This window comes from Carassius gibelio, chromosome B24 (genome assembly GCF_023724105.1).
Source record: "Carassius gibelio isolate Cgi1373 ecotype wild population from Czech Republic chromosome B24, carGib1.2-hapl.c, whole genome shotgun sequence".
Lineage (NCBI taxonomy): Eukaryota > Metazoa > Chordata > Actinopteri > Cypriniformes > Cyprinidae > Carassius > Carassius gibelio.
The window spans coordinates 23,380,492-23,452,580 of record NC_068419.1 but is presented as its reverse complement, the minus strand read 5'-3'; the positions used below and the strand labels follow the sequence as shown (position 1 = coordinate 23,452,580).

The following is a 72,089-nucleotide window of genomic DNA, read 5'->3' as shown; positions in this document are numbered from 1 at the left end:
AAATAGGATGTTGTTGTAACTCAGGCATAAAATGTCCAATCCTCCCCAAACCTCACATGTTCGACAAAAGTCCTGCCCTGAACACATCTGAAGGCCAATATTCCACTATAATGATAGTGCCACCTGCTGGCAACAGGAAGATTGGCACATATATGGAATAAACATTGATATATTCTACTTATATTTATGAGTTTAAACGCATATTTCTCACCGTTCACCTATTAACTAAAGCCACTCGCTGCCGGTGAGTGCGGGTGCGAGGGCCCGTTCATCGCTGCTTGCAGCTTTAATTCTTCTTCTTCTTCTTCTTCTTCTTCTCCCGAATGAATCGCATTTTTGAGGGCTTTAACATGCTCAAAAAGTCATGAAACTTTGCACACTCGTCAAACCTGGTGAAAATTTTCGTCTGATATAGGATTCAGAAGAGGGTGTGGCAAAATTGCTCGACAGCGCCACCTATACCAAGAAAATCAACAGCCTTCCAGCTATGTTTCACGTACATGCACGAAAATTGGCACACATATGTAACACACCAATACCTACAAAAAAGACTCTTGGAGCGAAATTCTAAACCCAACAGGAAGTCGGTTATTTTTAATATTATGAGCATATTTTGTGTAATTTTGGTCATTTCCATGTGTTGTATTTTAACAAACTCCTCCTAGAGAGTTCTTCAAATCAACACCAAATTTGGTATGCCTAATCTAAAGGCCTTTGCGATGTTAAATTGCGAAGATCTTGAGTTTTTGTTGAAGGGCGTGTCCGCGGCCGCCTGGCGAATTTCGATGATTCGCCACGAAAAATGAAGTTGCTATAACTCAGACATACAATGTCCAATCTGCCCCAAACTTCACATGTTTGATGAGATTCCGAACGTGAAAAGATTGACATGCCCATATTCAGTTACAGTCATAGCGCCACCTATTGGCAACAGGAAGTGACATATTTTACGCTGTGACAAACTACTCCTAGAAATTTTTTGACATCAATGTCTTTCTTGTGGTCAGTCTAATCTAAAGGCCTGTGGGATGTTCAGTTGTGAAAATCTTGAGTTTTCGTTAAAAGGCGTGTCCACGGCACCATGGCGAATTTCGATGTCTCGCCATGTGAATAAAAGATGTTATAACTCAGGCATAAAATGTCCGATCTTCCCCAAACTTCACATGTGTGATAAGAGTCCTGACCTGAACAGATCTGCAGGCCAATATTCCACCGGGTGTGGCAGAATGGCTCGATAGCGCCACCTATACACTTTCAACGGAGTGTGCCACGAGCTTTGTTTCACGTACATGTACAAAAATTGGTACACACATGTAACTCACCAATATCTACAAAAAAGTCTCTTGGTACGAAATCCGAATCCCAACAGGAAGTCGGTTATTTTGAATTTTCCCTGCAAAATTGGTGTTGTTTTTGCCATTTTCAGGGGTTGTACTTTAACGAACTCCTCCTAGAGATTTATTCAGATCAACACCAAACTTGGTCAGTGTAATCTAAAGCCATTTGCGATGTTAAATTGCGAAGGACTTGAGGTTTCGTTAAAGGGCGTGTCCATGGCGGCCTGACAAATTTCGATGTTTCGCCATGAAAAAGGAAGTTGCTGTAACTCAGACATACAATGTCCAATCTGCCCCAAACTTCACATGTTGGATGAGACTTTTACACTGTGACAGACTATTTCTAGAAATTTTATGACATCAATGTCTTTTTTGTAGTCAGTCTAATCTAAAGACCTGTGTGATCTTTAGTTGTGAAGATCTTGAGTTTTTGTTAAAAGGCATGTCCATGGCGTCATGACGAAGTTCGATGTCACGTCATGGGAATAAAAGATGTTATAACTCAGGCATAAAATGTCCGATCTTGCCCAAACTTCACATGTGTGATAAGGGTCCTGGCCTGAACAGATCTGAAGGCCAATATTCCATTGGGTGTGGCAAAATGGCTCGATAGCGCCACCTATAAACTTTCAACGGAGTGCATATGCACATTCAATGGAGTGCGCCTCGAGCTATTTTTCATGTACATGTACAAAAATCGGTACACACATGTAACACACCAATACCTACAAAAAAGTCTCTTTGTACGAAATCCGAAACCCATCAGGAAGTCGGTTATTTAGAATTTTCTCTGCAAAATTGGCGTTGTTTTTGCCATTTTCAGGGTGTTGTACTTTAACAAACTACTCCTAGAGATATATTCAGATCAACACCAAACTTGGTCAGTTAAATCTAAAGGTGTTTGCGATGTTAAATTGCGAAGATTTTGAGGTTTCGTTAAAGGACGTGTCCATGGCGGCCTGACAAAATTCGATGTTTCGCCATGAAAAAGGAAGTTGCTGTTACTCAGACTTACAATGTCCAATCTGCCCCAAACTTCACCTGTTAGATAAGACTTCTGCCCTTAACAGATCTACATGCCCATATTCAGTTATAGTCATAGCGCCACCTTCTGGCAACAGGAAGTGACATGTTGTATGCTGTGACAAACTACTCCTAGAATTTTTTTGAGATTAATGTATTTTTTGTAGTCAGTCTAATCTAAAGGCCTGTGCAATGTTAACTTGTGGAGATCTTGAGTTTTTGTTAAAGGGCATGTCCATGGCGTCATGACAAATTTTGATGTCTCGCCACAGCAAGAGAAGTTGTTGTAACTCAGGCATAATTTGTTCGATCTTCCCCAAACTTCACATGTTCGATAAGAGTCCTGCCCTGAACACATCTGAAGGCCAATAGTCCATTATAATGAGAGCACCACCTGCTGGCAACACAAATATTGGCACAAATATGGAGTAAACTTTGATATATTCCACTTATATTTATGAGTTTAAATGCATGTTTCTCACCGTTCACCTATTTACTAAAGCCACTCGCTGCCGGTGAGCCCGTGTGCGAGGGCCCGTTCATCGCTGCTTGCAGCATTAATTTTATTATGGATTTTGTATTGACATGGACACTGACAATTCATTGTAATGTTAAAAAAAGACACTGAATATGTAATATGTGAAACATAAAATGACTCTTATAGAGATGTGTTTGCTGAAGATAATTCTTAAAATAAATAACTGCAGAGAGCTCGAACTGATACACTGTCTCCTCGTTTCTCTCCTGTTTTACAGGAGTTAATCTGTTCACCACAGTGCCGTTGCCACGGTACCAGTTACAAATATATGAAAAGTTTAGTATTGAATGAAAGCTCAAGTTATTTACCTAAACTTGGAGCAAATGAAATTTCCAGATTCTATATTGTGCGCATATTATGACACTTTATAAGGTATTAACCCAAAGATCCATCCCAGATGCCACATGATGTTTAATCGAGAAACAGTACGGTGCTTGTCTAAGCTCTGCAACAGCATCCCATTGGGAGATCGCATCGTGGGATGGACCAAATCTGCTTTGATAAAACCCCAATGCTTGAACTAGTCTCTAGTCTAGTCTCCAAGCGTGTCGTCTCTTGTCAAGGGTTGTGTCGTGTATCGTGTCGCTTAAATGCACTGCGCTACGCTGCTCTTCCATCTTGGCCATGGCTTGAACTACCTACACGCTGCTGCATTCTTGCCATCCAGAACTCAAAACCACTCCGTTGAAAATTTGTGACAGCGAAAACCATGCTTGCTCGCTTGCCGTCCCTATGTCAACCCCGGCTTCTAGCCATCAGCGTGCTTGCATGTCATAAAGAACTTCAACTTTCCGTGACAGAATCTCCAAAGCTCATGCCGCACAAACTCAGAAGGACTCAGAACTTCAGAGGACTCAGAGGACTTCAGAAGAAACTTAGTCTAATGTCAAGGCAAGAGCTGTTGAATCTCTCAAAATCGCCGGGCATTTAACCAACCAACCAATCAAGGCAAAGGGCATCCCCAGACGTCATCAACACAACCGCGAATCCCAGCCGGGATTCCCCTTTTAGCTCAACATGAGCCAAGGAGAAGAAATGACATTGCGGCCAGCAGCACAACCACAAGTAAAAGCAAACAAGCCTCTATCTATTGCTGAAATGGTGCAAGGTCGTTATTAAGTTGTAAAGATAAACTAGGGCTCTTCTTTTATTGATTCTTGATATACCTGTGAATTTGGTAGAGATTTTCTCATTAACTCACCTCATAAATCCGTTGCAACTGTGTGTGTATGTGTATGTATGTTTGTGTGTGTATGTTCATTAGTTTAAGATCAAGATAATCTATAGAATAGCTCAATAAATTCTTGTTTCATTTATAAAGAAGTATTGTCTTGTGTGGTGTATTTTAAGATTAAACTTTTCCCAGATCCTGTGCTACCTAGCCTGTAGCGTATAAATTATCTTTCTGTTTGTATTATCTTGTTCATGAAGTAAACTTAAAGAGCCAGTAAGATGAAAATTCTAAGCTTCCTATCACTGTTTATAAGTCCTGCACAATAGGTTTAAATCCATCCAAGGTTAAAAAACATTGTCATTTTGTCAAAATATCATTTTAAAATTACCTCAATTCTCAGAGATCCCCAAACGGTTTGCGCGAAGCTGTCAAAAGATTCAGTTTCCTCAAAGGGGGGGTGAAATGCTCGTTTTCACTCAATATCCTGTTAATCTTGAGTACCTATAGAGTAGTACTGCATCCTTCATAACTCCAAAAAGTCTTTATTTTTATTATATTTATAAGAGAAAGATAGTCTGTACCGATTTTTCCCGGAAAAACATGAGCGCCTAGAGGCGTGACGTGTGGGCGGAGCTAAAGAATCACGAGCACCAGTAGGCTTTTGAGTTGAGAGCATGTGGAAGCTGTGACACAGATCCAGAGGCTGAAATTTAACAAGAGCAGCATCAGCAAAGGCGGTATGCTATGTGGTATGTACTGAAACTGTATATATTTGCTTAGCGGTTTTGGAAAGTTCCACTTTGTCGTCTTTTTTTTTTTTTTTTTTTTTTTTTAAGCTGTACATGTGAAAAGTGCAGTTTGATGACAACATCGCATGTTGTTTACTTGATGTGCTTACGCGCTGATAGCTAAGTTAACAACACAGAGATATTAGAAGCAGTTTTACTCACCGCATGTGGTTCCAACACACAATCGTGACCCTTTTCCGTTGGGACTGCATTATCCTTAAGAAATAAACGATGTGCAATCCGAAATGCAGGGAACAAACAAAAACACTTGCACAACTCCATTGATGCTCGATAAAAATAAACTCCATCCACTGGTCCCTTAATGCTGTTTCTCTTTTGGTAATTTGTGCAGGGTTGTCTTGCCCTGGCAACCAAAAACACACTTCTTTTGTGACTTTTCGCGACGCTCTCGCTCTGATCAGGCTGTGCTCAGCCTCTCAGTGTTCTGCTATACGGGAGCGCGCGCTCTTCCGGCAGAAGAGCGCGCACTTAGGACCCATATAAGGAAATTCCGCTCCATCTAACGTCACACAGAGCCATACTCGAAAAAAACTTTCCGAAACTTGTGACAAACCGGAAGAGGTTTTTTTGGAACAAAAATACTCCTTCAAACGTACAACTTAATTTTTTAAACTTTGTCCATGTTTAGCATGGGAATCCAACTCTTTAACAGTGTAAAAAACTCAGTATGCATGAAATAGCATTTCACCCCCCTTTAAACCCCACCTTTCGGTAGCATACTGTGTTATGATTGGCCAACTGAGATAGTTTTGATTGGTTGTTCCACACACAACTTCATTGTAAACAATGTGTCAGCATCTTTTTGGGGTGAATTATATCTTATACCTCTCATCGCGAAGCACATTCAGCGCGGGGACGTGGTCACATTAGATATAATAAAGGGAGACGTGAAAAACGGACATCGCGTTGTTTTCATATGGATTACTTTATCACAGAATATCTGTTAACAGCACTTGTTACACTTCGTTTTAATGACGTGTTTGTAAATGAAAATCAGCACAGACAAAGGCTGCAGACAACACACATACTGATAAGACGCTCGGGAGAAAACAAACACATAACTTCATAATCATACTTCGCGTTGTGATTCGGAGATGCTTGTTGGTCTAAATAAAGTTGGTAATGAACCCTCTTTTATGGCCAAACGCTTTGAAAATCCCATCTTGTACTCACTGAGATTAGAAAAGCAGTCATCAGTGAAATGTTGTGAACACAACAAAAGTGATTTGTTGTACTGCTCTGGTATTGTGGTAAAAATGAATTTTAGCCATTGGTTCTTCTGATCTTCATTCTTTGGCAGTGAAAATAAAACAAACTTGCCTTTACAATTAAAAACACACTGTCACCAGGACATGATGCTATCACACCAACCAGAGCATCTGTGTGGGGGGGTGGGGCAGGTCATAGTTCCGTTTCTCCCAAGACGGTAGGCGGAGATTATTATGCAAAGTGTTCCTAGTGACGTACATAGAGATGGGCAAAAGATTCGAAATCTATAACGACTCGTTTCTGCGATTCAGAGTCGACTCCTTACTTTAGAAGCCAATAACTTTATAAATCGTGTACTTTTTGGTTTAATTACTTTGCACATTGTTTACACTGATGGATGTGGAAGATTTTCATTAGTAAATTTTCAATTAATCAAGTATATAATCAATGTGAATCTAGCCATTTTTGTTTTAAAGTTATTATTCTATTAAACTCTTACAGGCCTAAAATCTAATAGACAAGTTGCCTATGCCCTGGAATGCACAGAGATAAGCATATGGTCAGACATACCTTAAAGGCCTCCCCTCCCCTTGTGATTTATGATGGTCTAAAAGGAGACATGTCTATGTGGGACCGCCCCATGTATGATGTATATAAGGAAAAACCAAATAACGCACGGGAGAGTTCCTTGCAACGTCCTCTCGACTTGGTTTTGTTTAAAATAAAGTCTTTTCTTCGGTGAGAAACCCCTGACTGAGTGTGATTCTTCTGAGAACCGGCGAAATACACCACAGATTTGGCACCCCAGATGGGACTGGACAAGAGTGGCAGAGTGGACAGCCGCTTTTGAGCTGACCGATGATCAACACAACCGGGTGGCCACCATAAAACAAGGTAAGCATTTTTGCTTATAAAATTCGTTTGTGTTGGTTGAGGTCAGTTCTGAGTGGTAAGGACACTTAAAATCTACTCTTCCAAATTTAGAAAAAATAGGATATCCAAATTGAAAAAGGGGTTTCACTCCAGAAGAAATAACCGCATGCACATATTTGGTTTATTGAAAGGAAAGCCTTGTAAGGTAACCTAGATTTAAAACAAAAAGGGTGTAGGCAAAAAGACATTGTATGCAATGGTCTGTGTTTATTGGATAGCTGTGACCTAGGAAAGGGCAGTGATAAACGGATAAGCAGACAGAATAAGTGGGCCCTTAAGGACGCTCTAGGTAGAGCGAGCTCTAGAAAGAGCTGTGTTTTGTTGTGTGGATGAAACTGTGTCCGGACGAATGACCGTATGAACGATGATGAATGTATGAACAAATAAATTCCGTATTGGGTGGGTAAGGGTCGAGCACCGTTCCTGGACCTTCACTTAGGTGTGAACCGGCAGAATTGGACTCGTCCCAGATCCACTTGAGAGGGATGAATGTATGATGAACCTTGACAATAAAAGGACAATTAATGATTATCCCTTAGATAAAGGGAAAAAGTATGCAAGCATAAGCACTCTGGCTCAATAAAGAGTGTAGCAAGTGTGAATGGGCTTAGGGAAATAGTATCAATAAAGTTTGAACCGAGATATATAATAGAGTTTTGAAATTTGGATGTCTGTGTGAAAGGGGAGAACATTTTCTGAGCCCAGTACAGTGGGAGTGAGAGCAAGGGAGGAAGTTCCCACATTAAAGATTTAATAAATGGGTGGACAAAAAAGGAAAGAGAAGTAAAAATAAAAATAAAGAATTATTGTTAGAAATAGTTATCTAAAAAGTGATAATAAAATAGGATAAATAAAATAGACAGTTAAATAATAATATAAATTTAAAAAAGTGTAAACGCATGAGACAATAAAAAACTAAATTCAAAAGGGTATGACACATAATAAAGAATAGAAAGTAGGGTGAAAGGGGTAAAAAATAGTTAAATTCAGTGAAAGGAAAGGAAGAGATTGTAACCAAGTTACTATATAAAACTAACAAGTTGATTGTTGGTGGTAATAATATAAATAAAGATATGGCAGCCACACCAGTGGAAATCCTTGGATTAAAAAATCCACTGTGTAAAGAGCAAATAGACAAAATCTCGAAGAAATGGCAGAAGAGAACAAAAAATATGATGACAAAATGGCCAAAGGAAGGGACATTTGATGTGGCATTGTGTGAGGAAATGGAAACTCTGATAAAAAACTATAAAACTAAAAGCATCAATATGAAAAAAGAAAAAAGAGAAACAAAAAGGGAAAAAGAGAAAGAAGTACTTGCGCTGTTTAAAAAAGAAGGTGAAGATATGTTGAAGAGTATAAAACAGGCTAGGAAAGTCCTAAAGGAGGCAGAGAAAGATAACATGAGAAAAGAAAAGATATATGCAGACCCCCCTCCCTATCTGCCTTTAGGAAAAGAATTCCCATTACTCAAGGGAACCATGGAGGTAACAGGAGAACTAGAGTTAGAAGGGCAGTTAGAGACGGAAGATAGAGAGGAACCAGCTGTAAAAACACAGAAGCAAATTAGACAGGAGAATGCAGAAGGTCTGCAACTCGACTGTTATAGACAAGCACGTACAGCGTTAGAAAAAATGAAAGCAAGTCAGGAAGATAAAACCTGGTTTGAGGAAGGATTAGAAAGAAAATGGAGGAAAGATAGAGATATTGTAGCACAAGCACAAGCTTTGGAAGAAGAAATGGAAGAGAAAATTAGAGAATCAGGACAAAAGATCAGAGAGGTAAATAAATTGGAAAGAGGAAACAGTAAGTTGTTCTATGGTAGTGAGGATGAGAATCAGGCAGAGGAGTTATTTGAGAACGGTAAATGGGAACAGGGCAGAGATAAAGGGACACTTAGACCACTGGCCGCACAGCTCCCAATTTTAATCAAGGGTGAGCAGGGACAGTATGTCCCCTGGGCTTCACAGGACCTCGAGGGGCTTGTCACTCGCCTTCCTGATATTCATGAGGGTGCAGGGAAATTCATTAAAGTGTTTGAAGAGGAAACAATGGGAAAGCTATTGGCAGTGGGAGATGTTAAAGCTCTGCTTGCTAAAATTCTTGGAGGGACAAAGATGGATGAAATTCTTCTTACCACGACTCTAAACAGAGCAGTGAACTCTCACAATATGGATGGGATTGTTTTTGATGCATTCCGCCCAGCAGTATGGCAGGCATTGCGTGCGGAGTATCCGATCAGACTGAATCCTAAATCACTGAAGGGAGAAGGAATTGGAGATTTAGAAAATCCAACCACTTATGTCCAAAAAGAGCTGAAAAGGTGGAAACAAGAAACTGAGGGGGATCCCGAAAGAGACCCATTAATGTCAACATTGTTTAGACAAGCTGTGATTGATGCTATGCCGCCAGCGGTAAAAAGCAAGCTGGAGGATGTGGTCGGTTTAACGTCTAAAACACACAAAGAGTTTTGTGACCATGTGTCTCATGCAGTGGAACAGCAAAGAAAAAATGAACTAAAACTTAAAAGTCAAGAGAAAGAGTTACAACGTAAACTAACTCAATTACAGCTTGAAGAACTCACAAAGAAAAATAAGAAAAATATTCAAGCTTCAGTGACAAATGCAACAGCAGAACAAATGACTCTAATGCCTCCAGTAATCGCTCCACAACCTACTATTCAGTCAAGCCCACTTACAGCAGTCCCTCCAAATGAACACTTGAACTCTGTGCCCATAATAAATGTTTATACTCAACAGCCAGGACAAATGGGATGGAGAAAAAACCCCATACAGCAAAGAGGCAGAGGCAGAGGCAGAGGCAGAGACAGGCCTCCACCATTGTGCTGGGGCTGTGGACAGCCCGGACACATCAAAGCTGACTGTCCAACTCAACAATGGCCACAGCAACCTCAGGGTAGAAGGGAGATGAGCTGGCAACAGCCTACTCAGGGCCCAGTGCAGGGCCCAGTAAACCCTTGGGGAGGTCCCAATCCAGGCTATTAGGGGTGCCCAGAGAATCCTAAAGGGGAGAGTCAGCTTCCAATTTTATCAACAAAAGCTGATCAAGAGCCTATTATGCAGATTAAAATAGAGGGAGAACCATTTCCATTTATGGTAGATACGGGGGCAAATTTAACATGCATTAATTTGAAATATGCTTCACATCTCCCCTTGTCTGGAAAATTTGCAAAGACAATAGGATTCTCGGGAAAAATGCAATTGATTCCCATAACAGCTCCAGTGTGTCTACAAACAAAAGATCAAAGTATAACAATGCCCATTCTGGTATCAAATCAAACTCCTATTAATTTGTTAGGAAGAGATGCATTGTGTAAATTAGGACTACAAATTTGGTGTTCTCCAGAAGGTATATATATTGATTCAATAGGAACAGAAAAACAAATGATGGTTGCAGAGCCAAAAGCAAATGTTTTTTGGATAGGACAGATAGAACAAGATGTGAGACAGACTGTCAATAAATGGGGAAAGTTTATTGAAGCACAGATACCTGAAGCACAGCTATCAAAGTCTGAATTTCATTGCACAATGATGTATGATCAAGAAAGGGATGAAGATATAGAACAGAAATGGCAAAAAGAAACAAAAGGACAGCAGATTGAAATAGTCTCCCAGTACATCATCATAGGTAAGGAGGGAGCAGCTTTAAACATACCAGAAAGTGAGTTTGTCAAAAAATGGTTCAATGTAAATAACTCTGTCCCGCATATTGCAGTATATGTAGGAAGAAATTGGAAAGCAAAAGATTTAGGACCAATGATGAAAAGGGCAGAACAAAGCAAATGGGAATCAACAGAAAACCCATTGATTTTTCATTCAGCTGACAAAAATTACATCAAAATTCTGTGTGCAACCAGTTTGCTGGGAATTCCACAGGAAGTAGTTATCAGCCAAAATAAAATGACACAGATGACTACAGCATCTGATTTAATAAACACAAATGAGACTGAATTATTTAAGGAAATGGAGTGTCAGGTACCAACTGAGCTATGGTCTCAACATGACACAGATATTGGATTAATAAAATCAGCAAATCCAGTAAGAGTTCAACTAAAGCCAAATGCACGTCTGCCTAGAAAAGCACAATATCCCTTACGGGCAGATGCGGAAGCAGGAATAAAGGAGACAATTGAAGGCTTAGTGAAGGCAGGGGTATTGATAGAAACTACTAGTTACTGTAACACTCCAATTATGCCTGTAATCAAATCAGACAAAAATAGATGGCGACTTGTTCATGATTTACGAACAATAAATGAAATAACGGAAGATATGCCAGCTGAGGTACCAAACCCGCACACTTTACTGACAAATGTCCCTCCTGATGCCAAATACTTTACTGTAATTGATCTTTGCTCTGCCTACTTTAGTGTACCGCTTGCAGAAGAGAGTAAATATTTATTTGCATTTACACTTGCAAATAAGCAATATACATACACCAGGCTTCCTCAGGGATATAAACATTCACCACATATATTCAACAAGATTTTGAAGGATGATTTAGAAGACCTTGTAATAGACGGTACACTATTACAATACATGGATGATTTGATTATCTGTTCTACCTCACTAGAACAATGTCACAAAGACTCAATTAAGGTGTTGACAAAATTAGCAGAAAGAGGACACAAGGTGTCTAAAAACAAATTGCAGTATTGCCAGCCTCAAGTGGAATACTTGGGAAGATTAATTGCATTTGGTACCCGAGCTATAGCACCAGCTCAGTTAGAAGGTATAAGTAAAACACCGTTACCTCAGACAGTAGGACAAATGATGACGTTTCTAGGAATGACGGGCTTTAGTGCCGATTGGATAGAAGACTATGCAGTAAAGACAGGGCCTTTGAGAGAAATTATGAAACAAGCAGGATTACAACATTTAAGAAATCCATTAAAATGGAACACAGATGCCTTACTAGCATTTGAAGCAATAAAAAAAGAATTACAACAGGCCCCTGCCCTGGGAATGGCAGAATATGATAAAATGTTTCATCTATACGTGGCAAATAGAGTTGATGGTTATGCATCAGCTATATTAATGCAAGAGACCTGTAGTGGGAGGAAAAAACAGCCTATAGCATACTATAGCACAAAATTAGACAATGTAGCCCAGGGATACCCACCATGTTACCAACAGGGTTTAGCTGCAGTGTATTATGCTTATGAAAAAGCATCCACAATAACTATGGGGTATCCAGTAACAATATATACCCATCACAAAGTTGTGGAATTAATAGAACAAGGGAAATTTGTTCTGACACAAGCTCGAATTCTAGCCTATTCCTCATTACTCACATATCCAGATGTTACTATTAAAAGATGCCATACAGTTAATCCAGCTGAATTAATTCCTTTGGCTTTTGAAGGAGAACCTCATGAGTGTGTGAATGAGTCCTTGGCATTTACTAGATTACGACCAGATCTAGAATCAACACCTATTACTGAAGCAGAAGTAACTTACTTTGTAGATGGTTCTAGCTTTAGGGATCACGAAGGAAATCATACAGGATATTCAGTAGTTAAGAAAAACAAAAAAGAATTTGAATCTGTGATATCACAACATTGTGTACAGCCCTGCTCTGCTCAATTAGCAGAATTAAAAGCTCTCACAACTGCATGTCAGTTAGCAAAAGGACAAACTGCTAACATTTTTACAGATTCAGCGTATGCTCATGGTGTATGTCATCTATTCGGAGCAGTGTGGAAACAAAGAGGTTTCAAAAAGAGTGATGGGACTCCCATCCAACATAGTGAACAAATAGGGCAATTGATTTCTGCTATGATGCTACCAAAACGACTAGCAATAATCAAATGTCAAGCACACAAGAAGGGAAATGACTATGTCATCAAAGGAAATAATGCAGCAGATTTAGAAGCTAAAAAAGCTTCAGGGTGTCAAGTAGCAGTATTAGCACCTGTTGTACTTATCGAACCTCATCCTCAATGGGATGACATTATTCGAATACAACAACAAGCAGGCCCTTATGAACAATCAATGTGGCAACAAAGGGGAGCTAAAAAAGACTCACAGGAGATTTGGCGTACACATGAAGGACACATTGTTGCACCTACTTCACTGTTGAATATTCTTATTACAGATGCACATGGTTTTGACCATTGTGCAAGGGGAGAAGTAGTAAGAAAAATTAAACAGCAAGGATATTGGTCTCCTTATTTATATGCAATGGTGGATGAATTTTTGTCCACATGTGAAGTATGTGCTAAATACAATGTAAGAAAAGGCATGGTGACACCAATAGGCCATATTCCAACACCTGAAGGCCCCTTTAAACATCTTGTATGTGATTATGTGGATATGATAAAGCGTGTACAAGGCAAAAGATACATGCTTGTTATCATAGACAGGTTTAGCAGATGGGTGGAAGCAGTACCATCCGCGGATCTAGGAGCAGGAACTGTAATTAAATTCCTAACAAGAGAGGTAATTCCTAGATTTGGAATTCCATCAGAAATAAGTTCAGATAATGGGTCGGCATTCATACAAAAAACTGTGAAACAAGTGTTGCAACAATTAAGAATAAAACAGAGACTAGGATGCGTCTATAGACCTCAGTCACAAGGGATAGTGGAGAGGGTTAATGGAGTTATCAAGGCTAAAATAAACAAAATATGTGAAAGTACTAAACTTAATTGGATTGATGCATTACCGCTCGCACTAATGAGCTATCGCATGCAAACTAACAGGAGCACGCACTTAACACCGCATGAAATGCTTACGGGTCGACCCATGCCTGTGCCATATTGTAGAGGTCCCTATAAAGGACCTCCTCTAGAACAATTACAAATGGAACTTCGCTCTTATATGAAGAAACTAACTGCCATACATAAAGCTATCTATTAACAGGAAAAAAGAAAAGAGCCCAGTGAGGAATCGGAGACGGTCTGTCCAGTTGTTCCAGGGGACCAAGTTTATCTGAGGGTATTCCGGAGAAAATGGAATGAGCCCAGGAGAGAAGGACCCTACACAGTGGTGAGAGCTACTCCAACAGCAGTCCAAGTGGAGGGAAGCACAACCTGGTATCATCTAAACCACTGTACTAGAGTTCCCACAGGAAAGACAGAAAGAAAGGAAAGCAGACAACCAGACAATACAGGAGAGAGCAATGAGGAAGAATCAGAGACACATGATGAAGTGCAAACTGACGAGAGCTCTTTCCTCCTGTCAGACAAACTGGAGAGGACAGAGAATAAGTCTGACAACATGTCTGAAGACCATTCTATGCCTAATGAATCTCATAATGCAGACTCAAACTCAACCAATAGAAAGCAACCTGACTTCCCTTCAATTGACTTTACAACCTTTGAACAAAAGTGATAATGTGATCAACCCAACAGAACCAACGATAATCAAAATTCGTAGAGACATTGATTATGATGTTCAAGGTGATGAAGACGTTAGTCAAATTGATGCATTATGGGATACAGCCCAAAATAATGAATGGTATAAATGGGCAGCCTTTACAGCTAAAGAAACAGGAAAAGAAAATTGCTTGCTGTGCTCCAAATCTCCGTTAAACAAAGTAATAGCCATACCAAATCCATATGACTACCGAAAATGTGCCCAATTTGGAAGAAACTTTTGTCATTTAACAGATTTTACCAGGCCATATTGTATTGCTGAATGCCTTGGATTTTTAGGAAATCCTAAATTAACAGATTATTTCTTTAGACCACTCTGGGGATCCTGGTGTCAGTATTCAGATATCGGTCAAAATATAAAAATTAAAAAACAAAAAGTAGAGATTCCAAAATGGTATAGCATAGATTATAAACAAGAATATGAGTGTTTCCATAAACCAAAAGGAACCCAAGATGTGGGTAAATTTAAAGGAAGATGTGCTATTATTTGGTATATAGATAAGAAAAATTCTTGGAAATCAGGAGTTCCTTCTAGAGCTCCAGATCTTTTAGCATTCGGAACAACTAAAGGAAGTAAGATAGCACCTGAAAAATGTGAAAATCAAACTATAGCCTTACCTCCAATAGAAATTTATGAAGATCAATCATTAATAATAGCAGATTTCTTTTGGATCTGTGGAGGTGAAATATTATTGCCGTCTTTACCAGTTGGATGGAAAGGTATATGTGTAAGAGTAAGGTTACTTCAAGAAGTTAGCATGGCATAATGGGGAACAGAACAGAGCACGAAAAAGGAAGACAATAGAACTAAAAGAGGATACGAGCCAGACCCTGACGTATATTTAGACTCAATTGGACAGCCAAGAGGAATTCCTAATAAATTCAAGGCAAGAAGTGAAATAAAAGGAGGTTTTGAGTCAATCCTGGTTTGGATCACACCAAACAAAAATACAGAGTGGATTAATTATATCTATTATAATCAACAAAGATTCATTAATTTTACTGATGAGGCTTTAACTTTACTAGGCGACCAAGTGCATGCAACAAGCAGAATGGCATGGCAAAATAGACAGGCTCTTAATTGGCTCTTGGCAGACAAGGGAGGAGTTTGTGTTATGTTTGGAGATCAATGTTATACATTTATCCCAAATAACACCGCCCCTGGAGGAGCTTTCAGTGAAGTTATGACAAAAATTAAAAAATTAAGAAATGAAATTACAACAAATGCCGGAAGAGACCAACACATTTGGGATTGGATTGATGTGAAATTTGGAGCATGGGGAGCATGGTTTGTTAAACTAGGAATGTTTTTAGGAGTTGCCATATTAATAGGAGGATTATTATTTTGCTGTGTATTACCTTTATTAAGATCATTAATCATCAATGCTACTGTTAAGCAAATGGGAGTGATAAAAGTCCCAATTAATCAACAAAGGATCATTGAAAAGAGTCTGGAGGAATATTATGAAGGATGGCTAAACAAACTGAACTTGAATGAGCAAACTTTGGACGATAGTTCTATCAACTCTGAGGATGATGAAGATGTCTAAGGGTTAACCATACCCTGGATATAAGTGCCAGTTGAACTTTGGCCCAGGGAGGCTCTCTACGATACATAAAGTATCTGAGCCGAAGATCAACTTTTATAATCTTGTGATATTCAATTATTGATGTAATGTATGTATTTTAAGTCTTTTATACATAACTGTGATACCCACAGGCAAGTGCTGAACCAATTACACGCTCACGCTTTTAACATTGTGTACTATTAAAGAAGGAATTTGGGAGACTGGATCTTTTACTCCCTCCTCGTCAAATAAGGAGAGAGATGTTTGGTCCAGTAATCCCTCAGAGTGGAATTCCATAATCTAGTCACTGGTGATAATACAATGTGACTTATTTAGTCACTAGGTAGTGTAACTAATATGACTGGATTATGGAGTAGCACTCTGGATAAGAATAATCAAATGTGAGACTTATTAAGTCTCAAAGGGGAGAATATGTGGAAGATTTTTATTAGTAAATTTTCAATTAATCAAGTATATAATCAATGTGAATCTAGCCATTTTTGTTTTAAAGTTATTATTCTATTAAACTCTTACAGGCCTAAAATCTAATAGACAAGTTGCCTATGCCCTGGAATGCACAGAGATAAGCATATGGTCAGACATACCTTAAAGGCCTCCCCTCCCCTTGTGATTTATGATGGTCTAAAAGGAGACATGTCTATGTGGGACCGCCCCATGTATGATGTATATAAGGAAAAACCAAATAACGCACGGGAGAGTTCCTTGCAACGTCCTCTCGACTTTGTTTTGTTTAAAATAAAGTCTTTTCTTCGGTGAGAAACCCCTGACTGAGTGTGATTCTTCTGAGAACCGGCGAAATACACCACATGGACAGCTTCATCATACACTGTAATACAGGTAATTTTTGATTTCCCATCTGTGTGGCTCTTTAAACAGAATTTTAAGGATATACTGTATTTTAAGTTTGGTGGACGAACCGTTAATGAAGTATAAACTAAATCAATTTGGACTTGTGGTGTATTTTGGCTCAGACTCAGTTCAATTAAAGCAATTTGAATCTTTAGATTTGATTCTTCTCAAAATAAATGAGCTAATATTTCCTTACACCAGAAAAAAAAAAAGATTGAAAGATTGCCCTGCTCTACCTCTGATTGGCTAGTTCCCGTTGCCATCTGGGTCAGAGCCAATAAAAAGCAGGATGTGGGTGGTAAAAAACTCTGCTGTCGAAGTCTATTAAATAAGCCAAATGTCCACTAAGCCACTTCTCCCTTTCTTGACAAAATTAAATTGTGACAAATAAAAAATGAAACTTAAAGATTACCTGTAAAGGCCGGGACACACCAAGCGGGTCGATGACGAGCGACGATGGGGTTAGTTTGTTTGGTTTGTTCCACTCGTCGGGCTCACGTCAGCGGCAGTTTGCATCAGGAGTGAGTGAGAGCCCTGATTTGATGTTACACTTACCGAATGAGTAGGTACCCGAGAATTAAAGCAAAAGTGATTGAAAACAAGAAACTAAGGTAACTGAAGGTGGTAAAGACAGAAGGCTGTTTAAATGTTAGGTGATCTTTCCAAATCATTCTAATACGTGAATATTTTCATGAGCCGCTTAAAATTATTAAAGTTTTCAACGTTACTGATATTCAAAATAAATCTACTATAGTGAACAGTGTGGTGCCAGACATTTTTGTTTTACTTGTGGCCAAGAGACATATACCTTGTAAACTAGACATTATATACTCAAACTCAAACTTAAATGAAACCCTAGGATTATTAAAATATTTACATTTTATTTTGAATGAATAATAACACAAAGACGTGCAGTGTCAAGATTGAACTAGTATTGCATGAACTACTATTGCACTTGTCTCCATGACAGCATAAAAAACACAGTATTTTTCACACAATTCACCTATCTGTAGACCGCTGTTTTCACTGTCCCAAAAACGGGCTGATGACTTCCTTGTTCTATAAAGTCCCTCCTTCAGAAATACGTAACGAGTTCTGATTGGGCCAGCGGTTCCTGTGTTGTGATTCGACAGCAGCTTAGCGCACACGGCCCTCCTGGTAACGCGATTGGACTCGTTTTGAGAAGCAAGTGGGCAGGAGCATGTGCCGGAGATGTACTTATGGTGCGTTCAAGTCCTCCTGGGAAGTTTGTACGCACGAGGAGGGAAGTCGTGCTTATGACGGCATGTGCGTTCAAGTCACTTTTGTCGGAGCAAGATGGCGGAGTACTTTCTCTTAATTAATAACACAAAAAACAGCAATGTTGTTAAACTCTTGTTCTAGAAAATGAAGAACAAAGAAATGTGCATTAGGTATACTTTGTCTTTAAATGTTTTAAATTAATTTATGAAGCCACTGCCAACTTTTATTGTTACAAGTTGCATTGTTATATTATAATGCCATCCTATTATGCGTCGTAGATTAACTTACTGTGCTGTAAATAGAAAAGCCTGACAAATTCACAGCTAAATACCTTTAAGGCCGGGCATACACTGTGCGATTTTCATCCGATTTTGAGCCGAATTCTGACTCGTGCGACTCTTTTCCGATTTTCGGCATTTTCGTGTGTCGTTTGTCGTGCAGTGTTCGTGCAGTGTATAAGGGGAAACGAGAGGCGATTAAACTCTCCCGACAGAGAGGGAAAACTTGTGGAGTTATGGCAAAGAAAAATCCTCACGTATAGTGTGAGCAGTCAAATCGCAACTCGATGATTGGACCGTACAGATAGCGCATTAAAATCGTTAGCTTTGGCTTTACATCGCATGCGATCTACTCGTACAGTGTGAGTTGGTACCTTGCCGAAATCGCACAGAAATATCACAGTGTATGCCCGCCTTAAGTATTGTATATTCCGCCATGTTAATCACTGACACGCCCCCAACTCGTACAGATCGGGGCTTAAAGAAAATCCCGAGCTCCCCACTGGTATTTACGATATTGTGGTGGCATTCATGTGCATTCAACTCGTAAATACAATCTATACGAGGTGACTTGAACGCACCATTATGAACACAGGAGCGTTTTTACTAACGAGATGCGCATGAAAATCTAATTCGTTTTTTTGCACAGCCCTAACATCTAGTTAACAAAGCTAAACAGCGTTGCCCTTTGTGTAGTAAGTTACAGAAACTGTTAAATGCACCAACTTAAATAATAAAATACACTTACCGGTTGTGGTCCATAAACAACGCCTTCTCCAGACAAAGATGGAACTGCTCCATCTTTCAAGAATAATCTTTTTGCGAATCCGGCATTAAACTGATTGAGATTGAGAACGTTGCCCTCAGCAAGCTGTCTTCACCAAAATGCGCTGCCATCTCAGTTAGGTATGTAACCATGGTTCCCTGAATAGGGAACGAGATGCTGCGGTGACATCACCTGCTATGGGAACACTCCTCGGTGTGACGAATGTCTGAAGCCCTATACCATCCCGCCAATCCTATTGGCCAAATAGCGCAAATAGGAGCCATCCTCACATCCAGACTGTAAGACTTGATAAAAGACCAACCCGCCGCAGCACAGATATCATCCATAGAAGATCTACTGAGAAAAGCTTGAGAAGAAGCCACTGCTCTCGTGGAATGAGCTTTAACTCCTAAGGGCGAAGCGAGTCCGCGCGCCTAATAGGCTAAAGATATTGCCTTCACCAGCCAATGGGACATGCACTGTTTTGTAACCGCATGGCCTTTATTCTTATGTCCAAAACAGACAAACAGCTGGTCAGACTCACGCCATGGGGCTGTACGATCCACATAAGTCTTTAAAGCTCTCACAGGGCAAAGACTTAGATCTCCTGACCCCGCCTCAGCAGGGGATAAAGCCTCCAGGACCACTTGCTGAAAGCGAAAGGGATTAGATGCGACTTTAGGATCATAATTACACCTCGGTCGCAACAACACCTTCACAGAGCCCGGTGCAAATTCCATGCACGAGGGTGAGACAGAGAGAGCCTGTAAATCCCCAACTCTCTTGAGGGAGGATAAAGCCATAAGAAGAAGTGTCTTCAGAGTCAGGATTTTATCCGGTACAGTTTCCAAGGGCTCAAACGGATGCCCTGATAAACCCTGCAACACATTGGATAAATCACATGAAGAAACTCGCACGGGGCGGAAAGGCCTCAGCCGTCGCGCACCATGTATGAAACAAGAAACCAGTGGATGACGGCCCACTGAGGCACCGTCTATATATTCGTGGTAAGCTGAAATGGCTGCCACGTAAACCTTTAGAGTGGCTGGTGTCCCTCCATCCGAAAAACGGTCCTGAAGGAACTCCAGCACTGAAGCCACTGGGCAGTAAACTGGATCAACATTACGAATTCAACACCAGGTCGTAAACAGTCTCCACTTGAAAGCATATAAGCGTCTCATAGAAGCTGCTCTAGAATTCAGTATAGTCTCAGTAGTTTCAACAGAAAGACCGGGACATACTAACTCACTCCGCTCAGAGGCCACGCCCACAGTTTCCATAGATCTGGCATTGGGTGCCAAATCAGTCCCTGTGCTTGTGATAATAAATCCTGTCTGAGGGGAATCTCCATGGAGAGCCCGCTAACAGACTGATCAGGTCCGCAAACCACGGCTGTGTGTGCCACCGCGGAGCCACCAGCAGCAGCTGTTCCACTCTGTCCAGCCGTATTCTGGATAATACCACTGGGATCAAACGAATTAGGGGAAAGCATACAAACTGGTCCTGGGCCAACTGTGAGCTAACGCATCCAAGCCCAGGGGCGATGGGCGGCATTGGGGGAACCATAGCGGGCAATGCGTAGTCATGTTAGACATGAATAAATCCACTCTCGCTTCTCCGAAAATCTGCCATAAGAGATTCACTGTTTGGGGGTGTAATCTCCATTCCACTTGCTCTAGAGTATGTCTGGACAGCTCGGATCGACAGAAATATGTTCTGAGACCAAAGAAGGACATGTCTCGCCAGCCTGCACAGGGGGCGAGAGCGTAATCCTCCCTGATGATTCAGGTATGACACAACCGCTGTGTTGTCTGATCTGAGTAGCACATGACGGCCGATCAGCAGATTCAAGAAATACTGGAGGCCAGAGCTGCGTCCATGAATTTTGAGAAAGTACGGGGAGCCAGAGCTAAGCCAAAGGCAAGAACGCGGTACTGATACGCTTTCCCCTTTAAAGCTAATCTGAGGAACTTTCTGTGTCTCTTGATGATCTGAATATGAAAGTATGCATCCTTCAGATCGATCGTTACAAACCAGTTGTCTGGTTGAATCTGAGACAAAATAGACTTTACCGTCAACATCTTGAATTTGCTCGGTCTGAGTGCAAGATTCAGACGGCGTAAATCCAGAATGGGTCGCAATCCGCCGTCTTTTTTGTCTCCTGTCGCAGCACCGCTATTTCCATCGTTTTCACCACCGTGGAAAAAATTCTGCGGAAAGGAGGCGAGCCTCTTTGAAACTGAATGGTGTATCCGTGACAAATTGTGCGTAACACCCATTGAGAAATGTCGGGCAAGCGTTCCCACGCGGTCCGAAACAATACTAGCGGTCTCAAAATTTCCGCTTCCTGCAATGCTGTCATACACGTTAAAATGTCCGGGCACGAAAAGCTCATGGCGTTCGTGCACAGGGGAAGGGTATGCATAAGAGCCGTTGCGTCTCGTTGTGTATAATCCTGAAACGTGTCCACGGCAGGAATTAGGCCAACAGATTGAACATCGGGCTCTGCCGCTAGCGGAAAAGCGACGGCTGTGCGAGCCGTCATAAAGGGGTCATCTGTGCAGGACCCTTGAATCGCCCCTCAAATTCTGAAAGCTGGATTGCGCAGAGTGTCTGATGGAACGTTTGGCGTTACAGCTCGATCCAATGTTGCTCGAAGCGCTGTTTGCTGCGAGTGTTCCCATAGCAGGTGACGTCACCGCAGCATCGAAGTGACCTATGAAAGGGAAACATAGTTTTATATGTGGATTATAATTTTCGGGAACCGAGTTAAACATAATTTGTAACCGTTAATCTCCAAGTACAGTGTCCCTGGGAAGCCCAAACAAAGATGATTGGACTCTGAGATAACAGCGTTTCAACGACATGGCAAACAAACGCAAACGAAGCAGGCTGGTTTGCCCTCCTCTCTGGCTTTTTTAATCACTGGCCAAAGTTTGCTTCTTCGTTCTCGGTCTTCTTTAGAGAGATCCTCCGCAAATCTTAATCCGTTGTCGCGCAGGTGCGGTGATGTCTTCGCAGCTTTCCATACGCCGTCTCTATAGACACGTGCAATGAATTGGATGATGATGCCTCTGGGTTTGTAGTCATTCTGCCGCTTAGTGCCGAGCCGATGTACGGTGTCGATAGCGTCAGCCAGCCTATTCTTTTCCTCCGGCAGAACAGCCTGACAGACCTCGATGGCCTTCTTTCGTACTTTTTCTTTTTCTGATTCTTCAACTCCGTAAAGTCTAAGGTTCCATCTCCTGGAGTATCTCTCTAACTCCGAGACCCTTTGCTGACATGTGTCTATTCGTTTTTCTTCTTTTGCCATTTTCACCTCGAGTGTACACACTTTGCTTTTTACATCCTTGATCTCTGCACACACAAAGTCAATTGTCTTTTTAAAGGGGGGGTGAAATGCTATTTCATGCATACTGAGTTCTTTACACTGTTAAAGAGTTGGATTCCCATTCTAAACATGGACAAAGTTTCAAAAATTAAGTTGTACGTTTGAAGGAGTATTTCTGTTCCAAAAATACTCCTTCCGGTTTGTCACAAGTTTCGGAAAGTTTTTTTCGAGTATGGCTCTGTGTGACGTTAGATGGAGCGGAATTTCCTTATATGGGCGCTAAGGGCACGTCTGCCGGAAGAGCGCACACTCCCGCATAGCAGAGCACTGAGAGGCTGAGCACAGACAATCACTGATCAGAGCGAGAGCGTCATGAAATGTCACAAAAGGAGTGTGTTTTTGGTTGCCAGGGCAAGACAACCCTGCACAGATTACCAAAGAAAAAACAGCATTAAGGGACCAGTGGATGGAGTTTATTTTTACAGAGCATCAACGGAGTTGTGCAAGTGTTTGTGTTTGTTCCCTGCATTTCGAAGATGCTTGTTTTACAAACAAGGCCCAGTTTGACGAAGGATTTGCGTATCGTTTTTTTCTTAAGGATGATGCAATCCCAACGAAAAAGGGTCACGATCGTGTGTTGGAACCGCAGGCGGTGAGTAAAACTGCTTAAAATATCTCTGCCTCCTTGTTAGTGCATCCGCCTCCCATGCCGTAGACCCGGGTTCGAGCCCCGCTCGGAGCGAGTCGTTGCTGCTGCTGCTCTCGTTCAGTTTCAGCCTCGGGATCTGATTCTGGATCATAAATAAATGGCTGAATCTGACTGTTAGCCATGGTTTGTTTTGGATGATGGTTTTTTCTCAAGGTAATGTCACAGCTTCCAAATGCTCTCAATGCAAAAGCCTACTGGCGCTCGTGATTCTTTAGCTCCGCCCACACGTCACGCCTCCAGTCGGTCGTGTTTTTCCGGGAAAAATCGGTACAGACTATCTTTCTCTTATGAATATAATAAAACTAAAGACTTTTTGGAGTTATGAAGGATGCAGTACTACTCTATATCTAGATTAACAGGATTTTGAATGAAAACGAGCATTTCACCCCCCTTTAAGACCTTCAATTTTAAGTGCATTGGTACTGACCATGCTTTCAATGTTGTCTGATCCATGTTTATCAGAGCTGAGAGGCTTGCTATGATATCATTGGAGTTGGCTTGTTCAGATCCGACTGAGTACATAATTTTCTTCGATGCTGGCGACTTACTGGGAGTGACAGGAAGCATTGGAAATTCATCCATACAGACTTCCGCAGTGGCGAGAGGCAGGGAAGTGGAGGTATAATCGTGACAGTTATCAACTAAAACATTGCCAGCCTTAATGTTGCTAGCATCTGGATTTAGCTTCTGTCCGGTGCTTTCTTGGTCTCTTTTCCTTTTGCGTTGGTTTGGCATTGCTCAATATCTCGTTTTACGAGTGCTGTAGTATTTATGAAAACAAAATAATAGTGCTTGGCGAGATAATACATTTAGTTTTACCATTCCAAAAACTTTCTTTGCAGAGCTAGGAAAAAAGCGCCTACTCACTCAGCCATCTTGGCGTCGATCCATGGCAAACAAACGCAGCTCTTCCTTCTTCTCCGTCGGAGTGCAACAAGACCACGCCCCCCTTTTTGTGAATTCATGTGGGTGGAGGTTAGTCAAAAAACTGTTTTAGTGACGTCAATACTGCAGGAACTAGAGGGCTGTAGTCCAAATGGGTCATTTTTTAGGCGAATTCTGTTAAATAAAATATCTCACTTGGCATTGAACTTTGAGCTTTAGAATTTTACAGATATTACTTATACTCTAACAACAACATTACACACTAACTAAAGTTTAAAACATTGAATCACGAAGAAGGGGACTGTGTTGTCTTTATGTGATGTTAAGTTGGATAAGTGCTGGCTCCTTTAAGAGCAGCGACTTGATGACATCATCAATGTTAGACCAGCTTCAGCCTGCCGCATGGAAGATAGCTGTCCTTTAGTGTGCTCTCATCCTTAGCAATCTGTTAAATTTCTTGTCTTTCGGGAGTTATCGTTGGTATGTACATTTATGTTAAGGAATGATTCAACTATGTTTGATTGTATTGTATGTTAAAATTTCATTCTGATCCTTATACATATGTGTACTGTGCATTTACCATGCGTTAACTATCAGACACACACATGTTATCTATGCTGCTATGTTTACTTATTGTTAATCACTCATTTTGATATAATTGGAAGTGAGGTAGTATACAGTTTGAGATGTCAGTTTATTTCACACCCATGTATGCAGTCCTATTCACTGTTGTTTCATATGTGCCATTGTATACTAACAATTTGTGTTAAATTCCTTAGTCTGTATACTTAAATTAATACATTTATTGTATCATATTTTCCTTTCAGTTTTACCTACTTCCAGTCATCCATTAAACAAAGTGAACTGGGTATCTGCTTCAGTGTGGTGATTGGCAGATGAGTTATCTGTCTGTCAACATATGCAAGGTGCATTGGGGTGGCAGAACAGTAAAACAACGACTTCCTTGCGGACGGAGATACAACAACACAGGTCAGAGTGTCTCTTCTGGAGTGAATCAGACAAAGAAATTAACAAATCAAAGACTTGAACATAGGCTTCCTCTACATTATGGAAGACTCAAAGCTACCAACCCTTAGCAGCCTAGTGACTTGGTCTAATCAGTCAACATCCTCTAAACACTCAAAGGCCTTGAGTGTTAGCCCTGCCATTGCTATAGCCCTTGCTGAAGCTTGAAGAAGCCAAAGCTAAAGTTAAATATGCAGAGAAAGAAATGCAGATAAAGATGCAAAGGGCACGTTTGGATGCAGAGAGGGCATGTTTAGAAGCACAATTAGCAGTGTTGGATGTTGAAAGGGAAGCCGCTGTGGCCGTGGCCAAAGCTGAAGCTCTATCAACAGCTTTAAGTAGCGACAAAGCATCAAGTTCTAAATCTGACAGTCAACGCAGATCTGATTCTCATGCCAGCATTAAAAGAATTAAAGAGTATGTACAAGATCAAGCAAAACTGCAAGCTAATGCACAGCTTCATCCCTCTGTCATTGAAGATTTGTGGCCGCCCCCACCTCCACCAGCCGAACTGTTCCAAGAGGGTATGTCACAACTGCCACTATATGAGATTGGAGCTCTTGATAGAGGCAAAGACTTTAAACATTATGAATTCTCAAATAATATTGTTGACCCTGAAACGCATATCCCAGGTGAACCATCAGAGGAGGCTCTCAGACAAGCCCCCTACCCAGCTGGATCTGAAGCAAAGCCACCACAGAGAATAAAGCTTTCTCCCTCCATCAGTAACAGACAGAATTCTTACTTCACTTGTGTAAGACCACCTGACGACCTCAGCCACTTACCAATGCATGCTTACCAGCACTCTGACATGCAACCAGCAGAAGCAGCCATAAATATTCCCAGCTATCCTCAGGTCAAATCATGTGTTCCAACTCCACATCTTCATGTTCCACTTGGCAACAGCACTCCTAGGGCAAGCAGTGGTGAGAATCAAGATGTATCTAACCTCATCAGATTCATGGCGAGACGAGAAATTGTTTCTACAGGTCTTTTACAGTTTGTTGACTGCCCTGATAATTACAGGGCATGGAAAGCATCGTTCTTCACTGCTACTAAGGATCTCAATCTCACAGCTAAGGAGGAGATGGACCTCTTGGTCAAGTGGTTAGGAGCAGAGTCCAGAGAACAAGCAAAACGCATCAGGGCTGTGCATGTGGAGAACCCTGGTAGAGGCCGTGTGAAGATTTGGGAACGGTTAGACGATTGCTTTGGTGCACCCGAAATCGTAGAAAACTCACTGCTTAGAAGACTAGAGATTTTCCCAAAAATTTCAAATAAAGACTGGAAGAAACTCAGAGAATTAGGGGACCTACTCATGGAACTTCTCGTAGCAAAATCTGAAGGAGTGCTTCTTGGTCTCGCTTGCTTGGACACTGCACGTGGTATTGCCAGCATAGTGCAAAAGCTACCTTTTAGCTTACAAGACAGGTGGATGACTTTGGGTTATACGTTAAAACAACCATGCAGAGTCCCCTTTCCTCAAATGGGATTTGCTTTAAATGTGTAGCATCAACTTCACATTTTGCAAGGAACTGTGAGAAGCTTGTCAAATGTACTGAATGTGGCAGTGAAACCCATCATTCTGTCCTGCACGCTAAACCCGTCGATAGGTCTGCTAAAGGTCACACAACCACTAAAGATTATGGCGGGGAGAAGAAAGATTCTTCTGAAGATGACAGTGTTTCCAAGTGGCCAGCAGGAGAAAGCTATTCGAGTTTATTCCATCATCGATGACCAAAGTAACCGATCATTGGTGAGATCGAGCTTCTTTGATGTTTTTGACGTAGACTGCGACAGTTAATAATAATAATAATATATTTATTTTGTATAGCGCCTTTAAAAGTAGCTTTCTCAAAGCACTTTACATAAAAGCATAACTCCAAATGAATAAACACAATGTAAGTACAAGAAAATAAACGCATAAAATCAAGCTCATGTAAAAGCAATCCTAAAATAAAATGTTTTAAGAAGAGATTTAAAAGTCACTAATGAATTTGCTTCCCTGATGTCGGCCGGGAGAGAATTCCAGAGCTTAGGAGCATAGACAGAAAATGCTCGGTCACCCCACGTATGAAGCCGTGTCTTCGGAACAACTAATAGACCACTCTGAGAGGAGCGCAGATTGCGACGTGGTGTGTAGGGGATTAATAAATCAGTCAAATACTCAGGTGCCAGATTGTGCAGAGATTTATAGGCCAGCATAAGGATTTTAAAATCAATACGGTACCTAACAGGTAGCCAGTGCAGGGACTCCAAGACTGGAGTTATATGGTCCCTGGTCTTGACCCCAGATAGTACTCTAGCAGCTGAATTTTGAAGATATTGCAATTTATCCAGTGATGATTTAGATACCCCAGCTAGAAGACCATTGCAGTAGTCAATGCGCGAAAAGACAAAAGAGTTAATCAACTTCTCAGCTACCGAAAAGGATAACATAGGACGTAGCCGGGCTATATTTCTGAGGTGATAAAATGATGTCTTAACTGTATTCTGGACAAAAGGCTCAAATGACAGTGTGGCGTCAAATATGACACCCAAATTCTTTAATTTGGACTTAAACTCCAGTGCAACGCCATCAACAGACAGAGTAGGAGACCCAACCTTTCGCAGTTGATGTGGAGATCCAAGGAGCATGACTTCTGTTTTTGAGCCGTTTAGAGACAGAAAATTATTGGATATCCAAATCTTTATCTCAGCAATACAGTTAGAAAGATGCCCAACGTTCACTTGCTGACCCGGTCTAGTATGGATATAAATCTGTGTATCATCAGCATAAAAGTGATAGTTAAGGTTTAGAGATTGTAGTAATTGACCAAGTGGAAAGATGTACATACTAAAGAGTAGAGGACCCAAGACTGAACCTTGTGGAACACCCGTATGAACAGAACCAACCTTGGACCTATAACCACCCATAAAAACAAATTGGCTACGGTCAGTGAAATAGGACTTGAACCAGTCAAGAACAGTCTCTGACAAGCCAAATACATGTTCGAGGCGATTAAGTAGTAGGGCATGGTCAATAGTGTCGAAGGCTGAACTGAGATCCAAGAGAATGAGAATGGACGTGGAGCCGGAGTCGGAGGCAATTAGTAAGTCATTAGCGACTTTCACCAACGCAGTCTCAGTGCTGTGTAATTTTCGAAAACCTGATTGATGTTGCTCAAATAGTTTATTTTCAATTAAGTGTTTGTTTAATTGAGCTGCAACCACACCCTCCAAGATTTTAGACAGAAATGATAGATTTGAGATTGGGCGATAATTTGACAGATTTTTCACATCAGAGTTTTGCTTTTTTTTAAAAAGGAGTAACCGCAGCAGTTTTAAGTGCTGCTGGCACCTCCCCTGTTGACAAAGAGTCATTTATTATTGCAAGAACTGAGGGACATAAAGGACCAAAACAGGATTTAAACAGGCTACCAGGCATGGGATCAAGTATGCAAGTGGTAGCTTTCATACCAGAAACCTGGTTGCAGAGCATCTCAGGTTGTAATAAAGTAAATTTGGATAAAGGAATGCCAGAGAACCTAGGAGTATTAACTGGTAGATCTGCAGACTGCAAGGAATGGATATTTGTGCGAATATTGTAAATTTTTTCACTGAAAGATTTGAGAAACTCATTACACAGCCCATCAGATAAAGTCATAGAACTGACACCATCTGCTTTAAGCAGACTGTTAATTGTATGAAAGAGCTTCCTGGGATTGCTTTGATTATTATCAATAATGTTTGAGAAATAGGCAGATCTTGCAGTTTCAATGGCTACTCTGTAGTTTGACAAGCAATCTTTCCATGCCTGGTGGAACACATTTAAACCAGAGTGATGCCATTTTCGCTCTAATTTCCGACACACAGCCTTCTGTATACGCAAGTCACCATTATACCAGGGGGCTGACTGTGCAAATGAAACATTACGTGTTTTTATGGGTGCAAAGATGTCCAAGTTGGCTGTAAGGACATTATTGAATGCTAAAATTTTATCCTCAAGAGGAGCAGAAGACATGTCAACTAAAGAAGAGACAATCGAGTTTGCAAAGGTAGCATGATCAATTGATTGCCATTTACGGAAAGAAATAGTTCGTGAAGTCTCTCTACTAGACTGAAATGTCTCAATATTAAAAAAGATGGCTAGATGATCAGAAAGTCCAGCATCCACAACAGAGAGATTAGAAAGAGATGAGTCATTTGCAATAATTAAATCTAACGTGTGTCCTTTACAGTGAGTGGGGACATTTACAAACTGAGAAAAATTAAAACAGTCCAAGAGTGATAGAAAATCATTGGCCAAGAGACAGGCTTTCTGATCTACATGCAAGTTAAAATCACCCAGAATCAAAATTCTCTTAAATCTGACAGACAATATAGAAAGAAGATCAGCAAACTCAGACAGAAAGTCCTTATTCAGTTTAGGAGGTCGGTAGATAGTGACCATGGCAGAATGGAGAGCAGAGTGAGTATCCGACACATTTAAAACAAGACATTCAAAAGTTTTAAAAGGAGGAACGGACACAGGGTGAATCTTGTATTGCAGTTTGTAAAGAACTATAATACCACCACCTCTACCTGTAGTTCGTGAAACGTCAATGAGTCCAAAGCCCGCTGGAGTCAGCTGATTAAAAAGAAAACCATCGTCCTGTTTGTGCCATGTTTCCGTGATGAAAAACAAGTCCAGCTTATTGTCCATGATAAAATCCGCCAGTAATAGAGCTTTGTTGTTCACTGAGCGCGCGTTCAGTAACGCGGCTTTTAAAGGGCTTGTAGACGGCGCATCACAAAACTGCCGCTCATTCGGCAGAGCAGAAAAGTTATTAAGATCAAGCCCGGAGGATGACAGTCTTGTAGTCCTTCGTCGGCAGTTCAAAACTGGGATGGAAGATGACGAGGAAGAGATGTAGCTTCGTCCTGTGCTCCGATGAATATACCGCTTGGGCCGCAGTAAACCAGCCCTGTCACAGCGGTCGTAGGTGTCCCCCGACAGATAGTAATTCCGTTTCAAGGATAAGAGCTGGCGAGAAGTGTACTGTAAGCCCATGTTCATTAAAGCCTCATCTGCATCAGCTCCCAATAAGCCTATCTGTGAGTCCACAGAGCCGATAGAAAGTAACCAGGCCAACACCAAGAAAAACAATTTCCCGACAAACATGAAGAAAGCACGCTGCATCCCAGCGGAGAGAGAGAGAGAGGAGCGGCAGCCAGAACGCGCCAGCGTACCCTACTCACCCGGATGCTCAAAATAGGCAATATTGTAGTTCATACTACCTTAAGACCTGTGCTGGGGTCTCCCAAAAGAGTGGGAGGAGAGCACATGGTTTTCAAGTGGCATCCATTGATGGTCGAGTAATTCATTCTCTACCTACCTTAATAGAATGTGACAACATTCCAGACGATCGTTCCGAGATACCTACCCCACAAGTTGCACTTTACCATTCACATCTGAAGGGTATCGCAGGACAGATCCCAGAAATTGAACCGGAAGCTCCAATCATGATGCTGTTGGGTAGAGACATCATAAAGGTGCATAAAGTGATGAAATACATCAATGGACCCCGCGAGGCCCCATATGCCCTGAAGTTAGACCTCGGTTGGGTCATAGTGGGCAATGTCTGCTTAGGCAATGTGCACAAGCCAGATAGAGTCAACGTTCTCTTCACCAATACCTTGGATAGTGGTCGCCAATCACTTTTCAAGCCATGTCCTAATGCTTATCACATCAAGGAGAATATTTGTGACGAGCCTCCAGGCCTTCAAGCTAAGGTTGTTGTGAAGAGGCCTGTATGGGAGGATGGATATGTTGAACGGGATGTCTTCAAGAGGACAAAGGATGATGAGAAGATAGCTCTGTCAGTCGAAGATTTGTCTTTTCTCCGTATAATGAAAGAGGGCATCTACAAAGATGAAAGGAACAGCTGGGTAGCCCCTCTTCCATTCAAACCTCAGAGGCGACGTCTACCGAACAACAAGGCACAAGCATTAGATCGCTTCCGATCTCTACAGCGTTCTTTTTCCAAGAAACCAATCATGAAAGATCATTTCTTTGCATTCATGGAGAAGATACTGGCGAAAGGTCATGCAGAGATAGCCCCACCACTTAAGCAGCAAGAAGAGTGTTGGTATTTGCCTCTGTTTGGAGTTTATCACCCAAAGAAGCCGGAAGAGATCAGAGTGGTCTTCGATTCAAGCTGTCAGTATGATGGTGTCTCGCTAAATGACATACTTTTGAAAGGCCCAGATCTCAACAACGGATTCCTGGGTGTGCTCTTGCGCTTTAGAAAGGAAGCAGTAGCTATCACTACGGATATACAACAGATGTTTCATTGTTTTCTTGTCAAGCCAGCAGATAGGAACTTTCTCAGGTTCTTCTGGCAAGCAAAAGCTTGCTATGCCCCTATTGAGATGAAAAAACTTATTGATTCTGCCTGGCACACAATATATAATTAAAGCTGTCATGACTTTTGTAAAATAAACTCAGCTTGTAGACACGATTAAACAGTGGATTGTTTGGGTTTGGGGTGAGGTTTTTTGAGAATGTGGGGTTTTTTTTTGTTCTTTGTTTTTTTTTTTAAATACACAGAGTAAACTTTTATGTACCATTTTATATACCAATGAGTTCAACCTTCAGGCATGCAAATGGCGGTAATGTACACAAAATAATAACCTGGTGGCAAGGAAGTCGACCCGAAGTTGAAGTCGGCCGCGAGCTGCCATCTTGTAGCAGAACTTCACTTGCGTTAGCATCCCATTGACTTTGCATTCATTTTGGCGTCACTTTGACAGCGAATAACTTTATATCTGAGGCATTTAAAGATTACATTTGTCCATTATTTATTTCTAAAGATACACGACAATGTATAAAGGGCTCCATTACCTTGTATGTTACATTATGGCCCCGTAGAAACAGTTTTTGTAAAAATAGGCTAACGATTGCGTCATAACCACTCGACTCTCTGACACACTGTAGAGAAATTACCGTACAGACAGGAGGAGAAGCTCGCCGTCTCTGCAAGATTAACGATGGCAGTTTGCACGCACAACCACTCAGTAGATTTACATCTGTCAGACAGGTTGCTGACGTCACCAAGCTTAGTTTGAGTCTGCGTGTCAGAAACGAAGTGCTAAAAATTGCTAAAAATGGGCTTCACTTGTCTCAATTGAGTTCCAATGGGGTCGCTGTGTCCATTTATTTTACTGTCTATAATAATAACCACATAAGAAGAAGAAGAAGAAGAAGAGGAAGTCATAGACAAATTAAATAAAATGAATATTAATGATAAAGGATTTCTTAATTGATAGGACCATTCAAGTAAGGATGGGGTCTTCGTATTCAAAGAAATATGCAATTGAAAATGGTACTCCACAAGGTAGTGCGTGCAGCCCTATATTGTTCAACATAATGGTAAATTATATTTTTAATACCATTGGACCAGGGATTGGTAAGTTTTTATATGCAGACGACGCGGCTTATGGAAAATAGGTAGAAATTTGTTGTATGTAGAAAAAAGGATGCAGAATGCTGTTAAAGAAGTTGAAATGTGGGAACTGGGGATTTCGAATATCAGTGAAAGACTAAAATAATATGTTTTTCAAAAAAGAAGAAAACACCAGTTGCTAAGTTAAAATTGTATGAACAAAAGCTAGAGCAAGTATCTGAATTTAGATTTTTAGGTATTTGGTTGGATTCAAGGATAACATTTGCAAAACACATTCAACATATTGTAGATAAATGTAAAAGAGGAATAAATGTACTGAGGTGTTTAGTGGGAGTAGATTGGGGAGCTGATAGAAAGTCTCTAAAAAGAATATACTGTGCACTTATAAGATCTACATTAGACTATGGGAGTATGATTTATGGAACAGCATCAGCATCTCTGTTAAATAAGGTAAATAAAATACAAAACCAGACATTGTGATTATACTGTGGAGCATTTAAAACTTCTCCTGCACCAGCTTTACAGGTTGAAATGAATGAGATGCCACTGGAGCTTCGCAGGTTGAAGCTGAAACTGGTATACTGGGCTACTATAAAAGCGCATTCGGAAATACATCCAGTCAAAAAAGTAATAGAAAACTGTTGGGAACATGAATATGTAAATATAAATAGTTTTGGATGGAAAGCAAGTAATGAGGCACATGAAATTGGAATAAGTAACTGTGATTTTTGCAATACTGTTGTGTTGCCAGTAACACCTCCATGGTTATTCCCAATGCCTGTAGTTGACTTTCAGGTTTTAGTGAGTATTAATGATAAAAATAGACAAGAATCTAAAAGTTCAATTGTACAGAAATATTTAGATCAGAAATAAATGTCAGAAACTCGTATATATACAGATGGATCTAAAGATCCTGAAACAGGACACAGCAGCAATATATGTTCCAAAGTTCAGGTCTAGGATATCAAAAAGAACATCTAATCATCTGTCAGTTTATACCACAGAAATGATTGCCATATTTTTGGCTCTTCAGTGGGTTGAAGATATTAATATACCGGAAGTAGAAATATGTTCAGACTCGTTTTCAGCAGTGTCAAGTTTAAAGAGCGGAAAATCCTCAACTAGACAAGACATTTTGTCTGACATTTTACTGATTTTATTCAGAATAGTATCAAAAACAATTATTCATTTTGTATGGATACCTGCACATATAGGTATAGAAGGTAATGAAGTGGTGGATCAGATAGCGAAAAAAAAAAAAAAAAAAAACAGTAAAATGTCCAGACATAGAATTTAATAGTCCAATGAGTAAATTAGAAATAAAAGGGCTAATAAAAAAGCGTTAAAAGACATGTGGCAAATTAAATGGGATGGTGAGAATAAAGGACGGCATTTATACAATATACAAAGAACAGTTGGAAATGAGAGGAGAATTTGTGGGAATAGAAAGGAAGACCGCATAATATCTCGCCTTAGAATTGTACACACTGCACTTAACCAATCTTTATTTATAATTGGTAAACATGAGTCTGGACTTTGTGTAAAATGTGATCTTCTGGAAACAGTTGAACATATTTTAATAAAATGTAAAGGATATGGTAAGGAAAGATTACAACTTACAGAATCAATTAATATATAAACAAATCAGATCTCACTTCAGAAAATTTTAAATAAAGATGTGGAGATAGAAATGTTTCACAGATTAATTAAATATCTCAAAGATAAATAGGTAATTAATAGGATTTAAAGAATGACCACTTAGGTTCGTTACCTTTTTTTTTTTTTTTTTGTTAGTTAGTTTTCATTACCTTCAATGCTCCACACTCCATCCTAGTAGGTGGCGGTAAATGCACCTAAAGCTGGTTTGCCAACCGCCATAAAACGTCAAAGAAGAAGAAGAAGTCGTCTCAACTGGATCAAAGATTTTTTTAAAGGGTAGAACTATAGAGGTCAGGATAGGGTCTGAGTCATCAAGCATATACACAATACAAAATGGCACCCCACAAGGTAGTGTATGCAGTCCAATTCTGTTTAATATAATGATTAATGATGTGTTTGATGGAGTGAACCAAAGAATAAACAGGGCATTATATGCAGATGATGGAGCATTGTGGGTAAGGGGCCGTAATATTGACAATTTACAGCAAAGGATGCAAACAGCAATTAGTCAGGTTGGAAAATGGTCATTTGACTGGGGGTTCCACCTGTCAGTGGAAAAAACGCAATTCATCTGTTTTTCTAAGAAAAGGGTAAAACCGACAATAGATCTTAAGATATATGGACAATCTCTCAAACAGGTTAATGACTTAAGATATCTTGGTGTGTGGTTTGATAGTAAACTTACTTTTAAAAATCATGTTCAGAAAATGGTAGACAAATGTAAGAAAGCAATCAATATTTTAAAGTGTCTTTCAGGGTATAACTGGGGGGCGTCAGGCTCTTCTTTGAAAAGAATTTATATTGCATTAATCCGATCAGTGTTTGACTATGGAAGTACAGTATATAAAACAGCAGCAAAAACTACATTAGCTGAACTGGACAGCGTGCAGGCCAAAGCTCTACGGCTATGTAGTGGAGCCTTCCGAACATCACCTATCCCAGCGCTGCAAGTAGAAGTAGGGGAGATGCCTTTAAATCTTAGGAGGTTAAAACTTTCTCTTGCATATTGGGTAAACTTAAAAGGGCATGAAAATACACATCCTACAAAACCGGTGTTAGAAGAATGCTGGGAATATGGTCGCATTGTGAACAGTAGTTTTGGATGGAACAGCAATAAAGAGGCAGCTGACATGTGAATCAGTACTATACCTTGCAGCAAAAATGTTAAAACGAGCACAATTCCACCTTGGTTTTTCCGCTATCCTGTAGTTAATTTAGAAGCTAAAAATATAATCAAGACGGGATTGTATCAAAGTGTACTGCAATACATAGAAGTAATGTATGATGACACAGTACAAATATTTACAGATGCATCCAAAGAACCAGCAGGTAAAACAGGTGCAGCGGTATACATTCCTAAATATAAAGTTATAATACAAAAAAGAACCTCAAACCACTTCTCCATCTTCTCTGCAGAGATGATGGCCATCATAATGGCACTACAGTGGGTAGAAGAAGTGAAGCCATATAAATCTGTTATTTGCTCAGACTCTATGTCCTCCCTAACTAGCATTCAGACTGGGAAACCTGCATGCAGACAGGATCTTTTAGATGAAGTTCATCAGATGATTTTCAGGATAACTCAACAGAAGCTAATATTACAGTTCACTTGGGTTCCAGCGCACACAGGTATTGAGGGCAATGAGAGGGCAGATGAGTGGGCAAAAGAAGCACTTAAAGCAGAACAAGTAGAAGTACAGGTTCCACTTAGCAAATCAGAATTGAAAACAATAATTAAAGATGGTATTCATAAACTCTGGCAAGATAAATGGGATAAGGGGGAAAAGGTAGCCATTTATATAGTATTCAACAGAATGTAACAGTTAAAATGATCAGCTCATTTTCACGACAGGAGGAAACCTGGTTCACCAGGTTAAGGTTAGGACATACAGGACTGAACAGCGGCTTACACACAATAGGGAAACATGAGACAGGAATGTGTCCATATTGTACGGAAATAGAAACCGTGAAGCATGTACTTCTGACATGTAGGCAGTACTCTGAAAAAAGAGAAATATTTAAGCGGGTAACAAAGAACTCTATTACTTTGAGCAACCTGTTGAGTCTACCTGGAACACAGTCTACAACCAAAGCAGTGATAGAGTTTATAAGAAACACAATTAGCAAGAAGACTTTAGCCCAATATTTTTTTTTCTTCTTCTTTTTTTTTTCCGGGGGTTTGAGCTGAAGTTGAAGTTGGAGGAGCTGAACACGAAGCGCTAGCTGGGCTCTGATATCCTTTTATTTTTTTTTTATTTTTTTTATATATTAATTTATTTATGACTTCCCAATGTGATCACACCTCAATCCAGTAGATGGCGGTAATGCACAAAGATTGCAAACTGCCAATAAAATTCACTGAAGAAGAAGAAGAAGAAGAAGAAGAAGAAGAAGAAGAAGTCGTCGTCGTCGTCGTCGACCTTGAGCACCACCGGCAAAGACTTTCTCCAGATTCTCAGGCAGTGGTATTTACTTTAATAGTTGTCTTATAGTACTGTAATGAATGTAGAATATTCTTTTTCGAGTAACAGCATTCAGTGTTGTGTGTACAAAAAAAAAAATAATAATAATAATTGTCAGTCTGCATTTACAGCTGACAGCAGAAATGCAGTTTATGATCCGGACATGCGTAGATCTGAGATCAACTATTGGTTATCAGTGCAGCCAGCGTGTGTGTTTGAATATTTGGTTTATGAGTAGACTGTGTATAATGCAAAATGTGTATGTCATTGGTATTACAGCGTAAACACTGTTTATGATGAAACTTTCAGTGTTTTCTTATACCAAATTGCTTTTGTATTTGCCTGTAGTGTTCTGTCGGGGTTAGGGCATAGAAAGTACAGTTTGAACAATATAAAAACCATTACGCCACTGGAGAGTCCCCCGCAAACCAACATATACAAGTGTGTGTATGTTTGCGTAAATTTCTTGCACACTATCTGTAAACTGCAAAGCTGTATGTTTAAAATATTTATTTATGTGTGTGTGTTGAGGTGTTTATAATGGCAGTGGACTGGGCTGGATATGGATACGCAGCACTAGTAGCATCTGGAGGAGTCATGGGATACGTCAAAGCAGGTAGTGCGAAAGCTCAAGAGATTATCAATGTAGGCCTATATAAAGTTTACAGGATTAAGAGCTTAAATTTGTTTGATGGTCATTGCTTGTCAGGCTGGTTTGGTTGGATGGCACTTATCAAACTGGAAAACTGGCTAAACACCAGCTTGATCAGATTTTACCCAACACATGCATTTTTAACAAAACAAAGTTCTTTAACCAATTATTTTCACAAACATTTATTTGGTTCCTCTATATTCAGTGAAAATTTCATACACCTTGGAACCTAAAAATAAATGAAATGTCTTCAGCCCTGTTGCATGATTGTACAACATTTTAAAAGGTTTTTACTGGAAAATAACATAAACATCTAAAAGTTAAAAACTTTAATAAATCTGAATTCCTTATGACACCTTATACCATTCATCAAGGCAGTGTTTTAGTATATTTTATGTTTTAATTAATTTGTCTTGCAGGCAGTGTCCCATCCCTGGCAGCAGGGCTGCTCTTTGGTGGTTTGGCTGGTTTTGGTGCTTACCAGACATCACAAGATCCTAAAAATATTTGGGTGTCTTTAGGTGTGCTTTTTTTTTCATATTTTGCAATTATTATATTTTTAACAGGCAAACAAGTGATCTAGAGGTGGTATTAATGCTTGTTTTATAAAATTAGACTATAGGGATTTTGAATTGCATAATGTGCCATCAATATTTTCCCTCTCGCAGGTGCATCTGGGACACTTGCTGCTATCATGGGAAAGAGATTCTATAACTCGCGCAAAATCATTCCAGCTGGTCTTATTGCAGGAGCAAGGTAACTAACACACATCACACTTCATTTGTCTAAAACAGGGTTTCCCTTTATTCATAGATGATAGAGGTCTCAACTATTAGCAAAATATTTTAGCTCATTAACAACTGAAAAAAAAAAAAAAAAAAAGACAAACCAGTCGCAGACTCCAGCCAAAAGTGTAAAGGGAACAAACAGAAATATTACATTTCTGTACCTGAACTTCTGACCACTTTGTCATATCTCTTTCAGCCTCTTTCACTCCAAAAACCTCAGCATGTCACTTATAGCTGTAAAAGTACCATAGTATTATCATAGTATTTGTTTGTGTGTGTGTTAATTATGACATTGTATCCGTTGCAGTACCTTATAAATATTGACGGCAGAGGTGGGGGCCTCGAGTCAGATGACTTGACTTTACATTATTTATTTCAGTTTGTTTGAGCCAAGGCCCCTCAGTAGTGTTGTTTTCCAGGTATTGTCACATGACTGCAGTCAATTATCATCTTAAATCTAAAGGGCAAGTTAACTAAATTTATTTACTCAAACCTGTATGACTTGCTTACTTCCATGAAACAGAATGGGAACAAGTTTTGCCGCTATTCAATTATACCATGTCAAACTCCAAAATAAAAAACACCATTAGTACAATAAAAAAAGTAGCCCATGTGCCTCATCTGCTATACATACTTAAAGTCTTCTGGAGTCATGCAATAGCTTTGCATAAGGAACAGACCAAAATATGTCTTTTGAGTCTGATGTCTGATGACAGAATTTTCATTTTTACCTGAACTATTACCTTTAAATGTTTCTTGCAGTGTGCTGATGCTGGCAAAACTTGGAGCCGGAATGCTACAAAAACCTCCGCAATCATGATACCCAAACAGAAATCACTGTCTGCTTTCATTCAAACATAATTTTCTTTGAACAACATGTCATTAAAGCTCATTGTCATATTTTGTATAAAATGTACAATAAAAATTTAGGTGTCAGGAGAAATGAAAATGGGGTTAGAAAATGAAAGGGGAATGAAAAAAGGGGCTACTCAACATATAAGGAAATATAAATAACACTGCCTTGCAGTTTAAATTAAAATAGAAAAAAAAAGAAAAGAAAATATGTAAGAACTGTATGCCATAAAAAAATTCAGAAAGGTTAAAAAAGTAGATTCAATATATGGGATAAAGATCTAGATTTTTTTATTTATTTATTTTTTTTATCAGGCATTGGGTACATAATCCGAACAAGACAGATTCAAAGATGGACAAAATGTTAGTTTTGTAAAAATCTATTTTACACCGATTCTTGTTTTTTTTTTATCGAACGATTAATCAGCCGTAGGCTTGCAGTAATGGATGTGGATGCTCCTCGCAGAAACAAAAAGATATGTGTTTATACAATTTTCACAAGTGTTGAAACAAGCCTTAGTCCTCACAGCAGCTGTAGCTCGCATAATAGACATTAGCAATGGCTTCCATATTTTGCTGCCCAGTCAACTCGCCCATGCACTGGATGAACTGGTGGAGCGATCTCCTTTTCCATCCATCATTATCTGAGAAAAGAGAAAAAATATTTAACACTTATGCAATTTCAGCAAAGCCTAAGTTGTGGGCTACTTATGTAGTGAAGTGGGCGATTCCAAAATTAACACTTGCCAAGGGGCAAAATAATTAAAACTGTTTTGGGTAAATAAAACCCTGGCCAGTAACTTAATTAGGAACTTCAACATCACATGGCTCACAACATATGCATAATAGTCTGACAGAGGTGTTTAAAGGGGTCATATGACGTTGCTAAAAAATAACATTAATTTGGGTATTTGGTGTAATGAAATGTGTTTAGGTAAAAAAAAAACAAAAAAAAAACATTATTTTCCACAATGTACATTATTGTTTCTCCTCTATGCCCCGCTTTTCTGAAACGCACAGATTTTTACAAAGTTTATCGTTCTGAAAAGTGACGTGTACTCTGCTTGGCCGGCTGTCCAGTGCATTGTGATTGGCCGAATTCCTCAAGCGTGTGATGGAAATGTTACGCCCCTTGACATACTGTGATGTCGAGTCCCAGTCAGAACACAGGCATGCTAGTCAAAAACATTAATACCCATTATAAACAAGGCATTTGTTGCACCCAGTAGGGACATATTTACAGATTATAATGACTTATACTGTCTTTTAATTTGTTGCGTTGCATTGCGCTGCATAAACATAAAACCATGTCTGCATATGTGATTGGAGAAATTACAAACAACAAGCGCTACTCTACACTGCTCAAAATTCATGTTTGAATCATCAGTGGTTAATTCTTTAAATATGTAAACATACTTAAAGGCTGTGAGTCAGAAGCCTCAGACTGTCCTTGCAAAGTTGGAATTGCCCCACTTTACAGAAACAGACTTTGTGCATAAAAGCATTGTAGGCAACTGGTTCAGGAAATGGTCCTCGTCTTTCATAAAAGTGCTGCACACATCTGAATATTTGGGTTGAGCTGTATTGAAACAGTGTTGTTAATACAACTTAACCACTGATTTCTAGTTGTGTCCTCTTTTGGAAGACCAAAAAAAGTACCGTAATTCCTCAAATAAAAGCCAGGGTCTTTATTTACCTGAACTGCAGAAGGTAACATGCTTTTATTAGAGGCAGGCCTTTATTTCTAATTCAACTGTTTGATAAGTAATTGTTTTAAATAACCTGTTTTAAATTAAAAGTGATACCGTTCCAGTAGAGAGAGATCATAACATTAGCACAGAATCAGTTCAGAATCAATCACCAAAAGAATCAGTTTGGTTCAGACGCGCTCTGTGTCGGTCTGCTTCACACGGAATCACACATGTGCAGTATCATCAGTTTCTCGGTTCTCGAATTAGACGCGTCCGACAGAAACCGTTATCGGTTCAGTGTACTGATGATCCGAAAACCGATGCAACTGGTTCTTGACTCGAGAACAAGAAATGCTCTGGCAGTGGGCGTTTATGTACATTATCTGGCTCTGCTGCACAAATTATCCCTCGGCCTTTATTTAAGACCGGCCTTTATTTGTCCGTGTTGACCATGCCCCCGGCCACTATTTTAGAGGCCCGGCATTTATTTGACCACTGGTTTTTATTTGAGGAATTACAGTAGTTTTGCTTTCACATCGAAAAACACAGCATGTCTACGACATGACAGTGGTGACGGCAACATTACTACAGCAAGAATAAAAGTTACCCCTTCTTTCTTTGCATGAACATTTGGGCAGCACTATGCAAATCTTCCCACATCCTGACATAGACGTGGAGGCATGTTAGAATGAGCTGTTTAGGAGGGCGTGGTTGACTCTTAACTTTCATAAAGAATATCTCTTTGGATTTGAGACTGTATGCCGCATTCCAAGCAACCCGTAACCCGTGTTTTTCCAACCTTCTACCCGTGAAAGTGCAGTGGAATGGCAGTCAAAAAAGTGCCTTCCCACCTGTGAACTCGTACTAGATCGATGTGAAGGAAAATAACTTTCTTACTGTACAATTTTACTCAGAGCTTGTATCAAAAATATGCATGATTAGGGACTTCAGTTAGGAGGAAAAAATTCAATTAAATTAAAGTTTATTTGGACAGCACTTTTTACAATACAAATCATTACAAAGAATCTTTACAGAAAATTACGTTTCAACAATATTTAGTAGTAGCTCATAGTTACTTACTGTATTTTTTTTTAATTGCGGTATACTACTGTATTCGCCGTAAAGGCCTTTGTGGCGCCATTCCAATGACATACTCCTTCTGCGGTGCGTTTGCATCGTGTAATTTTTTACATACCCATGTTAACAGATTCTAGCATTCACACTGCACACGGTTGCGGTCCGTCAATGCGTTCCAGGAGCAGTGCGTCTGCAGCAGTGCAGTGATCGTTTATGTACCGAGTCTATTTTTGCTCTGCTGCATGCTCTTAATTAAAGTGAAAGCGCATTGTTCGCGGTGAAAATTAACATGGATTGACACGGAAATGTAGTCATTTCACAATAAATGTATACTAATTAAAGCCTACTGTGTTTCACACGCAACACATGGGTTTTGGCTAGATTTAAAACAAGAAAAAGAGCAACTTTAGAGAAACAAGGCAACATTATATATGCATTTTTATAGAGGCAGAAAAACAAAGTGATTTAAGACCCCTTGGATTGCGTGTAATAAAGATTTAAAGCTGCGGTAGGGAACTTTTGACGCTCTAGCGGTTAATAAACAGAACTGCTTGCGTCTTGCGGAAGAACATCGTAGCTGGAACTACTTCTCTCTGTTTATGTCTATGAAGAATCACAAAGGTACTGGGTTACTCCGCTGCTGTATCCCCGAAGCAATCTAAAATAGTCCGAATATAAACACTTATTATAGGTGCACCCTAGTGATTCAGGACAAGCTTGGAAAATGGAATCATGGTGTACTCGCTTATTATATACATTTTTCTAAATTTTGAACACAAACAAAGTTACAGACCGCAGCTCTGATTGGTTATTTTTTACCGGGAGCTATGGAGTTTCTGCAAATGGCAATAGGACCACTGGGAGGAGCCAGAGGAGCTTGATTTTTTTCACAGATTATCTGTCTCATATTCTACTGTCAGGACATAATGACAGGTTTAATAAATATGTAAAAAATATTTTTTTTTACAAAAGTTCCCTACAGCACTTTTAAATGCAAAAGGCAGAGTTGACTGTTTCTGTCAGTGGTGAGTTTGAATTTTAAATGTTTGTGATATCCTAACAAGAAAAGTAGGCTAATGTTGTGTTTAAATGTGTTGCAGCATGTTTCAGCAACTTATTATAAAAACCTAGCAGTCAAATGCATGAGTAATACGTTGTTTATATTTGAATTTAAATATGTCTATGAAAGATTGTTACTGTACTGTGATGAAAGAGTATCACAATGCTGAAAAAGCTTTTTTTAGATATCGATATTCGATATCAAAATAATGGACATGTTGTTTTTTGTGGCTTTAACAGCCGCGGATCAGTAGCGGACTGCAAACGGGTCCTGTGTGAAAGCACAATGAGTCCGTGCTGCTTCAGCACCACATACTTAACGCACTCGGACTGCAGACGGATTATATGTGAAACAGGCGTTACATCTGGATTGACAGGATTTTGCCCTTCGTTTAAGAAACAGTGCAGTTTGTCTTTCACTTCCTGTTTTTCAGGGAACTCATTTCTGTCACTAACATGCTGTTATGTCTCATTTCATGTGAAGAGGTTTTACGTTAATTTAATTATGAGGCAGGAGATGTGTGTGAGCTTTCGTAATATATTTTTTAAATATTTTCCCTAATATTTGGCTACTGTTCTAATCGTAGCTTAGCCTACTGTTATAAATGAAAACTAAACTAACATGTTTGAGTAAATGTTCAATAACATTAAAGTCACCAAACATATTCTGATTTAGAAAAAGAAAAGAAAAACACTTGTCTTTGCATTGTTGCATTTTTATTGAAAGGTTTTGGGTTGTACTTAATTTTTTTTCCACTTGTGATCCTGGCATAATGTTGCCTATTCTTTTTGTTTTCTTTTTTTCCTTTTTTTTTTTTTACAGTTAAAATAAAATAAAATGAAAAATACACTGCTATGGACGTTGTTTACTTCCTTAATGTGTTTTACTGTGTTAATGGAATAAGGATGTGAGTAGGATTCAGTATTCGGATTCAGCCGAATCTTAAACAGTGGATTTGGTATTTGGCCGAACCCCAAAGAATCTGGATTCGGTGCATCCCTAGTTTTAATTATAGAATTTTATATTTGTGTCTGTTTTAATTGAATCTCAGCAGTACATACAGTGTGTAGGATTAAAAAAAAAAGTTAAAATAGTATACTGATAAATTGGATTTTTAGAGTAATTTACTGTAAATGGTACAGTTTGATACTGTAAATCAAATACTGTTTACTACTGTAAATATTAATTACGGTAACTTACTAAGTTATTGTAAAAACCCTTTGAAATGTCTTAACAGAGTATGCATGTTTCATGAAGTTAAGTGAAACTACAGTTGTTTATTCTGCTTCGCCTCAAGCATGCCCATTTGGTTTTATTTGTTAAAGCAATATGAGCATCGACGGATAATGGTAATTTACGAATAAAAACACAACGTGTAATGTGTTACAGCTCTTGGATTGATGGATTATGGTAAATTTAGGTTCTATTTAATAGCCACATGCCACAGAACTGCAATCAGGACTGATTTTTATTTATATAGTTATGTTTTGCTAAGCAGCATGTCCAAATTATTTTTTATGTGTTATAGCTTTATGAGAGATATCTTTAGATTAGGGCTCAATTTCTTGATAACGATTGATCTTAGTGCTTAAGAGAATTTTCTATGAGTGATTTTATGAAGGTCCATTAAGGTTTCATTGCGTTTCCCAAAATGCACTTAACACGATCACACATATCCATGGTTTATGTGCTACTTTTGGCGCTTTAACCACTGCATGATATGGCACTGTACGGTTCGGTACGGCTCACTTTTGGGGGGTACGCTATTCCACTGGGTAGAGTGCCTGGTACTTTTTTCAGTACCACCTCGTTTGAGGTTCTAAGCAAACCATACCATTACCAAAACGTCATGTGTAAAGTCTGCTGATCACTGATTGGCACTATTTGCTTCATTGAACTTGCCACACCAGACACAATAGACCTTCTAGATTGAAATGAGCACAGCCAGGAGCCAGTGAAGGATCGAACTCAACTTTTTTGAATGAGTGCTCCATTTTTTAAAGGAGTGCCCTGAAGTGCCTTGAAACATGAAGCATTATTCTATGTGGTGACAATTTCAGCTAACACAGGAAGACAGGGTGGGACATATAGAGCAGCCCGCCCCTTTTTTTCAATAGCCAATAGTATTTTAAAAGTATTTTAACAGAGGCCCAGAGCCATTGAGCTCAGTAATAGTGATGGGAAGTTCTGATCATTTAACTGACTCGGTCCTTTGAGTCTCGTTCAGAAAAATTAACTAATCTTTTTTCGAGTCAATTCGTATATTTCGTTCATTTTAATATAATTAAATTAAATTAATGTAATTCAAAACTTACATGTTACTTCCCTAACACATCAAGTACTTACGCAAACATTGATCACACTACAAACTATACAAAACTATATCTGCCTACAATCATGTATGATCATTTGGGCTTTATGTTGTAGGGATTCCTTTAGCCTTTTGACATTTGCATATAAATTACAGAATCTGTCCCCATGGTATACAATTATATGAGTGCTTAATGGCAATGTTAACTCCCATTCTCTGGAAGATACTAAACAGGTCCTCCCCATCTGACTTCAAACACATTCCGAGATAACTAGATAGCCCTTGATGCCAGACACCAAAGGAGCCTGGTTGAGCAGCCAACTCACATTCTCACAATACACAACACACCCACACTTTTATTCATTTAGACTATAATTAATCAGTTACAAATGTATCTGGTATATGCATGTATTGTTTGTATGTTTCACTATTGTAGTAGTCTAGTTACAGTTCTTTATTTGTATCTTTTTATTCCTCAAACAATTATGTACTTTGTGGTCCTAAAAGGCATCATACTTTTTGTACCATAGTTTGGGTTACCAGTTAATCACGCCAGTCAAACATGCAAATAGGTGTCACTGGGACAAAGAAACACTTAACCGCTGAAACTATATGCCTTGTTACAAGTCAATCCAACCAAAAGGGTGTTACTGGGAAACCAGATAAAACCTCTTCCACACCCAAAAAGTGTTTTTTCTCTTAACTTGTGGTTCCCTGCAGACACCCATCACCTTGGAAACCTCGCGACTCCCCTTTCGGGGGAGTCCGATCTTCTGGTAGTTTTCAACAACTTTGTTGATTCACTTTGAAGCAGTCAACCCATTTAACAGAAATCTACACATTATACATGAACTGGGACACTTTACTCAGCAACTACAGAACCAATGCAAGTAACTGCTTAAGGGGGTGGGGGGGGGGGGGTGAAATGCTAATTTTCACCCAATCTCCTGTTAATCTTGAGTACCTATAGAGTAGTACTGCATCCCTCATATCTCCAAAAAGTCTTTAGTTTTATTATATTTATAAGAGAAAAATGGTCTATGCCGATTTTTTTCGGAAAAACACGAGCCGCTGGAGGCGTGACGTGTGGGCGGAGCTAAAGAATCACGAGCGCGAGTAGGCTTTTGCGTTGAGAGCGTTTGGAAGTTGTGACATTACCATGAGGAAAATAAAGACATCATCCAAAACAAACCATGGCTAACAGTCAGATTCAGCCGTTTATTTATGATCCAGAATCAGATCTCGAGGCTGAAACTGAACGAGAACAGCAGCAGCAACGACTACAACAGCGTCTCTATGTGGTATGTATTGAAACTGTATATATTTGCTTATGTAACCCCTCTCTCCCGTGTCCTTTCTGATGCTCCTCGCACTCGCTCCGAGCGGGGCTCGAACCCGGGTCTCCACTCTCTTTCTCTATCACACTCTCTCTCTCTCTCACTGCAGTGCACACTCTCTCTCTCTCGATCTTACTATCCCTCTCTCTCTATCCATGCCTTCCTTGTGTTGGCATCTATGTTTAATGTGTATATGTTTGTGTTTAGTCAGATGTTGCATGTTCTAGTTATGCACGGGTCGTCTCATAACCCGCGGGTTTGATTGGGGCGGGTTAAGAAATTGGCACTTTATTGCAGGGCGGGTCACTAAAAATAAAATGTTTAAAAATCCATTTATGTTGCATAGAATTTAGTGGTTGAAATTTTGATTCTTTCAAGAGATTCGTTGATTTTCAGTTCATTCACCAAAATGATTCATTCACTGATTCGTTCAGTGACCATTTCTTCATATCACACAAATACGCCAGCCGTTGGCGAAATGTCTTATGTCTTAAGTCAACGAACCTATTTACTTGTGACAAAAACTGATTTGGTTTTATTAAAGTGTTAGCATGATCGCATTAAATAGTCTAAAGAAATTGTTCAGATAAACAAAGCACAAGGTTTTATTACGGATTAAATGTAGAGTTATGTTCTGTATTCCAAATATGAAAACAAGCGTATGTGCACCAATAACTGTGCTTTGTATCTGCTGATTGCTGATCGAGATTTACATGCTTGGCCGACTGACCCTGTATACTCTCATTCATTTCATTCAAGAAACGAGATGTATCAGTTCATACAACTCTTTCACCTATACGAGAAGATCGTATTCGTTCACTACATTCAACAAGTCACATGCTCTGTCACATCTTGACTAACTCTTTTTGACCGGATTAAACAGTTCACAGAGCTGTTCATGAGCTGTGCACGCGCTGCTAATAGCACCGTGCTCACACGCTGCTGTAGGAGGAACTTCATTGAACGAGAAATTAGTCTTTTACTGTCTATGGTCAGTGGATTACTTAAACGAAAACGATGCACCTAAAAGATTTGTTCACGAACGAACCATCATAGTGCAATTACCTATAACATATATTGATAAGGTTACGATACGAGGGTTTAAGTAGCAACGTAACTTCCGTGATGTTCCCAATGCGTGGGGCGGGTCTGGGTGGGTCAAGAAATTTAACTTTAATTGCGCGGCGGGCCAAAAAATTTAATAAAAGCGGGACCCGCGGGGGATGGAAAAAAACCCAGATCCGCGCATCCCTAGCATGTTCCTCTGTAGTGTAGTTTAATAAACATCCATATGTATTCACACTTGGTTGTCTGTGTTCGCTGCTCACAGGACGAGGTCACTTTAACGTTCCGATTTGGATACATGCTCTGGGAGCAATGTATTAGTGGTAAAATTATTTTTTGTGGCCAGAGAAATTATTTTACTTATAGTCAATAAATGATTAAAACTGTCCGCCCTGTGGATGAAAAATCATTTTATTGTACTATTAATGCTATAATGCTACAAGTAATTCCTGAAGATGAATGTAGTTAATAATAATCCGTTATGATTATGTACATCTCACTTTGAACTAATTTGTTACAGCTATAAGAAACAGGTTTAAAAAAACATTTACCTGGTTTTTCCTATGATTAGCTCACCTCATCTGACAAGTCTTCGGGTTTGAGTTGTTCCTTCATCAAATTCCTTATGATTTGTTTTTTTGTTTATCGTGCTGGATGTTTTCATGCAGGTCACCTCGGTTTAAAGGGTTACATTTCTAATCTGTCAGAATTATACAGATATAAATCTATTTTTTTTTCTGCCATATAACAGCACTGCCAAGTGTACAGTCATGGCCAAAATTTTTGAGAATTACATAAATATTGGAAATTGGAAAAGTTGCTGCTTATGTTTTTATAATAGCAATTTGCATATATTCCAGAATGTTATGAAGAGTGATCAGATGAATTGCATAGTCCTTCTTTGCCATGAAAACTAACTTAATCCCAAAAAAACCTTTCCACTGCATTTCATTGCTGTCATTAAAGGACCTGCTGAGATCATTTCAGTAATCGTCTTTTTAACTCAGGTGAGAATGTTGACGAGCACAAGGCTGGAAATCATTATGTCAGGCTGATTGGGTTAGAATGGCAGACTTGACATATTAAAAGGAGGGTGATGCTTGAAATAATTGTTCTTCCATTGTTAATCATGGTGACCTGCAAAGAAACGCGTGCAGCCATCATTGCGTTGCATAAAAATGGCTTCACAGGCAAGGATATTGTGGCTACTAAGATTGCACCTAAATCAACAATTTATAGGTTCATCAAGAACTTCAAGGAAAGAGGTCAAATTTTTGTAAAGAAGGCTTCAGGGTGTCCAAGAAAGTCCAGCAAGCGCCAGGGTCGTCTCCTAAAGAGGATTCAGCTGCGGGATCGGAGTCCCACCAGTGCAAAGCTTGCTCAGGAATGGCAGCAGGCAGGTGTTGAGCATCTGCATCTGCACGCACAGTGAGGCGAAGACTTTTGGAAGATGGCCTGGTGTCAAGAAGGGCAGCAAAGAAGCCACTTCTCTCCAAAAAAAAAACAAAAAAACATCAGGGACAGATTGATCTTCTGCAGAAAGTATAGTGAATGGACTGCTGAGGACTGGGGCAAAGTCATGTGAAGCCCCTTTCCGATTGTTTGGGGCATCTGGAAAAAGGCTTGTCCGGAGAAGAAAAGGTGAGCGCTACCATCAGTCCTGTGTCATGCCAAGAGTAAAGCATCCTGACACCATTCATGTGTGGGGTTGCTTCTCATGAATAAAGAATGGTACCAAAACACCCTCCAACAGCAACTTCTTCCAACAATCCAACAACAGTTTGGTGAAGAACAATGCATTTTCCAGCACAATGGAGCACCTTTTAAGGCAAAAGTGATAACTAAGTGGCTCGGGGACCAGAATGTTGAACTTTTGGGTCCATGGCCTGGAAACTCCCCAGATCTTAATCCCATTGAGAACTTGTGGTCAATCCTCAAGAGGCGGGTGGACAAACAAAAACCCACAAATTCTGACAAACTCCAAGAAGTGATTATGAAAGAATGGGTTGCTAGCAGTCAGGATTTGGTCCAGAAGTTGATTGAGAGAATGTCCAGTCGATAAAAGCCTTTTGAAACGTATGAAGTGCTTGTAATTATATTTCAGTACATCACAGAAACAACTGAAACAAAGATCTAAAAGCAGTTTAGCAGCAAACTTTTTGAAAACTAATATTTATGTAATTCTCAAAACTTTTGGCCACGACTGTACTACTGTATATATTTTTAAAGTGGTCATATGATGCAATTTAAATTTTTCTTTCTCGTTGGAGTGTTACAAGCTCATTAGGATCAAATGTTTTTAAAAACATTGTTTCACTTCATAATGCATACACACTGTAATCCCTAACAACTTGAGACTACTCAAATGATTTGAGGAAAGTGGTTGCGTAAGTAAGATTGAGTAATGGCATTCATTGAATTAACTTTAATGTTCAAGTACAGATAACTTAAAAAGGCAAATAGACTTAACTTTCCGAGTTTTATATAGTTGTTTACTTATTTTAATGATTTATAAATGATTTAACACAAATATTGTTTTTCACAAACTGCTTTATTTGCATCACATCAAGCCACCCACAGTATCACATCAAGCACATATTTAAGAGCTTGTCATATTAACAACACCACTTTAAGCTCATATTTTTAAAAGCTCACATTTTTAAAAACCAGTTATCTCATATTTTTAACAGGAAGCTGCATTTTTAAGTCACAATAAAAAACACTAAGTTCATATTGTTAACAGTAAGCTACATTTTCAAGTCACATACTCACATTTTTACAAAACAGTAAGCTCATTTTTAAAATAAACATGAGTAAAACAGTAAACTTGTATTTTTAACAGTCTCATTTTTAAAAGACCATGTGTAGTGTAAATGTGTTGGTATTAAAAGTGTGCCAAGCAATTTCTCAATTTTAACCAAACAGCTGGTTTGCGGAGGATTTTAGGTGGCTTTCACACTGGCAGTTTCACTAGTTCAGGCTTACATATAATTAGCTGAGGTATGGTATGCGTATTTGGCGTGCTGTGTGGGGGGAAGGGCTCAGAGCTCGGGAATGGCCCGAACCTAGAGTACCCCCCCTTCCCTGTCTATTGATAAAGTTAACTCAAAGTGAGGAGATGGGGTGGAGGAGGGATGCTGATAAACCGTCAATGGATAAGAGGTAAGTCAGCGATATTTATACTATGGGATTGATTAATTGATTATGGTCTACCTGTGTCGATTAGGCTAAGTATCTGACGTGCTCCTCCCGAATCTTGTTAATAAAAACGTAATTTCACTAGTTCACGCTTGCATATAATTAACTGAGGTATGGTATGGTATGTGTATTTGGAGTGCTGTCCAGGGAATGGCCCGAACCTAGAGTACCCCCCCCAAAAAGCAAATGTACAAGAAGACAGCCGGCAGTCTAAAGAACGCTCCCCCAAAAATAGCATAGAGTACTGGCGGGGGCTGATCTGATTTTCAGAGAAGTAGTCTTGTTGGCAGGCCGGAAGGGCCTACGTACTCCGGTGGGAGCGACTTAGGCAATGGAAGAGTAGGCCCTACCGGCTGCAGGTAGTGAACTACGTGGTTGTTGGCGCCCGGTCGGTAGGGCTCGAGCCGATACTCAAAGGGAGCTTGTGGCGTTGTAATGGTGAGTCATACCGGCCAATGAGGTGGAGCAGCGTGGTTGTGGTGCTCGACCGGGAGGACCCAAGTTGCCTCGACCGGAATAGGTCACGGTGTCGCGTACGGGCCCTACTAGCTGATAGCCCCTGCTATTCAGTGGGCGAAGGGCCTAATGCTGACCAAGAGGGCCCATGAAGCCTCCGACAGGAGATTGAGACTCATGATGACGGACGTCTGGATCCTCTCGGTTTGGCAGATAAAAAGCTTTGGGCTGGCCGACAAGGAGGACTCTGGCGACATCCGAAGGGAGATCCCAACTCACGGCATTGGATGGATGAGACTCGCTTGCGGCCGGCAAGCATAGGCCCAACCGGGAGAACTCTCGCCAGACGTCTGAAGGGAGCGCACGCATCAGACAGGTAAGCCTCGCTGGACGGGGAGAGTGGAAAGGAAAACCCGACTGGGAAGACTCTCACGGCATCCGATGGGGCATTAAACTCAGAACGTCGAACGGGTAAGCCTCGCCAGGCGGAGTTAAAAGATGTGAGGATAGCTGAGAGTTTTTTTTTTTTTGCAGGATTTGACGAGAGGTCGAGACTCGTAGCGTCGGACGGTTAAGCCTCGTCTACCGTCAAATGGAAAGGTAAGAGACTCTTAATGAAAAGGCAGAGGGACTCTTACCAACGTCCGAAGGGAGCACAGGCATCGAACGGGTAAGCCTCGTTGATCTGGGACAGAAAAGGTAACATTAAGTGGCCAGGAGGCTCTTACCAGCATCCAACAAGGACTTCCTGTTCCCGGAAATAACTTTCAACAAGTGTGTGTGGTCGTGAGGCTCTCGTCAACGTCTTATGGGATTTTGCTACTCACGGCATAAGACGGGTAAGCCTTGTTGACCATAGGAAAGAAGGAGGGTTTATTTGTGTTTGTTACTTGCGGCATCGGACGGCTTGCTTATTGTGTTTTGCGACCTAGACCACGTGGAATGGTAGTGGTTGTCTGGCGAGGAGGCTCTCGCCAGCGTCCGATGGGAGCACTCGCATCAAATGGGTAAGCCTCAAGGATGGAAAAGGTCAGGTTGTCTAGCCGGGAGGCTCTGACCGACATCCGATAGGAGCTTAGCTCCAGTAATCGAACGGGTAAACCTCTCTGGCTGAAGGACGGAAAAGGTTGTCTAGCCGGGAGGCTCTTACCTTCGTCCGACAGGAGCTTAGCTCCCGGAATCTAACGGTTAAGCATCGCTGGCCAAAAGACGGAAAAGGTATGGTTGTCTAGCCAGGAGGCTCTCACCTACGTCCAAAGGGAGCCCCGACTCCATGCATTGGATGGGTAAAACTCTCCGTACATAAGACAGAATGGCAAAAAGGGTAGCCGTGGGGCTTTCACCTACGTCCAAAGGGAGTGTGAGCTCCTGGCAACGAACGGGTAAGCCTTGCTGGCTGCAGAATGGAAAAGATGAGGTTGTCTGGCCGGGAGGCTCTCGTTAGCATCCGATGGGAGCTCAAGCTCCTGGCATTGAAGAGAGAAGCCTCGCCGGCCATAGGATAGAAAAGGTAAGGTTATCTGGTTATTTTTAATTGGATTAATCGGGTAAGCTTCGCTGGTGGTCGGATGGAAAATCCAAGATTGCTTAAGCGGGAAAGCATCTGATGGGAGTTTAATACTCACAATGTCATATGAGTAAGCTTTACTGATAGTTGAACGGAGAAGGCAAAGGTTGGCTCAACAGGGAGCACTCTTGCAGCGCCTGACAGGGAGTTCAATACTAAGGATTATTTGGTTGTCTACGAGGGTAGACGCTGTGAGGCTTACTTGAATAGTTGTTTAGCAAATCCAATGAGCTGCTTCCGATAACGAGCTAGAAAAATCTTGGTGCAGTCATTGTATTCGAAATTAAGCGTGCAAAAATCAATTGGATTTCCTGTGCCATTGTACCCAGAATAGGTGCCATGAATCGGCAATGTGGTTGTGGTCGAATCGTCATATTGTCAGCACGTGAGATCGATGGTACATGTGGATGATGTAATCGTGCATGGGTGGAGTAAGAGAAAGATTCTTTATTCTTGTCTGAGCTTACTCTTTGCCATTTTAACCATGCAGGTGCACGAAAAAGAGCCTATGGAATCACCAATAATCGAAAAATATACTTTCGGACACACTGATAAACTGGCATTAAATAAAAAATACTATATTTAAAACAGCTAGTTCATGTAGTCGACACTACTGTCATCTAGCTTGTCCTGTGAATTTTTTATTTTTTTTTAGTCTGCGCACGGAAGTTATCAGTTTAAATGTTGCTTACTATTTGCCATTTTAACCATGCAGGTGCACGAAAAAGAACCTATGGAATCACCAATAATCGAAAAATATACTTTCGGACATACTGATATACTGGCATTAAATATAAAATACTATATTTAAAACAGCTAGTTCATGTAGTCGGCACTACTGTCATCAAGCTTGTCCTGTGATTTTTTTTTTTTCGTCTGCGCACGGAAGTTATCAGTTTAAATGTTTTGCAAAATCAGTCAATGGTGCAAAAACAATAGTAGATTCCATTTAAAGTCCAACGATTTAACACTAATATGAACGTAAACGAACGCCTTAAATATAAGGTAGTCAAAAACCGGTAAGTTAATATATTTGGAGTGAGTTCGGTTGAACTGATGCCTTGGTCATATGCGCTTCGGACCACAAGCCTCATGATGGGACTGACACGCCGCCCCGGAAACAAGAATGAAATGCGTTCTAACGTAACTGAGGCATTAAACTCCGTTAGTGAGAGCTCGTTTAAAATATGGCACGTATCGGATTACCTGATAAAGTACGATGGAATAGACTTCTTCGCCGCCTACGGGCTCACTTCATCCTTTGAGAGCATGGGCGAGTGTAAAGTGCGGTGCTGAGATGGGATAACGGAGCAGTTTGATAGCCGAATTATGGTAGGCCGCCTAATAATTATAATAAAAAACGTTGATTGGAGAATGAGCCTAATGTCGTCTTGGCTATGGTCGATACGTTATACTATCACCGCAACCTACGATGCATGGCATACTTTTAAGCGGAGGTGATGTCATTTTTTTTTTTTTTTTTTTTTTTTTTTTTGCGTGTGAGCAGACACTGCTGCAGTGGGGAGATACGGGAAAGGCTCCTGCGGGAGCAGACACTGCTGCTGCAGTGGGGAGATACGGGAAAGGCTCCTCCGGTAGAAGACACTACTGCAGCAGTGGGGAGATACGGGAAAAGGCTCCTGCGGGAGCAGACACTGCTGCGGCAGTGAGGAGATACAGGAAAGGCTCCTGCGGGAGCAGACACTGCAGCAGCAGTGGGGAGATGCGGAAAACAGAGAAGTAAAGGGGAGCATGAGAAGAGGATGAGAGAGAGCTATTTGGGCCACTTGCGGAGCTTGCTTCGGCTGCTGTAGATGTTTGCTGCGGGAAGAGTAAAAAGGGTTAGTAACATTTGGTGGGGCAAGCTACAAATGAATGGGTAGCCTACTGTGTTGCCAGCTTAGCAATTGGTTGCCTGATTTGACAATTCCTCAAGCCTTGTCCACATTATTATGTTCCTGTTGGAAAAGCATCTTTTCTCTCATTTGGCCTGCGGCCTTTTTAGACAGTCTCAGCATGTTTAGTCTTGTAAGAAGTTGTACCGAAAGACATGATTATAACAGTAACGTTAACCCCTTACCAGTCACCCCCCATTTTTGGCATGGAGACAGAAATTACATACTCAAAATAAAAATGTTTCTGCTCATGATTCTTTCTGACTAGATACAGTATTGTTCAAAATAATAGCAGTACAATGTGACTAACCAGAATAATCAAGGTTTTTCGTATATTTTTTTATTGCTACGTGGCAAACAAGTTACCAGTAGGTTCAGTAGATTCTCAGAAAATAAATGAGACCCAGCATTCATGATATGCACGCTCTTAAGGCTGTGCAATTGGGCAATTAGTTGAATTAGTTGAAAGGGGTGTGTTCAAAAAAATAGCAGTGTGGCATTCAATCACTGAGGTCATCAATTTTGTGAAGAAACAGGTGTGAATCAGGTGGCCCCTATTTAAGGATGAAGCCAACACTTGTTGAACATGCATTTGAAAGCTGAGGAAAATGGGTCGTTCAAGACATTGTTCAGAAGAACAGCGTACTTTGATTAAAAAGTTGATTAGAGAGGGGAAAACCTATAAAGAGGTGCAAAAAATGATAGGCTGTTCAGCTAAAATGATCTCCAATGCCTTAAAATGGAGAGCAAAACCAGAGAGACGTGGAAGAAAACGGAAGACAACCATCAAAATGGATAGAAGAATAACCAGAATGGCAAAGGCTCAGCCAATGATCACCTCCAGGATGATCAAAGACAGTCTGGAGTTACCTGTAAGTACTGTGACAGTTAGAAGACGTCTGTGTGAAGCTAATCTATTTTCAAGAATCCCCCGCAAAGTCCCTCTGTTAAAAAAAAGGCATGTGCAGAAGAGGTTACAATTTGCCAAAGAACACATCAACTGGCCTAAAGAGAAATGGAGGAACATTTTGTGGACTGATGAGAGTAAAATTGTTCTTTTTGGGTCCAAGGGCCACAGGCAGTTTGTGAGACGACCCCCAAACTCTGAATTCAAGCCACAGTACACAGTGAAGCATGGAGGTGCAAGCATCATGATATGGGCATGTTTCTCCTACTATGGTGTTGGGCCTATTTATCGCATACCAGGGATCATGGATCAGTTTGCATATGTTAAAATACTTGAAGAGGTCATGTTGCCCTATGCTGAAGAGGACATGCCCTTGAAATGGTTGTTTCAACAACACAATGACCCAAAACACACTAGTAAACGGGCAAAGTCTTGGTTCCAAACCAACAAAATTAATGTTATGGAGTGGCCAGCCCAATCTCCAGACCTTAATCCAATTGAGAACTTGTGGGGTGATATCAAAAATGCTGTTTCTGAAGCAAAACCAAGAAATGTGAATGAATTGTGGAATGTTGTTAAAGAATCATGGAGTGGAATAACAGCTGAGAGGTGCCACAAGTTGGTTGACTCCATGCCACACAGATGTCAAGCAGTTTTGGAAAACTGTGGTGATACAACTACATATTAGTTTAGTGATTCACAGGATTGCTAAATCCCAGAAAAAAAAAAAAAAAAATGTTTGTACAAAATAGTTTTGAGTTTGTACAGTCAAAGGTAGACACTGCTATTTTTTTGAACACACCCCTTTCAACGAATTGCCCAATTGCACAGCCTTAAGAGCGTGCATATCATGAATGCTGGGTCTCATTTGTTTTCTGAGAATCTACTGAACCTACTGGTAACTTGTTTGCCACGTAGCAATAAAAAATATACTAAAAACCTTGATTATTCTGGTTAGTCACATTGTACTGCTATTATTTTGAACAATACTGTACATGATCAACATTTGTCCATGAGCTGACACTTCGACATTTACCGTTCAGCAATCGGAATCGTTTTCCCTGACATAAATTACTAAATAACGGTCATTGAAATGATGTTTTATCGAAATATTGGTCAAATATGCACCATTTTATCCAGATCAAGTAAGAGAGTGACGTTTAAAGTGCTGTGAAAGTGAAACGATAAAAAACTGGGTCCGTTGGCGATGCTTGCAAGCAAATGGGTTAATAGCAGTTATGTGCTATTCGCTTCCAAGTGGTTTCTAAAGATATTTACTTGCCTGTTTTTCGTATTACGGTCCTAAAAAGGTGACAGCGTCGAAACACGAAGGCAGATGCGTTTTAGATTAATTTTGAGTGATCACGCCAGTGAATGGTGAAATAGGTCCGTAAATAATTTGGTCCTGCCAGAATACTTGCATGGAAATTAAAATTTAAAATGAAATTGAAGCATTTAGCAGACACTTTTATCCAGCGACTTACGGTGCATTCATGCTTTTTTTGTTTATATATATCATGGAACTTATGTCTGTATTATTTCAGTGAGGTTTAAACATGCGCAGTAAGGCGAATGTAATGTCTTGGACATTTCAGTGTGGATGAAGACTCTGGAAATAATGCCTTGGCTTCGTGGTTAAAAGTGGCATCATCATCCGACGGAACTACGTTTGTGTCGGTCTTCCAAATCTATGCGCACTCCACACTCCAGATCAGCAGGTGGCGGTAATGCATCTTTACGCTGGTTTGCCAAAACCACCATAAAACACTAGCAGAAGATGATGGAATGATGTCGTTTAAAAACAATTTTAGCCGCGAACCTGCTTTTAGCGTCTTCGCCTGAAAATGTATTGGTTTACGTCGCGCCGGTCTGTGCCGCTAGAGGAAGCGGCCTCAAACTGCCACTCTGCTGGAACGCTGCAGTGAAAGGCTGAGCCGCTGCGGGAAGTGAGAGAGGCTTGCTGCGGTGAGAACTGGGGTGCGACCCAGGCTGGTTAAATTCCTGCTGCTGCAATCCAGTGCGCGAGGAGACCTCGGTCTCGGGCGGCACGATCGTTGTGTCGAGCGAGGCGAGCTCGAAGCTTGCACGGTCTATTGGCCATTACGTGTGGCTTGGCGAGGAGAGCAGCTGTTGCGATGATGCTTAATGGTGCTCAACGGCCATGTTTGGCTGGGTAGGAATGATCGCGGGTCCGGCAAAAGCAGCAGGTTTTATAAATCCCCGGTGTTGCTCTCTTCGTTGGTAGGAAAATTGGGTCTGTGATAAGGCGACAGACAAAGCGAACCAGCATGCTGATAAACCGTCAATGGATAGAGGTAAGTCAGCGATATTTATACTATGGGATTGATTCCTTGATTATGGTCCACCTGTGTCGATTAGGCTAAGTATCTGACGCGCTCCTCCCTAATCTTGTTAATAAAAACGTCATTTAGTGCGGAATGGGGCATTGTTCATATGAAAAATCGTTAATGTTAACAATGTCGTCGGACCCTGGTGCGCACTGGGGTACCGAACCCGAGACTACCTGGAGAAGGTGGTCTGAGTTCGGGTGCACCCGAGCTGTAGCGCGGTTTGCGTGAATGTGCAAGCAACACGGACTCAGGTGCGCACTTGTTCAGGAAGTAATGTATCCTGTGCTTGCATAATACTGATCGACATTGTTTCATTGTTTCCTCAACACACGAAAGGGCCGAGGTTGATTCCACATACTCCAAATTAAAAAAAGTCCAAATTAAATTAAAAAGTCAAAAATAATTTCAACTTCGGCTCTCTCTTGTGTTAAGGAAACAATGATATTGACAGTAGGTGCGTTTACATGGACACTTTTTGCTTCCATCGGAATCAATTCATTCTGATTGACGAATCTGAACATAGTGTTTACATGAATAGTAAATAACGTGATCGGGTTGATGTGCGTGTTTACATGTCACAAGCTTCTGATCGGATTTACTCTTTTGACATGCGCACACTGCATGAATATACAGAGTTTCCCGCTGCTGTTTTAAAAAGCACACATTATATTAATCTACTTCGGGTCCTAATTAGGCGACGACCAACACATGAACAGTTGTGCTGCTTAACTTTAGCAAAATAAAAAAAAGTTGTAAAAGGGCCTCTCCCCGCACTCAATATTACTCATCTGTTGATGTGAGTCTTAAACGAGGACTGGTGGGACGTGGTCATTTTCCACTTCACATACGCTGAGTGAGAGGGGAGATTTATAATGTCAGGACACTTATTTATGACATTTTATTCACCAGGAAGAACACCTCGTTTTTCGCGTCATACGTCATTACTCTATTTCTACGTCACTGCGCATGTGCAGTACTTTTCCTGTTTCGGTTTTCAATCCGATCAAGTGTTTACATGTCCTCTCGCTCGGATTACAAAAGGGATAAACCACCCCTTACAATCCGAACAAAATTTTAGTCGGATCGAGCCAATTCAATCCGATTGACGTATTTACATGTGACATTTTTATTCTGATTGTGCTTCTAGTCCAATTACGATCGGATTAGAAGGGTCCATGTAAATGCAGCTAGTGTTACGCATGCGCTGGATACTTTACTTCCTGAACAAGTGCTCACCCGAGTCTGTGCTGCTTGCACATTCACACGAACCACGCCACAGTTCGAGAGCAACCGAATTCAGACCACCTTCTCCAGGTAGTCTCGGGTTCCGTACCCCAGTGCGCACCAGGGTCCGATGACAGCGTTCACATTAGCGTTTTTTATATGTGAACCATGCCCTGTTCTGCACTAAACTGCCAGTGTGAAAGCCCCCCTAAGGCCGGGCATACACTGTGCGATTTTCATCCGATTTTGAGCCGAATTCTGACTCGTGCGACTCTTTTTCGGGTCGGGCCAATTTACAGCATTGTCATGTGTTGTTTGTCATGCAGTGTTCGTGCAGTGTACAAGGGGAAACAAGAGGCGTTTAACCTCTCCCGACCAGCAATCGGTTGGTCGGATGGATTTCTGACATGTCAAAAATTTTGCATGCGCAAAACCATAAACAAAACCACGGCGACATGGCGTGTAGTGTGGACTGAAGTGATGGAGGGAAAACTTGTGGAGTTATGGCAGCAACATGTCAGCCTTTTCGACATGTCATCGTCAACTTACCACGACAGGAATGCCAGAGAGAAAAGTTGGGAGGATATACCCAGCAAACATTCGGATGTCTTTTGACTGTTGAAAAGACGTCCATCCGACACGTACCGTCGTGGTTTAAAATATTTCTAAAATGAAAGTTGAACCGATGTCTTGTGGACGTGAACTGCACGTCTTTTCTGCATGTCCCTGGATGTCTAAATGCATCAATTTCTGGACGTTGTCATCTTACGTTTAAATTCATTGCTGCATAGTTTAAGTGTATGTATATATAAGCCTGCATATAAAGTCTTGAGGTTTATCACATCTTGAAGAAGGTTCAAGAACGGTCCAGTCAGCCAGTCAGAACGGTCTTAATCAAGTGTACATCACAAACAAGAACACATTATTTGAGGACATATGCAAAAAATAAGCATGTTCTGATATAGCACATTTTATTGTTTTTGAACAGTTTAGCATCTGTTAACCAAACTAAAATACCAATTACAAAATACTGAATTATTATATAAAGGGATAGTTTACCTAAAAATTAACGTTCTGTCATTTACTCACCCTTGTGTTTCAAAACTGTATACCTTTATATATTCTGACAAAATTGTTTTCACGTTTGCTCTACTTGGACAATGACAAATAAGAATCTTCAAGACGATAAAAATCTATAAAAATATATTTTTTTCATTGTAATCTTTGTATTCCTTTTGGATTTCTGAAATAAGTTTACAGGCCTACCATTTTCGTCAGAAATATGATTTAATGACGGTCATCACTGAATATAAAGTGCTGAAATGCTCAATCTTGAAGTTCATTATTATTGTCAAAAATTTATATTTTCACAGTATTTGTTTATTAATGTTTTAAATATATAATAATATCAACCAATCAATCACCTTTATTTATATAGTGCTTCAAACAAAATACATTGCGTCAAAGCACTGAACAACATTCATTTGGAAAACAGTGTCTCAATAATGCAAAATGATAGTTAAAGGCAGTTCATCATTGAATTCAGCTATGTCATCTCTGTTCAGTTTAAATAGTCTGTGCATTTATTTGCAATCAAGTCAACGATATCGCTGTAGATGAAGTGACCCCAACTAAGCAAGCCAGAGGCGACAGCGGCAAGGAACCGAAACTCCATCGGTGACAGAATGGAGAAAAAAACCTTGGGAGAAACCAGGCTCAGTTGGGGGGCCAGTTCTCCTCTGACCAGACGAAACCAGTAGTTCAATTCCAGGCTGCAGCAAAGTCAGATTGTGCAGAAGAATCATCTGTTTCCTGTGGTCTTGTCCTGGTGGTCCTCTGACACAAGGTCTTTACAGGGGATCTGTATCTGGGGCTCTAGTTGTCCTGGTCTCCGCTGTCTTTCAGGGCAGTAGAGGTCCTTTCTAGGTGCTGATCCACCATCTGGTCTGGATACGTACTGGATCCGGGCGACTGCAGTGACCCTCTGATCTGGATACAGACTGGATCTGGTGGCTACGGTGACCTCGGAATAAGACAGAAACAGACAAATATTAGCGTAGATGCCATTCTTCTAATGATGTAGAAAGTACATCATTAAAATCCTTTAACGGATTTGGATATTAAAAGCATATTAGTATGTTATGTGTATGCCAGGTTAAAGAGATGGGTCTTTAATCTAGATTTAAACTGCAAGAGTGTGTCTGCCTCCCGAACAATGTTAGGTAGGTTATTCCAGAGTTTAGGCGCCAAATAGGAAAAGGATCTGCCGCCCGCAGTTGATTTTGATATTCTAGGTATTATCAAATTGCCTGAGTTTTGAGAACGTAGCGGACGTAGAGGAGTATAATGTAAAAGGAGCTCATTCAAATACTGAGGTGCTAAACCATTCAGGGCTTTATAAGTAATAAACAATATTTTAAAATCTATACGATGTTTGATCCAGGAGCCAGGCAGTGTGGACAGGACCGGGCTAATATGGTCATACTTCCTGGTTCTAGTAAGAACTCTTGCTGCTGCATTTTGGACTAGCTGTAGTTTGTTTACCAAGCGTGCAGAACAACCACCCAATAAAGCATTACAATAGTCTAACCTTGAAGTCATAAATGCATGGATTAACATTTCTGCATTTGACATTGAGAGCATAGGCCGTAATTTAGATATATTTTTGAGATGGAAAAATGCAGTTTTACAAATGCTAGAAACGTGGCTTTCTAAGGAAAGATTGCGATCAAGTAGCACACCTAGGTTCCCAACTGATGACGAAGAATTGACAGAGCAACCATCAAGTCTTAGACAGTGTTCTAGGTTATTACAAGCAGAGTTTTTAGGCCCTATGATTAACACCTCTGTTTTTTCTGAATTTAGCAGTAAGAAATTACTCGTCATCCAATTTTTTATATCGACTATGCATTCCATTAGTTTTTCAAATTGGTGTGTTTCACCGGGCTGCGAGGAAATATAGAGCTGAGTATCATCAGCATAACAGTGAAAGCTAACACCATGTTTCCTGATGATATCTCCCAAGGGTAACATATAAAGCGTGAAGAGTAGCGGCCCTAGTACTGAGCCTTGAGGTACTCCATACTGCACCTGTGATCGATATGAAAAATCTTCATTCACTGCTACGAACTGATGGCGGTCATATAAGTACGATTTAAACCATGCTAATGCACTTCCACTGATGCCAACAAAGTGTTCAAGTCTATGCAAAAGAATGTTGTGGTCAATTGTGTCAAACGCAGCACTAAGATCCAATAAAACTAATAGAGAGATACACCCACGATCAGATGATAAGAGCAGATCATTTGTAACTCTAAGGAGAGCAGTCTCAGTACTATGATACGGTCTAAATCCTGACTGGAAATCCTCACATATACCATTTTTCTCTAAGAAGGAATATAATTGTGAGGATACCACCTTTTCTAGTATCTTGGACAGAAAAGGGAGATTCGAGATTGGTCTATAATTAACAAGTTCTCTGGGGTCAAGTTGTGTTTTTTTTATGAGAGGCTTAATAACAGCCAGTTTGAAGGTTTTGGGGACATATCCTAATTACAATGAGGAATTAATAAGAAAAGGGAGATTCGAGATTGGTCTATAATTAACAAGTTCTCTGGGGTCAAGTTGTGGTTTTTTTATGAGAGGCTTAATAACAGCCAGTTTGAAGGTTTTGGGGACATATCCTAATGACAATGAGGAATTAATAATAGTCAGAAGAGGACCTATGACTTCTGGAAGCACCTCTTTTAGGAGCTTAGATGGTATAGGGTCTAACATACATGTTGTTGGTTTAGATGATTTAACAAGTTTATACAATTCTTCCTCTCCTATAGTAGAGAATGAGTTGAACTGTTCCTCAGGGGGTCTATAGTGCACTGTCTGATGTGATACTGTAGCTGACGGCTGAATGGTTGCAATTTAAAGTAGTTCATAAAGTCATTACTGTTGTGGTGTTGGGAAATGTCAACACTTGTTGAGGCTTTATTTTTTGTTAATTTAGCCACTGTATTGAATAAATACCTGGGGTTATGTTTGTTTTCTTCTAAAAGAGAAGAAAAGTAATCAGATCTAGCAGTTTTTAATGCTTTTCTATAGGATATGCTACTTTCCCGCCAAGCAATACGAAATACCTCTAGTTTTGTTTTCCTCCAGCTGCGCTCCATTTTTCGGGCTGCTCTCTTTAGGGTGCGAGTATGCTCATTATACCATGGTGTCAAACTGTTTTCCTTAACCTTCCTTAAGCATAAAGGAGCAACTGTATTTAACCTGCTAGAAAAGAGAGAGACCATAGTTTCTGTTACATCATCAAGTTGTTCTGAGGTTTTGGATATGCTAAGGAATTTGGATACATCAGGAAGATAACTTAAAAAGCAGTCTTTTTAACCAATATTATTTATTTAATTACATTTATTTTTAAATACTTTAATCATATAAATAATATTAAGAATATTATTAATATTTGAATGTGGAATAACTACCTTGCAGGAGCCATGTTGTCATGTGACAAGAAAATCATAAAACATATAAGACTTTGAAATCATTGATATTTAAGTGAAAGTGACGTGACATTCAGCCAAGTATGGTGACCCATACTCAGAATTTGTGCTCTGCATTTAACCCATCTGAAGTACACACACAGAGAGCAGTGAACACACACACACACACACTGTGAACACACACCCGGAGCAGTGGGCAGCCATTTATGCCCGGGGAGCAGTTGGGAGTTCGATGCCTTGCTCAAGGGCACCTAAGTCGTGGTATTGAAGGTGGAGAGAGAACTGTACATGCACTCCCCCCACCCACAATTCCTGCCGGCCCGGGACTCGAGCTCAGTGTAGCTTAGTGTAGTTCAATATTTACCCGTGTTGTGTTAAAGGGGGGGGGGGGGGGGGTGAAATGCTCGTTTTCACTCAATATCCTGTTAATCTTGAGTACCTATAGAGTAGTACTGCATCCTTCATAACTCCAAAAAGTCTTTAGTTTTATTATATTCATAAGAGAAAGATAGTCTGTACCAATTTTTCCCAGAAAAACACGACCGGCTGGAGGCGTGACGTGTGGGCGGAGCTAAAGAATCACGAGCGGCAGTAGGCTTTTGCATTGAGAGCGTTTGGAAGCTGTGACTTTAACCGTGAGGACAAAACAAACCAAAACAAACCATGGCTAACAGTCAGATTCAGCCGTATATTTATGATCCAGAATCAGATCCAGAGGCTGAAATTTAACAAGAGCAGCATCAGCAATGACATCTCTATGTGGTATGTACTGAAACTGTATATATTTGCTTAGCGGTTTTGGAAAATGACTAAGTTCCACTTTGTCGTCTTTTTTTTTTTTAAGCTGTACATGTGGAAAGTGCAGTTTGATGACAACATCGCATGTTGTTTACTTGATGTGCTTACGCGCCGATAGCTAAGTTAACAACACAGAGATATCTGAAGCAGTTTTACTCACAGCATGCGGTTCCAACACACGATCGTGACCCTTTTTCGTTGGGACTGCATTATCCTTAAGAAATAAACAATGTGCAAATCCGGCGTCAAACTGGGCCTTGTTTGTAAAACAAGCATCTTTGAAATGCAGGTAACAAACACAAACACTTGCACAACTCCGTTGATGCTCTGTGAAAATAAACTCCATCCACTGGTCCCTTAATGCTGTTTCTCTTTTGGTAATCTGTGCAGGGTTGTCTTGCCCTGGCAACCAAAAGCAAACTCCTTTTTTGACATTTCGCGACGCCCTCGCTCTGATCAGTGAATGTCTGTTGTGCTCTCAGTCCTCTGCTATACGGGAGCGCACGCTCTTCCGGCAGACGTGCCCTTAGGACCCATATAAGGAAATTCCGCTCCATCTAACGTCACACAGAGCCATACTCGAAAAAAAACTTTCCGAAACTTGTGACAAACCGGAAGGAGTATTTTTGGAACAGAAATACTCCTTCAAACATACAACTTAATTTTTGAAACTTTGTCCATGTTTAGCATGGGAATCCAACTCTTTAACAGTGTAAAAAACTCAGTATGCATGAAATAGCATTTCACCCCCCCTTTAAATAAATTATAATGACAAACTGCCCAGTGTGGTTAAGTGATTGCAAAGCCATGCTGCAATTTAGTTATTATTTCAACCTGTTTTATGTATTCGTTGTTATTATTTTTATGGAATCTATGCATATACATGTAAAACAGATATATATCCGGTCACCATTTCGGTCTGAGTTGGATGTAATTGCCAAAACGGTGCTGCCAAGATGTAGACACAAAACATAGTAATATATTTCGTGATATTACAAAATCCTGTGATAGGATAGATTATCTTGTGAGATCTCGCTTCTTCTGGAAGTTCCAGAACATTGAGCGGGCAACCACGAGAAGAGGACTTGAAGAGGACTCGATGAGGGAGATGTATCGATATATATTATATAAAATGTACTGTTGGGTAAATACATTTTGTATTATTTGATTAACGTGCTTGAGTTTCACTTGTTTGACACGAAGGAACTGAGAGAAATGATGCTAAAAATTAGCTGTTGCTTATATTGATGTATTTTTTATTGGCACGCTTTAATTATTCAGGGGACATCACAGGCACAGCCTGTCTTATCAGAAATGTCCTGTTCACTTTCTCACAGTTACACACCTAGTTTTCTTCTTTCTCAAGGGCAGCACATTAAAGCACATCTTTTATACAATAAAATTAAATCTAATGCATGTTGATTAGGTTTTTCTAATGTTTCATTCATGATTCATTCATCTTTTTTAAAGTTTTTTTTTTTTTTTTTATAGCTGTATGTGACCATAAAGATATTTTGAAAATAAGTGCATGTCATTTATCTCCATTTTTTTTTTAAAGAAATATATTCTCTTCCCTCAGATGCTGTGAAGAGGTGGAGACTCTGAGACTGATGCAGCGATGGCAGAACACATGAAGCTCGCTCCAGGAAGAGCTGGGGGTGGTGGATACAAGAAATGAGCCAAACAACTGTGATGTGTTTAATTAAGGGATAGTTCACCCAAAAATGAAAATAGTCATCATTTTCTCACCCTCATGTTACGATCATAATCATTTTGTTCTGTAAAGGTTCAGAACTTTCGTTACCTTTAGATCACTTTTAGGGAACGTTGCATAAGGTTGCGAGAACGTCCCCTCCTACATGTCTTAATAATGCCAAAGCGCAGCGTCCTTAACACACACTAAACCTCTCCAACTGCTCTGGAGAGCTATACAATGCTTAGTGTATCCCATCATGCATCATGTTTTGGAACTAATCGTGAGACTTTTTGTAGAGATCCCACAAGAGGTCACGCGAACCTTTCCAATGTATGTGAAATATTAATAATAATAATTAGATATTTAGAATAATTTGGTAGTAAAACAAAGTGTTGCACATTTTCTTGGTGCACAGAAAAGTACATTTATTTTTTAAATCATTTGCAACTGCTTTTTATCACTTAATTAGAAGCACCACAAATTAAATTGTCATCTTTAATAGGGACTATTGAAAAGACATTTAGAAGTTTATTTTAAAATGCAAAATTGAAACTAAATATGTCATGTTAAGATCGACACACACTTGTGATATCCATGCTAGCTTGGGCCAAATAAAGGAAATGTGCAAAGTTGGCAAGTGTGGGTATTTGGACAGTACAACAGTTTAAGAAATAACAAATGCTGTGCAAATGATAACAGCAGGAATGTTTGATAAAAGGGACAAACTATCACAGACCAACCTGCCTCTGCAGCTTTCTGTCTTCTTCTCCATTTCTGAAGGAATACCTCTCCACAAACATGACTGGGGTGACTGCTTCCTTTACAGCTAAAACATAAATAAAAGGGGAGAGAAAATACAATAGAATTGTATACAGAATGTTAATAGTGGTCTGTGAGCAAAATATTTAAGATATAAACTAATATGAATGAACTGCTAGATGGGAAAAAGTTTTTTTTTTTTTTTATTTACATTCAAAAGGTATTACAAGCATGGTACAGTCAATGTGATTACTGTGAAATATGTCATATAAAAGCACATTAAAACACTACCATTACAGTGGTACAACCATACTTATTTTAGTGATTATTGTGCTATTACTATACCATAGTAAAACTACAGTTACTGTGGTAAAAAACAAAATAAAATAAAAAACATGGTAAATGTCTTGTTTACTGGGTTTTACCTACTATTGTACATGTCATGGTTACCATGTTTTTACTACAAATACAACTTCCATCTTTGAACCTGAAATGTAAGAGTTTAATCACCCCAGTTAGCAGGTGTGTTTATTTAGTTAAACACAATGAAACTCAAAGACAGCCTCAGATGACCGATATAATACAGAGAGTAAACAGAAGGTGCTAATCTGATTAATAAAGAAGACAGAATACATTTTGTAACAGGCATTAAAAGAGCATATTTACTACTACTCACCCAACCTGTGGCTCTTGTAAACTGATTGCAAGTATCGCTATGTGTATGGTGAATTAGACTTCTCGAACGTGATTTCATAGCGATAAACATCTCATGACTCTAGAGGTGCTTGACCATGCTTCAGTTTTTGACGCTTTGGGAGTGAGAATGGGTTGACGCACAGCGCGTGGTGGGATTGGCGGCACTGTATATTAATTACAGTATGTATTATTTTTGTTAAGGTATTTTTCGGTTATTATTTCGAGACTGGGTTGCTTTGCTGTTTATTTATTTGATAAATAATCACACTGGTGTGATTAGATCGTTCAGCCAAAATACCCTATCCCGAAAAGCGACCTCAGCTGTGCTCCCTCAGATTTTTGAGGCAAGTGGATTTTACTGCTTCCAAAAGACAAAAAAATAAAAAAAATAAATTAATGAGATAATTAGACTGCCTACTAACTAACATGATCTATAAAGGTCCAAAATCCTTTTACTTATATGTGACTAAAATTAATGCAAATTCAACTGAGGGGGGCCTTTAATAAGTCAGGGCACCTCTGCATTTTAATATGTCCCTCTATAGAATACTGTATAAATTAACTTACGGAACATCATCAGACCTAAGCAACAGTCATTTGTGTGCATTGTCATTGAGTTCGAGACTAGATGCGTAAAGTACTGTACAGTAGCGGCACAACACCTAGGCCTATACAATTCATGATGAAGGGCCTAGATGTCGAACGGGTCCGACACTGTGTTTCTAAGCCATTTTCTAAATCAAGTGCGTTTCATGGATCATTATTCAGATTATGAAAAAAATAATTGCGCTTAGACTGATTTCTGCAGTAGGCTATATCACAATTTAAGAAGACCCTTAAATTCTATCGCAAATAGCCTGGGGTGGAAAAAGTCCACTCCCTGGTAAAAACATCACTATACATGATTCATAATTAACATAACATACAAGGGTCATTTAAACACGTTTTGGAAATTTGTAACATTTAATTTAAAAACGCTGTCAACCCTACCAAAACATGAATTGAATTTAAATTCTCGACACTGATAAATCAGCCATTTTCTGCTTTCAGCCAATATACTACAGCTCACAAACATATCAAAATGAACAAATTTATATATATATATATATAGAGAGAGAGAGAGAGAGAGAGAGAGAGAGATAGTTTTTTTTTTTTTTTTTGAGGGTAAAGAAAAGGAACTTTGCTACCTTGAGATGCTACCCCAGACAGCAAACGTTTGATTTACCTGGTTAAAGTTGCTGCAAATAGCACTGAACACAATGGACATTTTTCAAGGAGACCTCAATAAGTGTCGGACCTGGCTGGGATTTGCTTATCGTGCAGTGGCTAATGGTCAGTGGAGATTTTGGTGAACTGAAAGGTGAGGTTTTTTTTTTTCTTCATTGTGATTTTTTTAAACGCCATGATTCCTTTATATTTTTAGATATTATTAGCCTAAATAAGCTGAATAAGTACATGATTAAATTTAAAACATTACTTAAGATGGCTAACTTTAATATCCTCAGCTAAATATAATTTCAAGGTTAATGAAAATACATTTGCAATGCTTCATTAATTGTTCCTTAATGTGCATGTGATGTGAGGATTTGCAGCATGTGTTGTGTGAAGTATTTGCAGCGCGTTTCGTCTGCATTTTAATATGTCCCTCTATAGAATACTGTATAAATTAACTTACGGAACATCATCAGACCTAAGCAACAGTCATTTGTGTGCATTGTCATTGAGTTCGAGACTAGATGCGTAAAGTACTGTACAGTAGCGGCACAACACCTAGGCCTATACAATTCATGATGAAGGGCCTAGATGTCGAACGGGTCCGACACTGTGTTTCTAAGCCATTTTCTAAATCAAGTGCGTTTCATGAATCATTATTCAGATTATGAAAAAAATAATTGCGCTTAGACTGATTTCTGCAGTAGGCTATATCACAATTTAAGAAGACCCTTAAATTCTATCGCAAATAGCCTGGGGTGGAAAAAGTCCACTCCCTGTTAAAAACATCACTATACATGATTCATAATTAACATAACATACAAGGGTCATTTAAACACGTTTTGGAAATTTGTAACATTTAATTTAAAAACGCTGTCACCCCTACCAAAACATGAATTGAATGTAAATTCTCGACACTGATAAATCAGCCATTTTCTGCTTTCAGCCAATATACTACAGCTCACAAACATATCAAAATGAACAAATTTATATATATATATATATATATAGAGAGAGAGAGAGATAGTTTTTTTTTTTTTTTTTGAGGGTAAAAAAAGGAACTTTGCTACCTTGAGATGCTACCCCAGACAGCAAACGTTTGATTTACCTGGTTAAAGTTGTAACTGAAGCTGAAATGTGTGTGCTTGATGCATGAAAACAAACATTATTGTTTCTTGCACATCATAAACACTTTTGAGTTTCGGTTTACCATATTTAATATGATAAAATAAAAATGCAAAACAAAATTAATGATTCCTTAGTTTAAATAAAATTGTAAGGAGTAAAAAGTACAGTTTTTTTCTTCAGAAATTTAATAAAGTAAAAGTACAAGTAATCAATTAACATTTTACAATAAAGTACAAATGCCCCAAATATATACATAAGTAGGCCTACTGTAATCAAGTAAAATTACTCAAGTAGCATATTTTACACCCCTGCAAATAGCAAACATCTCAAAACAGGCTGGTATCATAAAAATATGGCTTAAAAAAGACATTTAAATGAAACAATTAATATGACAACATATGATAAATAAAACAAATATGTTATTGTGTAACTGTATTTAACATTTTCACAACTGTGCGAGTAGTAGATATACTATACAACCTGTCACTTTTTGATTGATGGGTTTGATCTTGGTTGATTGGTCCCTCCTCCACACGACCTTGACCTTTTGACCATGACCCCTACCTCCCTCACTCGTCCTTGACCTATGACATTTTAATGGTGACAGGTGTTGCTATGACATTTGTTTGTAATAAATCAGGGTTATACGTCATCAGTTTGAAGTGACACCATCTGTGAATAATCGACAGCTGTGACTTGTCATCTGTTTCGTAATATCTCACTTCGTAAGGATTATCCTAATGATAAGTGTGACGGTCACCTGTTTGAAAAATAGACACCAGACCTCCGGTACGTGACCATCCAGCGACATGTGTCCTTTAGGTGAAAGATAAATCCTGTGTGTGCCCGACCATCCAGTGACCGGTGAACTTAGGGTGAAAGATTTTATGGTCTGGCACGTGTGGGGCGGGGTTTTTGCCCATCTCTATGTACGTCACTAGGAACACTTTGCATAATAATCTCCGCCAACCGTCTAGGGAGAAACGGGACTCTGACCTGCCCCACCCCCCACACAGATGCTCTGGTTGGTGTGATAGCATCATGTCGAGGAGACAGTGTGTTTTTAATTGTAAAGGCAAGTTTGTTATATTTTCACTGCCAAAGAATGAAGATCAGAAGAACCAATGGCTAAAATTCATTTTTACCACAATAACAGAGCAGTACAACAAATCCCTTTTGTTGTGTTCACAACATTTCACTGATGACTGCTTTTCTAATCTCGGTGAGTACAAGGCGGGATTTTCAAAGCGTTTGGCCATAAAAGAGGGTTCATTACCAACTTTATTTAGACCAACAAGCATCTCCTAATCACAACGCGAAGTATGATTATGAAGTTATGTGTTTGTTTTCTCCCGAGCGTCTTATCAGTATGTGTGCTGTCTGCAGCCTTTGTCTGTGCTGATCTTCATTTACAAACACGTCATTAAAATGAAGTGTAACAAGTGCTGCTAACAGATATTCTGTGATAAAGTAATCCATATGAAAACAACGCGATGTCCGTTTTTCACGTCTCCCTTCATTATATCTAATATCACCACGCCCCCGCGTTGAACGCGCTATTCAGATTCAAACTGAAGCGTGCGGCTTGAATACACACACACAGAAGAAAAAGCAGCGAGACTGTTAAATTTTTTTATTTTACTGTTTGCTTCGCAATGAGAGGAAAAAGACATAATTCACCCCAAAAAGATGCTAATGCAATGTTTACCATGAAGTTGTGTGCGGAACAACCAATCAAAACTGACTATGTTATTTGACCAATCAGAACATAGTATGCTACCGAAAGGTGGGGTTTAGGGAAACTGAATCTTTTGAACAGCTTCGCGCGAACCGTTTGGGGATCTCTGAGAATTGAGGTAATTTTAAATTGATATTTTGACAAAATGACAATGTTTTTTAACCCTGGGTGGATTTAAACCTATTGTACAGGACTTATAAACAGTGACAGGAAGCTTAGAATTTTCATCTTACTGGCTCTTTAAGAAATGCTGCAAATCATCACAACACATGCATATAATGAAGCACGCTGCAAATCCTTCACAACACATGCATATAACGAAATGTGCTGCAAATCCTTCACAACACATGCATATAACGAAACGCGCTGCAAAATCTCACAACACTTGCATGTAACGAAACGCACTGCAAATCCTTCACAACATATGCATATTAAGAAACGCTGCAAATCCTTCACAACACATGCATATAATGAAACACGCTGCACATCCTTC

At 39.8% G+C, this 72,089-nt stretch overlaps 2 protein-coding genes across 5 annotated transcripts; both read left to right on the top strand.

Annotated features, from left to right (window-relative positions):
• The first annotated feature begins 6,518 nt into the window (after window positions 1-6,518).
• On the top strand, window positions 6,519-15,186 carry LOC128013115 (uncharacterized). The gene is made up of 2 exons (XM_052595829.1): window positions 6,519-6,984; window positions 13,905-15,186. Exon 2 carries the CDS (start codon window positions 14,164-14,166, stop codon window positions 15,184-15,186), a length of 1,023 nt encoding a protein of 340 aa, XP_052451789.1. The 5' UTR covers window positions 6,519-6,984; window positions 13,905-14,163.
• A 21,327-nt stretch (window positions 15,187-36,513) lies between these two features.
• On the top strand, window positions 36,514-67,225 carry LOC128013200 (transmembrane protein 14C). Of its 4 annotated transcripts, XM_052595992.1 has the most exons (6): window positions 36,589-36,645; window positions 36,991-37,083; window positions 37,174-37,258; window positions 37,714-37,815; window positions 37,963-38,050; window positions 38,845-42,666. In XM_052595992.1, the coding sequence occupies exons 3-6, from the start codon at window positions 37,183-37,185 to the stop codon at window positions 38,900-38,902; spliced, it is 324 nt and encodes a 107-aa protein (XP_052451952.1). In that variant the 5' UTR covers window positions 36,589-36,645; window positions 36,991-37,083; window positions 37,174-37,182; the 3' UTR covers window positions 38,903-42,666. The 4 variants fall into 4 exon arrangements, with proteins under 4 accessions (XP_052451953.1, XP_052451949.1, XP_052451951.1 ...); XM_052595993.1 differs by lacking the exons at window positions 36,991-37,083; window positions 38,845-42,666 and adding an exon at window positions 65,947-67,225 and having other exon boundaries at window positions 36,514-36,645; XM_052595989.1 differs by lacking the exons at window positions 36,991-37,083; window positions 38,845-42,666 and adding an exon at window positions 43,002-43,617 and having other exon boundaries at window positions 36,514-36,645.
• The last annotated feature ends 4,864 nt before the right edge of the window (window positions 67,226-72,089 follow it).

What these genes read in the sequence shown, in the direction of transcription:
- LOC128013115 (XM_052595829.1), top strand. Translation starts at nt 14,164, where the DNA reads ATGAGGAAGAATCAGAGACACATGATGAAGTGCAAACTGACGAGAGCT.
- LOC128013200 (XM_052595989.1), top strand. Translation starts at nt 37,183, where the DNA reads ATGGCAGTGGACTGGGCTGGATATGGATACGCAGCACTAGTAGCATCT. An exon ending in CATGGGATACGTCAAAGCAG is followed by an intron (nt 37,259 to 37,713) that starts GTAGTGCGAAAG and finishes TTTGTCTTGCAG; the next exon opens with GCAGTGTCCCATCCCTGGCA. An exon ending in GGTCTTATTGCAGGAGCAAG is followed by an intron (nt 38,051 to 43,001) that starts GTAACTAACACA and finishes TGGCTTTAACAG; the next exon opens with CCGCGGATCAGTAGCGGACT.